The sequence below is a fragment of the Papaver somniferum genome, chromosome 4 (assembly GCF_003573695.1).
Source record: "Papaver somniferum cultivar HN1 chromosome 4, ASM357369v1, whole genome shotgun sequence".
Taxonomy (NCBI): Eukaryota; Viridiplantae; Streptophyta; class Magnoliopsida; order Ranunculales; family Papaveraceae; genus Papaver; species Papaver somniferum.
The window spans coordinates 11,670,730-11,742,818 of NC_039361.1; the positions used below are offsets into that span (position 1 = coordinate 11,670,730).

Sequence of the window (72,089 nt, forward strand, 5' to 3'; positions counted from 1 at the left end):
ATTCTTATACAACAATAAAGATGTCTTTCCTTTTTAATAACCTTATCCATTTAAAATTATATTACTTTAATACCCTCACTCATATAGTATTTTTGTTTATTTCAAAATGGAACAAATTTCTTCCACTACCACTTCACCACCACCACTAGCACCACCACCAACAACGTTCAACTACCATTCCACCACCACCGTTCAACAACCACCACCTACCAACCGCCACCACCACTAATATTCCACCACCACCATTACACCACCACTAGTCCGTCGCCGCCATCACCACTAGTCCGTCGCCGCCACCACCAACGCCGCCGCCACCACTAGTTCAGATATTTTTGTATCAACAACAGTAGTTGATCCAAATAAAAATAGAACCAACAGTAGGAATTGATCCAATTTGGGGGATCAACAACGATAGTTGATCCAAAAAAAAAGGATCAATAGTAGAAGTTGATCTAATTTAGTGGATCAACAATGATAGTTGATCCATGTAAATGGAGTGAACTTGGCGTGATTCGAACATGCATCATCTGACATGGAGTCAGTCATGCTACCATTGCACCACAAGTTCAACATTGGAAGAAAAATTACATGATTTAAAGTACAATCATGATTATACTTATCCAAGGAAATATTGTCAACAATACGAGTTAAAAGGATCAACAACAGTAGTTGATCCAATAAAAAATTGGGTCAACAACAAGAGTTGATCCAATAAATGGATCAACAACCGTAGTTAATCCCATAAAAAATTGGGTCAACAGCAAGAGTTGATCCCGTAATGGGATCAATAATAGTAGTTGATCCCAAAAAAAAATAATAGATCAACAGCAACAATTGATACCATAAAACAAATAAACAACAACAATTGATAATCACCTGTAGCTTCATAAACAACAACAACTTCACCTCCTTCATTGCAATAGCCACAAACATCATCCTCTGCTTGCTCATATTTCAGCCTCAACAAACACCACTGCCCTAACATTCATCTAATTGTGAATCTGCTCAATTGCACCCTAACATACATCTATTTATCTCTAATCCATTATGACATCCATTAGCATCAATTTAGCTATACAAAAACACAGATCCATTCTTCCACCAGCTGCAGTTTCAGATCTCAAAACAAAAACGTATAGATTCAAATACATACCTCCTCTGCCGTCGCCGCCACACTACCACAGTCATCGTTATTAATTAATTCTCTGATTTTAAATCAGATCCCAATTTATTTGAATCTGATTTTAAATTTAGTTTTTAGAAGAAGAAGAAGTCATTTGTTGATGATAGTTCAATTAAATCTTGAATCCAAACTCGAAATTACCTAAAATCGAAAACTAAAAACTCAGATCAATTTCTGAATCAGTATGAAATCAGTTGAAATCAGAAGCAAATCGTGATAGATCTGTTGATACTAGTGGTGGACGTAATGGATATGGTGGTGCTAGTTGTGGTGGCGCCGATAGGGATTTTGGTGGTGGTGGGGGATGATGGAGAAGATGGTGGTGGAGCGATGCGAAGAAGAACGAGATTTTGTTCTCTGAAGAAGAACGAAGAGATGGGAAACGCTAAATAAGGAATTATAATAATTAGGTTTTTAGAAAAAAAAAATCAATTATGCCATCAGGGACATTTGTAAAGTCTATTAGGGATATTTGTGAAGGCACATCAGAAGGAGGGACAATAATTCAATTTCCACTAGAGATTAAGAACATGTTTGTTTTTTACTCTCTCCGGAGGCAAAGCACTACCTTCTCTGTATAAAGATGGTCCCCACTTAAGGTGCATAGGAATCGAGCTGAAAAACCATACCGTGCCGGAGCCGGTGGAACCGTACCTGGTTTTACCGAATCGAGGAAGGGGTACAAGTACCGTTCCAAAAATTGAGAACCTGCCTCTAGGGGTACAGGTACACGGCTCTATTCATGTCCCGTACCGTCCCGTCCTGTTTGTACCGAATAATACTGATGATCTATAAATTTCCCTCTCAATGACTGGAGGTTTAAACCCAGGGAAGGACATACATGGTTCATGAGCCCAATCGAAGATACAATATGGGTTAGCATGGCCAGAGAGTCTCCCATCCAATGCTACTTTTTGACTGATCTTGGTTAGTTTATCAACTAAATAGTAGCAGCTTTCTAATGTCTGATTCTTTCAGGTTAGTAGCATTGAGCGAGATGATATAAAGGATCCTTTCACTGAGGTAAATGGTTTTGAATGCTGATTTGAAGAACATATTGAGGTTCAAAAGCATAACAATGGTTTTATTTTGCAATTCTACTAATTACAAAACATGTTTGCAGTAGTGACATTGATTGCTAATTGTCATACGCTTCAGTTCTGCACTAATGATAATAATTCGCAAAGTATCGACTGGTACCGGAACCGTCCCTGATACCGTACTTGTCCCGAATGGTACCGGAACCGAGAAACAAGGTACAGGTACCAGTCCAAAAACTATGAATCGAGATTAGGGAGGTACAGGTACTCGGCCTCGGCAAGAACTGATTCGAACCGTGCCGTGTGCAGCCTTATCCTCACTAATTCTATCAACATAGTAGAAGCACTCGTTCATATGAAGAAATAAACATGCTCTAACTCTTTCGCATGAATAAGAACTTTTTCAAAGGAACAAGGGAATCTACCATGGACAAAAATAAAAGAAGCACCAATCTCCCGTGTAGTAATAAAAATTGAAACCAGACAGGGAACCGAGCTCCGTCCAGAAAACAAAAACAAAACAAAAAGGTCATTGACACATGTATATCTAGAAAACTGCCAACAGGAAACTGTCCCCCGTCCAGTGCAAATGTAAGCCAAATTTCTTTTTTCTTATTTTTCCAAACGGGGGCCAGTCCCCCATCTAGTGTTGCACTACCAAGTTAAACGGGTGTGTGAACGAGTTGGGGCGGATGAAAGTGACCCATAATGGCCTCTAATTAGAACAATTCACTCTTTCATTTGAAATAGCGACGATACCCATAAACCTTGCTCCAAAGATACATATTGTAGTTGGTGTTGACTCGACTAAAACGTATGCCACCTCATCAAACTTGATTGGTTAGATGAACTGCAATTGACGGTCAATAATTTCTATGTGCTAAGACCATAAGTCCCATAACCTAGGCCATTTTGTCTAATCTATCCGTCAAAACCATGAGTCCCATGACCCAGATAGAAAAGTAAAATTGTGTGTTTGACGTGTTAGAGCAGTTCTGGTTGGATGCGCAAATGAGCAGATTTTTTCATTTCCACTCTACAATATTGTCGGAAACTTCGTAAGAACGATGAATCTAACCAGAATTCATAAGTAAGATTCCATGGAATATTCTCTGAAACCTTAAACAAACCCTTTTCTGGCGACTTCGAGAGAAAAAATGGCTCCGAAATCGAAACTTGGCCGGGAGTTGACTACTACAAGTCGACAACTTCGTAAGAACGATGAATCCATCCATTTACAAGTATGATTCATTTGGAGTATTCCCCGAAAACTTAAAAAAATCCTATTCTAGCATATTGTATGCATACCCTAGCCCGAGATCGTAACCTGGTCGTGAGTGGACTATTATAAGTCGGGAACTTCGTAAGAACGATGAATCCATCCATTTACAGGTAAGATTCATTTGGAGTATTCCCCGAAACCTTAAACAAACCCTATTCTGGCATATTGTATGCATACTCTAGCTCTGAGATCGTAACCTGGCCGTGAGTGGACTATTATAAGTCGGAAACTTCGTAAAACGATGAATCCATCCATTTACAGGTAAGATTCCTCCGGAATATTTCCCGAAACCTTAAAGAAACCCTATTCTGGCATATTTTATGCATACCCTGGCTCCGAGATCGAAACCTGGGTTGAGTGGACTACTATAAGTCGGAAAATTCGTAAGAACGATGAATCCATCAAAATCGATAAATATGAAGCTTAATGTCTATTCGAACTTCAAACTTGGTATAATGGCATATAATCTATGAACCACGAAGCTTTGAGAGGGTTCTGACTTCAAACTTAGCATGATACATCATCAAAAATGATGAATATGAAGCTCAGTGTCGATTCAAACTTCAAGTTCGGTATAACGACTTACAAACTATGAACCAAGAAGTCTGAAAGTTCACAAAAACGATGAATCCAACCATTCACGGGTAAGATTCCATAGGAATATTCTCAGAAACCTTAAACACACACAAATTCGTCAACTTCGAGAAAGAAACTGGCTCCGAGATGGAAACCTGACCAGGAGCGGACTACTATATAAGTCTGACAGTTCGCAAAAACGATGAATCCAACCATTCACGGGTAAGATTCCATAGGAATATTCTCAGAAACCTTAACACATACAAATTCGTCAACTTCGAGAAATAAAATGCCTCCGAGATCGAAACCTGGTCAAGAGAGGACTACTATATAAGTTTAAAAGTTCGCAAAAACGATGAATCAAACAATTTACCGGTAAGATTCCATGAGAATATTCTCAATAACTTCGAACTTCCGGGTTCACGAATTTGGTCCTGAAAAAGTTTTCGGATATTTCTACCCAATCTCAATAACCCTAAGTTAGTGATTTAACCCTTTTTTTTTGCAGAAATGAGAATTTTTTTGCAGAAGTAAGAAAAATTCTGTAGAAGTGAGAAAAAAATTTGTCGTATCCTTACGACGACTTTTCTTAAGAGTTGTGGAAGGTGATGTATTAAAAAAAAAAAAGCCAAAACTTGTGAACGGTAAGGATGGTTGATGAGCTAGACTTCCATGTAGTAGATTCATGTTCGAATCTCCCCTCTAACCTCATTTTTTCCAACATTCTATATTTTTACTTCAACAACACTTATAAGTGTTGTTATACGTTTTTATTAAAAAAAAGAAAAAAAAACCAAAACTTGTGAATGTAAGGATGGTTGATGAGCTAGACTTCCATGTAGTAGGTTCATGTTCGAATCTCCCCTCTAACACTATTTTTCATCATCATATTTCGGTGTTCTTCAACAACTCTTGTGAAAATTGTGATAGGCTTAGTCATTACCTTTACGGAACAAAGTTGTTATAGCTAAATGTCGTCACAACTCTTTTGCTTAAGGAGTTGTCGTTTGTTTTCTTAGCGAAACCCCTTGTTTCCTAAGAGTTGGCAGTGATGATATACGACAACTCTTCCTTTGAAACCAGTTGTAAAACGTAGGACTTTCTACGATGTTTAGCGAAGAGTTGTAAATCTCCAGTTGTAGATGTATATTTTTCCCGTAGTGAATGAGACTGTCAAACCAAGAAAATGGATGAGAAAATGCTCAAATATAAGAGCTTGCCCATCCCGTCATTTTATGCCGATAGTCTGAACATGAGAGAACAGCTCATACGACCGTATCTAATAAGGTTGAGCCTCAGTTCCATTGCAGACGACATTTGTCTCAGACTGAGTCGGTTGGTCCTCTTCCGGTTGTTAACAATTATGGTAATCCAACAGTCATCATCTCATTCCTTATAAATTCAACCAATTTCAAATTCAAATGCACACTTTCTACACCCCATAATTTCTTATATTTTCAACTCTTTAACCCTTCGTCATCTCTAAAATTGTAAATCAGTATAAAAAAATAGAAAAAAAGTTTCTTAAAAAACAAAGGCCAGTTCATCACAAAACCAAAATACTTTGACAGGAAACTGAGGGTGCTTAGTATGGTCTAGATGAAGATAAACCTATTTGCAGAGGTTATGTAACATTTACTCTTGATTTCTATCAATGGTGCTCAACACATCATAATACTCTTTAGCGGGGAATTCATAAAAATGTGATGCTTCGGGGATGTCGTGTCGTTTTAATACAATCAGCAAAGACGTCAACAGTTGGGTTGCTTTGATGATGCAAATGTCTCGTCAAAGAGGGATCGGTAAGAAGTCGCGTTTCATATGGTGAAATTAATTTAAAAATGTGTTATCTTTTTTACAATAACTAATTTAAAAATTATTCTAACTACAACATAGAAGAACTCGAGAGGAATGGCAAAGAAAAAACTCTTCAAGTTTCAAGCACGAAGCATGTTTCCACATCCTCAAAAAGTTAAATAGAATAACAACGAGATTCAAGACGTTTAATGGAAATCACCTTACAAGACTATAAATGTTTCTCAACAACATGGGTCTCCTTATTCTTCATTAGAAATAAACACAAAACCGGATCCCCACACTGGAGGTCTCCCACATAATTCTAATCTTAGTGATAATGGTAATGCAAATAGACCTGATGAAGTGGGTGCCACAAAAAAAAATCAAAAAGGCGTATCAAGATGTCGAACAACCATGAAATTCAGAATACAACATTCAAGAAGTTTTTGATAAAAAGGATAAAAATGATATTGTTAAAATTGTAGAATGAAAGAAAATGGCTTCAGAAATTAGGGGAGGTCATAACGCGGTTGAACACAATTTATTTAATGCTCACATAAGATGAATCATGGAGATGTACACCTCGAAAATGAATTATTCACAATTACGAATGTGGCAAGATGAATTTGAAGAAGTTCAAGTACAAAAGGCACGACAACGCCCAACAACGACTGGTATTGATTTTGATTCAGAGGACCTAGATGATAATGAAAATAAAAGTAATGCCATTACACTTGTTTAATTTGAGTTTTAAATTTTGCATATAATATTTAGTTTTAAATTCAATCTAATCACTTAGATTCAATTTTAATTCAACATGATCTTTTAGATTTAGATTTAAATTAATCTTTAGTTTGAATCTCAACGTTTATTTAATTCAAATTACACAAACATAAAGTAAAAAAAAACTAAATCCTGTGACGATTTCTTATTCCGAATTCAACCCAAAGGTGCGTAGTGAGATTCTCTCTTAGTCATAAATGTAAACCTCTGTTTTGAATTCTCTCTTCTACCATTATATACTCTCTTGTGGGAATACCATGAAGGGTTGAAATTCTAACCTCAAATACTTATCTAGATAGCTTGACCAACTGGTATCCCGTCGGGACTCCTCGATTACCATATTATGCAAAATGATGCAGGTGCACATAACCTATTCATTTCTATTGGATTAAATGAATGATATGGTCCACAAATTATAATGAACTTCTTCTTCAAAATTCCAAATACTCGTTTAACATCCTTTTAATAGCTCATCTGTTTCCTGTTAAAATGTCTTCTAATATACCACTGTAAGCTTAAACTAAAGTTGACCACGCTGGATGAATTTTGTCAGGAAGAAAATACCTTATCTTATAGTTATTGTCGTTGATGGGAAATTTGCATCTGGAGCATTTCCATGCTTCAGTTCTTCAAACAAAGGCGATTTCGGCAAAATATTGATGTCGTTATTTGAATCTGGGAACCAAAAAAAAGCATGTCATATCCAACAATCATAAGAAGTTGCCTCCACCCAATGCATGCAATTAAGGCTAACATTCTGGGAAAGCCTCACTTCGCATTTGAATTAGTAATCGGTCTACATCATCTTGCATTGCTTTTTGACAAAAACGTGGACCAAAATGATTGACTACAGTTTTGCAAAAATGGCGACAGTTTCGTATGTTGTTATTTTTGCCTTATGAATATACTCATCACAGCTGGCATACCATAACCTAGAATTTTTAGGGATGATTTTTGTTCAGGACTATGTCACCGTACATTTCGTTTATCAAATTTGATAGTTGAATTTGGTTTTACCATACAAATCTCTCTTATAATCCTAATAACCAAGTGTTGTGTCATACAAAAGCTTCGTTGAAAATCTTCATCGGAGTAAACACATCCGTAGAAAAAAAAATTCCCATCATTTGTTGATGTTTGGAGATCGCAGTATTTGCCCCATGTATAATTATATATTGGCGTACATCGTCCTTTCGTCTTCATGTGAATCTTCACCCATTTGATCCAGCTAAAGCATCCACTGTTGTTGATGTTGTTGTTGTTGTTGGAGATATAACTAGCAAAGAAATTGTTTGCACTTTCTCATCTTCCAAATTAGGATCCATAAAGAGAGAAAAATATGATTGAAACGACTTAAAACAAATAATATGTTGATGGAACAAATTTGATTAAGAAATTTGATAATTTCTATCAAAATAGTTAGAAGTTGTGCAAGTTTATTGGTGGATAGAAGATTGGTTTTTATAGATATGATAGGCATATAGACGTTGGATCAGGGTGGATGTATGCACAGGCTTCCCCGGGCTAAATCCAAGGTTCAATCAAAAAAAAATTGATTTCTGAAGGTAATAATTGATTCCTAAATTAGTCAAATACAGTTAAACCTATTGCCAACCAGGGTAGGAATTTACGGTTAAGCAAGGTTAGGAATTTAGGGTCAAGCCTGGGTAGAAGGAAGATGTGAGTCATGTGACTACGCATATAAGTTGTTCTCTGCTTCCAATTAGTTCTAGCCTAGCGGGAGATTGGAAGAGTGAAAACAGAAAAATCTAGGTAAGCTAAAGGTTATTCGACAAAAAAAAAATTGGTTACTAAATGACTTTTTCTATCGAACTACTCGCTTAATTTCATGAAATGGGGCATGTATTTTCTCAATTTAAGTTACTTTATGTAGAGTTTGTGAAAAAGCGGGAGTCTAACAACACCACCCAATATTTCGCTTAGCAATTTGTATGGACTAACTCTGAAATACTTTGCTAGAGAATCAACTAGACAGTCGACTCAATCTAGATAAAAGTATCTCAAGGAGTTAATATCTCTCTCTTGATTTGATTTTTACTCAAGCTAAAAACAATAGCGAGTCTTTATCAAATACAAGGAATAACTTGGACGGTACCAAAGACCAATATCCAAGGATCAATCAATATCAATCAACAACCAAAGCTCGGAATTCCAATTGATGATCACGAACGCACAACCTGTAGTATTTCAATTATATAACAAATATAATGCAGAAAAGAAATAACACAGACATCAGAAGTTTTGTTAACGAGGAAACCGCAAATGCAGAAAACCCCCGGGACCTAGTCCAGATTGAATACACACTGTATTAAGCCGCTACAGACACTATCCTACTCCAAGCTAACTTCGTACTGAACTATAGTTGAACCCCAGTAAGTCTCTCACCGATCCAAGGTACAGTTGTACTCCTACGCTTCTGATCCCAGCAGGATACTGCGCACTTGATTCCCTTAGCTGATCTCACCCACAACCAAGAGTTGCTGCAACCCAAAATCGCAGACTTGATAATAAACAAATCTGTCTCACACAAAAAAGTCTATCAAAGGATAAATCTGTCTCCCACAGAAAAACCCTAGGTTTTGTTCCGTCTTAAGATATAAAATCAAGGTGAACAGGAACCAATTGATAATCCGGTATTATATTCCCGTAGAACAGCCTAGATTAATCAATCACCTCTCAACAATCCTTCCTGATTACACAGGCGGTTTGTCGAGGAATCACAAACAGTGAGACGAAGATGTTTGTGACTTCTTTATCTTGCCTATCGGAGAACTCTCACGATCTCAAGCCAATCAATAGCGTACGATAGAATATGCAAGATCAGATCACACAACTACGATAAAGTAGTATCGGTCTGGTTTCACAATCCCAATTAAGTCTTTAAGTCGTTAACCTGGTTTTAGAGAAGAAAACCAAAGGTTAAAGGAGAATCGATGATTAAAGATTTTTGATGGAGGTTGTAGTAATGAGGTTCAAACTCTCGGATTTGTGAAGGATAATTTTCTAGACTTAATAAAAAGGATAAATATATACAATAAAATATTAACAATGGTGAGAGGTACTGGGACTAATGATTCGGCCAATCTTCATAAATAGGGCTCAATGAATTATTCTCGACAATAATCGCTCAAAACATAAGTTATATGGACTCTTATTTTGCCAAATTAGATTCTCAAAAAAATTGATTGTAAATGCTAAGCATGGAACATCAAATCACCTAAGCTAAGCATGACCCATCTAATCAAATAACACCCAATTTAATCAAATCATATTTCAATTAATTTTTAATGCAAAAGTCTTAAAAAGAATTAATAAAATTACCCATGTATGAAGCTCGGCCTCCTCCGTCGTCCCAGTGTTGGGTTTAGCTCATCATGATAAAAACACGCTCAAAATATTTATTTATTGCTCAAAGGGTGTTTACAAGGATGAAAATGGAGATGAAATAATAAAACAGTGAATGTGCGACCCACATAAAGCGTCCAAAATGAACAACACAGAAGAAGTGCTATTGTTACTGTAGCTCTAAGACCCACACCTACGACCCACGCCTATGAGTTTGTTTCACTGTTGATAAACGACTGCTGGTGCAGGTCCGTTCTTCATGTTCTTCATCTTCATCACGAACAGCAGCAGCAGCAGAGAGAATTCGTGATTTCTCCTCTGCAGCTTCCTCTATTCTCCTCCCAACTCTCGACACCCTGTCTCACTTCAATTGTACGTGTATTTATAGTGAATTGAGGCCAAAAATCCGACCATTGATTGCGTATATACTCTCTTTAATTCGATTATTCCTCGCTGCCAAAAATAGAGAATAATTGTCATTTGAAGAATTTTCTCATGTCAACTTGCTTCCTGCACGCTCCCATTCGACTTATTCACGCCTCAACACTCTTCCAACGCCAGCATAACTCCCCCATGCACACAAGAACTTCAATTTTGCTCGTGTTACAGTACACGTGCTCTGTTTTGGGTGTGTGAATCATACCGAAAATTCCAGCCAAATTTGATCGATCATGTCACCCATACTATGTTCCTTAACCTATATCACATCTTTATACCAAATTTCAGCCATTGAATCGACCCATAACCCCTTCATTTTAACGATCGAAATTCTGCCAGAACTGTTTAGAAATTTCCCGCCAAAATCATTTCAAATGGGGAAGAAACTGGTAGTCCCCTATCCAGAGTAGGGGTGCGAATAGCAGCTGCCTTGGGGTGACCTGGGGGTGCCCCTTAGTAATTAGGTTACCCCTTATCCAAAAGCGAGAGTCCGAATAACACTTGTCCTCTGGGTGCCAAAATCAACTTTTCGAGCCGAATTTTCCAAAAATGTTTATTTCCTAAAAATTCATAAAAACACAATATTAGTACAAAAATAGAGTCCCAACAATACGGACATTGAGGACAAATTAGACACAAAAATGTGTCTATCAAATACCCCCAAACTTATTATTTGCTAGTCCTCGAGCAAAACTAATAAAAAATAAATAAAACCGAGTTAATCTCGGGAGGGTTTACCAGAGGTGTACCCAGAAAACCATTACTTCTAATTGGTCACAAGTATCCAAAGAGCTATGAGGACATACATATTCTCAACCTATCTCCAAGTAACTAGAATGCCAGAGAAATTAAGGGTGTCAGCTCTAAAGATAACTGAAGAAAAGGGGAGACACATCCACACGACTGCTAGATAAAGAGATATCCGCTACACAGTTAGATAAACATTGTAAGATGCGTCTGCTGCTTTACAGCTGGATAAGATTAGGAGAGAGATAAAAATGAGAGGGACATCTGCTACACAGCTGGACTAATTACGTCTGATGAGTTAAACCAGTGCTAGAAAGATCTTGTGCCAGATTGAAAGCAGACTAACAAAGCAACCAAAATGCATCTTTCTTCGACTCTCTCACAGTGCTCAGTAGAAACAACGCCTTCTTTGGTCTTCAACTGTTGATGATAAACTCTCGAACCTCATAAAACCTTGACAATTAACTCTTCTCTTCGATTTCTTGCTTGACTTATAAATTTCTTCTTCCCTATGGCCTTATTGAACAAAAAGAACGTAATGATGTTTCTTTTTTCATTTTTCATTTTTTTTTCATTTTTCATTTTTTTTCATTTTTTTTTCATTTTTTTTTCATTTTTTTTTTTTGATAACAAAAAATTACAGGACAAAAATTTACATGGCCATGAGAGAAGGACTTTCAAAACTTGGATCTTCGCAACTTGTGATGTCTTGGTATCATGGATTCTAACAACTTATATCATTTGCTCCTATAACTTCAACTTTGATTTTTGAATTATTCTTTTCTATTGTTGCTTCTAAACCTAAAACGTCTTCAACTTTCTTCATAGATTTTGATGTCGCTCCGCTTGTTGATGATGATAAGTTTCTACTGAGAGAGAGTCGCAATCCAGTAACTAAGACTACATTGTGAGGTTGCTTTGTCTTTCTGGCATTTCCCTGACCTACTTGCCTTTCCATCATGTATGGTTAGGTCCATCACGGTTACCCTCTAAAAGGATTAAGTTCTCTCCTGAATTTCAAGGATCTCAATGTCTTTTTCTCTAATGTCTCAATAAGTTGTTATCTCTAGCATTCCAATTTCTATCTTTTCGGTGAGAAACAGTATGTAAACTTAGCTAACCGGATACCATGTGACGCTAGAAGTTTCAAAAGTGCAACTAAAAAGTTTCTCCCATACCTCCAAACTTAAATCTAACATTGTCCTCAATGTTCTAAAGATGAAATTAAAAAGCATGAACAAGGAGAAACTGTTACCAATAGAAGCAAAAGAGATAAGTAAAGATATTACCGTGTTGTATGAGATTGGGTTACCTCCCAAGAAGTGCTAAGTTTAAAGTCTTCGGCCAGACTTAGGAAAGGATTAGTCAACTCGAACCATAAAGTAACAGTCGAAATAACTGTGGGTCTTCAAAACGAAATAGAACTGACCAAAGGAAACTACAATAACCCAAGAAAGTGAACAAGGATAGCATGCCCTTATCTAGTTTCCTGATTAAGATATTTATATCTAATTGTGGTTCAGGTTCAGGTTCTATGAAAGGGTCTAAATAAAATATTTTCCTCGGATGCATTTCCTCATAGGTTGGATCCAAATTATTAGGTCCTAGAGTCTGGAAAAACTCAAATAAGAACTTAGAATCACAAAATAATAATAACCTAAATAACTAAGGATCCTCTAAGTCAATCAGGTTTGACTTACATAATTTACCACAGTGAGAGTAGTGGTCATTCTTAAGCAAATGCGTCGATTCTAATTTCCTAAAGCATTTAGGTCTAGTCTCACAACTTAATATTCGACACATTTGGAATATAAACTTTCCCACAGTTGGAAGAAAACTATTTGGTGGGAAAACAAAGTCAATCTGGGGATCATAGCCTGGGCAAACCACATCAACCAGAGGATGGGTTTCTAACGACTGAACTCATTCATGGACATCATTAGGCTCGGGAAAACGAGTATGAAGGTAATCTTGTAAAATGGTCGAGGCACAGATATCAAGTCCTAAGTGTAGGGACTTTCTGAGAGTTAAAGGTAAGGCACTAGGGAAGTGATAATCACCCCCAAATTTAGAGTTTTCAGTGTCTCTAGATAGACCTCTAATTATTTCTTGAATTTCCGTATCTTCAGAGTCCTTAAAATATTCAAGAGATTCTTCTAAGTTATTATCAGGTAGTGCATCTTTACTCATCTCTACGGGTCTATCTTCTTCTTCCAAGACTATTGTTTCTAAGTCGCTAGACTCTAAAACAGTATTTTCGAAAAAAAACCTGTTCCTCTAAACCACTATCGGCTTCGTAATCAAAAGGAAAAACTACATCGTCTAAAACGGTGGTATCCCTAATCAAATCCTCGTCCTTTTGAATAGGTGAATAATCATAAAAATTATTTGGATTTGAACTAGAAATAATATAATCACTATACAGCTCAATTGGAAAACTAGACTCCTGATCACTATGCCTACATATTTCGGATTCTTCATTACTGCTATCCTCATCATCATAGTACGAAAATGATTGAACCTTATCTAAATAAGTGGTGTCTTTTATTCTAACCTCGTCCTCTAAATTAGGCAAATATTCACTATTTACATCAAGGGTAAAATTGGAAACACTATTTTGGAAATTTAGATCTTTTAGAGAAGTTCTATTCTGGGTCTCTAACAAAAGCTTTTGGGCCGACTCACATGAATTCCTGACGTAATCTAGGAAATCAGGTAAAGAAAGTTCACTCATTGCATTATTTTCGTCCATAACTTAGTTATTCATTTCAGCGAACTTACGTGTTGTCTTAGCTAACTTACGTGTCGACTCAAGTAAAGAGGAATTAGCAGAATTTTTCTCGTATGACTGATGGTTGTGAGGATAGTGATTGGGCTCACCATGGTATGAACCATAACCTTGACGAGTTTGGCGTTCCCAACCACTATTCCCACCATGGTAATAAAACTGATGATGTCCATATTCAAATTCAGGTCGATATTCATTGTATTGGCTTCTATCATACCAGCTCAACATTCTTAATTGCAAGGGAATTCTACACAATCACAAACAAGGCTGACTCGACCAAATCAAACCTATAAAATCTAGCAAACAAAAAGCATGATGACTCCACTTAAATTGTTTCTAGACCAGCTTCTATCTTTCGAAAGGGAATTCGTTACAATTTAAGAAAACCCTTATGGAATCAATCCGAGTCAAAGTAAGTTAAATTGAGGCGAGGGAAGCTCAGTGGAGCTTTGATACCCAAGGCCTCACCGCTATCACAAGGCGGCGCAGTCACGCATTCAACTCACAGAAACCATCATGAACTTTGGAGTGTGCTTAAAGAGAAACCAAAATTTTTCGAACGAGTTTCCTATTAAGCTTGTTACCCTATCGGTCTCGTTCTATTACAAATTTTAAGCTTGGGTTCGCGTTAGGTTTCGTTTTCCTAAGGCAGGGAAGAAGGGAGCGGTGATGAAATCCGAACCCTTATCTTGTATTTGCCAGGCCTTGCCCTTTACTAGGAATTTAAAAACAGTCCAAATTCGTCCTCAATCAATGAATCACCTTAAGGAATACAGTAACTCGCTTACAGGAGATTCGCGAGTGTTTCAATGGACTTACCTCCCGTACCAGACGGGGGATGAACCGTTGAAGTCGACTCGGGCCACGACTCCTATGTCATGTACGAACCCGAGGGGCCGAGACGATACAGTAATAGTCGTCCTTCCCTGCACACAGTTTATATATAATTTTTTTATATATATATAACCCTTCTGTAGGGTTTAAAAAAATAAAATAAAAATAATGTCCAAAGTCCAGAATAAAGTCCAAATAAAAAAAAGTCAAAAATTACAAAAATTATGACAAATAAAGCCTATTTACAAATTCTAAAAAAAAAAAAAATCTATATACAAAAAAAATAATAATAATAAAAATTAAATCCTAAAAAAAATATTATGTCTTTTTTTTTCTTCTCTTTTAGCTTTTAGCTTTAAGCTTTTTTTCCCAAGTCCTTAGTATTCCACTTCGAACCTGTAAATCAAAGACACAAAAAGAAACGTAAAAAGGAACAAATAATAGTAAAAAATAAATAAATAAATAAACCTAAAAACAAATCTATAAACAAGTCCGCGTCGGCGGCGCCATTTTGATGTAAGATTTTTGATGGGGGTTGTAGTAATGAGGTTCAAACTCTCGGATTTGTGAAAGATAATTTTTTAGACTTAATAAAAAGGATAAATATATACAATAAAATATTAACAATGGTGAGAGGTACTGGGACTAATGATTCGGCCAATCTTCATAAATAGGGCTTAATGAATTATTCTCGACAATAATCGCTCAAAACATAAGTTATATGGACTCTTATTTTGCCAAAGTAGATTCTCAAAAAAATTGATTGTAAATGTTAAGCATGGAACATCAAATCACCTAAGCTAAGCATGACCCATCTAATCAAATAACACCCAATTTAATCAAATCATATTTCAATTAATTTTTAATGCAAAAGTCTTAAAAAGAATTAATAAAATTACCCATGTATGAAGCTCGGCCTCCTCCGTCGTCCCAGTGTTGGGTTTAGCTCATCATGATAAAAACACGCTCAAAATATTTATTTATTGCTCAAAGGGTGTTTACAAGGATGAAAATGGAGATGAAATAATAAAACAGTGAATGTGCGACCCACATAAAGCGTCCAAAATGAACAACACAGAAGAAGTGATATTGTTACTGTAGCTCTAAGACCCACACCTACGACCCACGCCTATGAGTTTGTTTCACTGTTGATAAACGACTGCTGGTGCAGGTCCGTTCTTCATGTTCTTCATCTTCATCACGAACAGCAGCAGCAACAGAGAGAATTCGTGATTTCTCCTCTGCAGCTTCCTCTCTTCTCCTCCCAACTCTCGACACCCTGTCTCACTTCAATTGTACGTGTATTTATAGTGAATTGAGGCCAAAAATCCGACCATTGATTGCGTATATACTCTCTTTAATTCGATTATTCCTCGCTGCCAAAAATAGAGAATAATTGCCATTTAAAGAATTTTCTCATGTAAACTTGCTTCCTGCACGCTCCCATTCGACTTATTCACGCCTCAACACTCTTCCAACGCCAGCAGAACTCCCCCATGCACACAAGACCTTCAATTTTGCTCGTGTTACAGTACACGTGCTCTGTTTTGGGTGTGTGAATCATACCGAAAATTCCAGCCAAATTTGATCGATCATGTCACCCATATTATGTTCCTTAACCTATATCACATCTCTATACCAAATTTCATTCATTGAATCGACCCATAACCCCTTCATTTTAACGATCGAAATTCTGCCAGAACTGTTTAGAAATTTCCCGCCAAAATCGTTTCAAATGGGGAAGAAACTTGTAGTCCCCTATCCAGAGCAAGGGTGCGAATAACAGCTGCCTTGGGGTGACCTGGGGGTGCTCCTTAGTAATTAGGTTACCCCTTATCCAAAAGCGAGAGTCCGAATAACACTTGTTCACCGGGTGCCAAAATCAACTTTTCGAGCCGAATTTTCCAAAAATGTTTATTTCCTAAAAATTCATAAAAACACAATATTAGTACAAAAATAGAGTTCCAACAATACGGACATTGAGGACAAATTAGACACAAAAATGTGTCTATCAATCGACTCTAGCGAGCGCACTAGTATCACACAGACGTGTGGGGATTAGTATTGCACAATGCTAGATGTCTCCTTTATATAACCTTCAAATCAGGGTTTTTCCTTAGTTACAAAGCAATCCATATTCACCGTTAGATGAAAACCTGATTTAGATTCAAGCTAATATTTCTCAACCGTTAGATAGAAAACTTAGCTTGTCACACACACTTGGGTAGACGTTTACTGGGTTTGCGAAAACCATGCCCAAACGTGTACGTGTATGTTGGTTCAACATAGTAACCCAAAAGGTTAACCATATGAGCATTTCATATTAACCTAGTTCTTCTTCACCATACCTAGTTCAATTGACTCGGTGAACTAGTTAGAGAGTTGTTCAATTGTTATGAGATCTTATGTAAGTACACAAGACACAATTGAAACAAAGATGATTCGTTCGATGAATCGGCTCATGAACTTTATAGCCACTGTTTGCATAAAGCATTCCTTAGTAATTTAAGTTTCATGTTCAGAGCACATCTTTAGATCATAACCACTTAAGCTCACAAACAAGTTCGCGGACTTAAGGCAACCGGCAGAGTTTTCCAAACTCAGCAGAAAATCTCGGCAAAGAGACTTCCGCCAGTCCGCGGACTAGGTTGGCAGACTGAGTTCGCGGACTAAACACGCAAACGAGTTTTTGGAAAATCCCAGCAGAAATTCTCGGTAAGAGAACTTCCGTCAGTTTGCGGACTGAGTTTTCTTTACCAATACACGATTTCGAGAAAAAGATAAGTAGTGAATACTCAGCTCGAAATGTCAAATGTGTATGATCCAGTCTATATAGCATACAAATTTTTGTCTCATAAGAAGTAGGAGATAAAAGAGATAGACTTTTGAGTGACAGATAAGTTCAAGTCTCCACATACCTTTTTGTTGATGAAGTTCCACGGTTCCTTGAGTAGATCTTCGTCGTTGTATGATGAATCGCCATGAAGTCCTTGAGCCCAACTACACTTTTCTATCCTAGTCGGAGACTTAGCTATGTAGACTAGAAATCAAGACTCATAGTTTTGATAACTAACATTGACAAACATGCTTGAGATAGAAACGCATGCGAGGTCGACCGAGTTATGCTCTAACAATCTCCCCCTTTGTCAAAACTAATAATACATATGGAATACAAAAAAGATAAACTTTAGTGGCTCCTATTCCATAGTCTAATCTTCAACGTTCCTTGAAATCTTAGTCCTTCCAAGTATTCCAATGATCCCAAAGGTTGTAAGTTTAGCATCACCGTTGTTGAAGATCCGCAGCTATAACAATGAGAGAACTCGAGATTCTCGATCATCATTATACAGTGACATAGTATTATTATATAACATCAAAGTCCAATTGTATCATGACTTTAACAATAATACTACGGTGATATGTATCACTCTCCCTTAGTCAATACTCCATCTCACATGGAAACCACCCCCCTTACACAATGATCCGAAAACCATATGTATATGTAGTAGAACTACACATTAATTCTCCCCCTTTTTGTCAATAAAATTGGCAAAGGTACAAGAACGGGATCCTAATGAAATTTCCGAGAAGAGACGTTTCATAGACTAAAAGAGAAAATACATACCAACTTAATTTAGATGCAATCATAAAGCCGAAGCTAAATACATTCATCAAGGAGTTTTAAGATACAAGATAACCCCTATAAAATTCCACAGCCGCACACCCCGCAAGATATTACCATTAAGCACAAGTTCAAAAGAACTCTCCCCCATTTGATATCATTCCCGAAAGAACAACAAGAGCGACCTTAATTTCGAAAGAAAAGAAGGATTTTTAACTGGACACCAAAAACCATAGGAATGATTTTCTATATCCAAAACTCAATCAAATTAATCACAAGTAAACCCATGATTAATTCAATCGGAATACGCAACTAAATCCAACCACAAAAGTGATCAATTTAATTGATTGTGCTCAACATAAGTAAACTTACGGAGCTACGACTAAGATAACCACACAGAGATGACTACCTTAATCATTCAAATACTCAACATAAGGAAAACCTTACAGAATATACGACTACATCAACCAATAGAACATGATTAGTATAGCCGTTCATATACTCAACACAAGGATTTGTGGAATATATGAAAACTCAACTAGACTAATTACAAGAGAACCCATAATTAATCTAATTGGAATACAAACAACCAAAATAATCACAAAAGTAATCAATTTAATTGTCAAAAGATTTTGCTCGACAAAAGAAGACTTTCGGAGCAAATAACCAAATAACCAACCAGGATGATTAATTTAGTTCATAATGCTCAACATATAGCATATTATGGAACAACCAACAAGCCAATAAGAAAAATCGACTTAGTTGTATCGTGCTCAACATAAGACACACAATGGAGCCTTCACAGTAATACAAAAAGAATGGATCAACGAAGATCAATACCGTGGATTACATACAAGGATCCATTCTATTTTCCATCATAACGACATAATAGACTTTATCCTTGTCACACAAAAGATTTTATCCTATTTTCCTTCAAATACATGACTGCATAGGCATAACTTTTGTATTTGTCAAAAGTCCATTCGTCCTTTCATCACTACCAATACCAATTCATGAACGACTTTACTTTTGACAGCATATGGGACCTTCAAGTTCACGGACGCAAACAATAGATATCCCATAAAAATATTGCAATATCACAAAATCATAAAGATCAATACTGCAATAACATCATCCTCCAAATATTTTTAGAATTTAAAAACCAATAGACCTAAAAAATAACATAAGAAGATGAAAACAAAAATAGTTATGTGTAGTCACAATCATCGCTATTGAAAGCACTAGTTATTCTTCCAACTAAACCAAAAAGAAGACATACTAGGCGACAAACTAGACCCAAGATCATATGAAAAACTAAATCCTGTCTGCAACCAGGGATTGAACAAGAATGATTTCCTCAGTTTCCTTCCTTAGTTCGCTTTTTAGGTAGTCTATATTCCGTGTTGCAATACTAAATTGTTCCCATACGACCTTAAAGTCTCCAAGAAGATTTCCTACCAGTTGTGAAGAAATCTGAGCTGATAGTTTGTCTTCGTTTTCATGATCAAGAGCATGAAAGCAAGAGATATCAATAGGACATAGCTCAACATCATCAACCTTGTTGCTTCCATCCATTGTGCACCAAAAAGACTTATAGAAAATCTTTTTGCACCTCTGGAACACATTATATATATAATTAATTCCGTCAAAACCCTTGGAAACATGACGTTCGTGAGGGTTGGTGTGTGTACTAGAGAATCGGGCCTATGAAAGACCATAGAAGCCCAAAAAGTAAAAAGAAATAGATGTTGAGGAGCAAACGGAAAAAAAAAAGTAACATCGAATGCATTACAATTCTGACAGCTTTCTCAAGATGAAAATCCTGAGAATCATGAGCATCCCTTTTTAACAAGACAAAAATTAAAAAGAGATGCACTATGAACATGTCAGGATATAATAAGATGAGCATCTTGCTCATCATTATTCACTTCTTCTTTTTCCTTTTTATGGGTGTTTACCAAACTACCTTGTTTAGTTTAAGAAGTATTTCAAGAGAAGATTTAGAAGTACCTGAGTTAACATCATTCCATGTTTTCTTGATGTTCCGTCTTAGTTTGTTTATACAGATCTTCAGATCAGACACCCTATTGTTGACGTGTATAAAATCTGAGTTGGAAGACTTGAATTCACAATCCTTTTTGAGAAGATTAGAGGAACATAACTCGTTTTTCTTTCTCCTGTTCCTTTTTCTCCTTCCAGATTGTTTACATCACCTGTCACACTTTTGCTTTTTTTCCTTCTAGTATAACCCTTGAGGCCGAGCAAGGTTGATTCCAATTTGTGATATAGGTTTAACAACTTCTTTAGACATCCAAGTAAGAATGTTGTGAAGTTTTTCATTCCTTATCTGAAGACCACACCTTCGCTCAGAGTGTCCTTTGTTTTCGCAGTAATAGCAGTTGAAGGACTTACGTTCAGTAGTTCTCTTTTGAGCAGGTTTAGAAGAAGTAGAATCCTTGTTTTTTCAAGCTGACACAGGTTCTTCACATGGAGAAATATTAAAAGCTTTAACAAACTTAATCTTACCACCGTTAGGAGCGACTATTCCTTTATATCCCATACCACGTTTATCATGGTGTTCTTTACTGGCTCCCAGCATAGAAGATAGTTTTGTAGAGCTAGAACTGAACCTCTTTAGATTCTCTTCCAGTGATTTTACCTTATTAAGAGCAGCTGTGAGTTTGGTTTCCAAGTATTTCTCTTTGGTAAGAAGACTGCGTTCTTTCTCATTGAAACATTTCTGTTGAGATTCACATCTTACTTCAGTTTCGGCAAGCCTCTCTTTTAACATGCATAGGTTACGAATAAGATTATCACATTCGGATTTTTTTTGAGCAAACCTCTTCTTCATGATCTTTAATGGTAGATTGTAACAGTTTGTATCCACCGTCATAACCTTTGAAGAGTTTTCTCAACTTTCTGTTTTCTTGACAGAGAGGACCCATGTACTTTCTCAAGCAAGCAGTTGTCCTTGTTTCTTTGAATTCATGATTAAACAACTTGATGTATTGAGAAACTTCCTCATCAAGACTCCTTCCTTCTTCAGAATCACTATCATCCGAGAGATCATCCAACGGTTCATCAAGAGATTTTCTATAGTTGAATACAGATTCGGCTGAAGGAGACAAGAAGGAGTTTTCCTCGGTGGTTTCAAATCTTTGAAACTTATCTGAGAAACCCTGAACTGATGTTGCGTTGTCAGAGATAATACTCTTGTCCATAGAGTCAGATCCCTACAAACACGGACTTGTTAGGTCTTAAACGTGTTTGCCTACTCTGATACCAATTGAAAAAGCGGGGGTCTAACAACACCACCCAATATTTCGATTAGCAATATGTATGGACTAACTCCGAAATACTTTGCTAGAGAATCAACCAGACAATCAGACTCAATCTATATAAAAGTATCTCAAGGAGTTAATATCTCTCTCTTGATTTGATTTTTACTCAAGCTAAAAACAATAGCGAGTTTTTATCAAATACAAGGAATAACTTGGACGGTACCAAAGACCAATGTCCAAGGATCAATCAATATCAATCAACAACCAAAGGTCGGATTTCCAATTGATGATCACGAACGCATAACCTGTATTATTTCAATTATATAACAAATATAATGCGGAAAAGAAATAACACAGACACCAGAAGTTTTGTTAACGAGGAAACCGCAAATGCAGAAAAACCACGGGACCTAGTCCAGATTGAATAGACACTGTATTAAGCCGCTACAGACACTATCCTACTCCAAGCTAACTTCGTACTGAACTATAGTTGAACCCCAGTAAGTCTCTCACCGATCCAAGGTACAGTTGTACTCCTACGCTTCTGATCCCAGCAGGATACTGCGCACTTGATTCCCTTAGCTGATCTCACCCACAACCAAGAGTTGCTGCAACCCAAAATCACAGACTTGATAATAAACAAATCTGTCTCACACAAAAAAGTCTATCAAAGGATAAATTTGTCTCCCACAGAAAACCCTAGGTTTTGTTCCGTCTTAAGATATAAAATCAAGGTGAACAGGAACCAATTGATAATCCGGTCTTATATTCCCGAAGAACAGTCTAGATTAATCAATCACCTCTCAACAATCCTTCCTGACTACACAGGCGGTTTGTCGAGGAATCACAAACAGTGAGACGAAGATGTTTATGACTTCTTTATCTTGCCTATCGGAGAACTCTCACGATCTCAAGCCAATCAATAGATTGTACTCGTACGATAGAAGATGCAAGATCAGATAACACAACTATGATAAAGTAGTATCGGTATGGCTTCACAATCCCAATGAAGTCTTTAAGTCGTTAACCTGGTTTTAGAGAAGAAAACCAAAGGTTAAAGGAGGATCGACTCTAGCGAGCGCACTAGTATCACACAGACGTGTGGGGATTAGTTTTGCACAATACTAGATGTCTCCTTTATATAGCCTTCAAATCAAGGTTTTGCCTTAATTACAAAGCAATCCATATTCACCGTTAGATGAAAACCTGATTTAGATTCAATCTAATATTTCTCAACCGTTAGATCGAAAACTTAGATTGTCACACACACTTGGGTAGACGTTTACTGGGTTTGCGAAAACCATGCCCAAACATGTACGTGTATGTTGGTTCAACATGGTAACCCAAAATGTTAACCATATGAGCATTTCATATTAACCTAGTTCTTCTTCACCATAACTAGTTCAATTGACTCAAAAGAACTAGTTAGAAAGTTGTTCAATTGCTATGAGATCTTATGTAACTACACAAGACACAATTGAAACAAAGATGATTCGATTCGATGAATTGGCTCATGAACTTTATAGCCATGGTTTGCATAAAGCATTCCTTAGTAATTTAAGTTTCATGTTAAGAGCACATATTTAGATCATAACCACTTAAGCTCACAAACAAGTTCGCGGACTTAAGGCAACCGGCAGAGTTTTCCAAACTCAACAGAAAATCTCGGCAAAGATACTTCCGCCAGTTCGCGGACTAAACACACAAACGAGTTTTTGGAAAATCCCAGCAGAAATTCTCGGTAAGAGAACTTCCGTCAGTTCGCGGACTGGGTTCGCGGACTTGGAAAAGCCAATTCCTCCGGTTTCTCTCAATCAACAAAGTTCGAAAACTTCATATTAAGGAATACATGGTTATGTAATCTAAACTCTCATTCCAATCATTGAGACATTCTCAAAGGACATTATATAGCCATTAGTCACAGACCGTTTCACGTCAGAGCAATTCTCAAAGTAATTGAAACTTTTCATGACTTTCGTTGAAGATAAACTTGATCAAAGCGAAACTCTTTACCAACAAACGATTTCGAGAAAAAGATAAGTAGTGAATACTCAGCCCGAAATGTCAAATGTGTATCATCCAGTCTATATAGCGTACGACTTTTTGTCTCATAAGAAGTAGGAGATAGAAGAGATATATTTTTGAGTGATAGGTAAGTTCAAGTCTCCACATACCTTTTTGTTGATGAAGTTCCACGGTTCCTTGAGTAGATCTTCGTTGTTGTTTGATGAATCTCCATGAAGTCCTTGAGCTCAACTATACTTTTCTATTCTAGTCCGAGACTTATCTATGTAGACTAGAAATCAAGACTCATAGTCTTGATCACTAATATTGACAAACATGCTTGAGATAGCAACGCATGCGAGGTTGACCGAGCTATGCTCTACCAGTTTGTATAATGGAAAACGTGAATGGTTTATTTAGGTTTACTTTTTGATATATAAACTATGAATCTGTAATTATCTAGCTAGTTAGGAAAATTAGTTAGCGAGATTTTGATGCTATGTTGTTAGTGTTGATTGATTGGGAAGTTTTGAAATGAATCAAAATATATACAGTTGTTATTAGTGACCTTTTAAGGGTTTATGAATACTTATGACTTACCACCAAGATGTTGGAAATAGAAGTTATGTAGGTGCATGTTCTTCAATCTCCATCTGTATATGTCTTGCCTGCTTCATTTTGTTGGTTGCTTAGAGTAACAATATGAAGTCCTATATCATTTTAATGATTGTTTGGATAACACCATTTCATATGTCTGTTGTTGTTTTAGTATACTTTGTATCTGCGTTGTTGATATTCCAAGCATCTGAATAATTTGCACTACCCATTTTTTATTTATTTTTTTGTTCTTTTCGTGACTTTCTCATACTCTCCGATCTCCGTACTTTATAGTAAACTAATCTCTCATCTGTTTGGCTTGGTATTAAATGGGCTCGGAATGCTTTAATGAGAGAAGAAATAAGATTGTTGGTGAGAAGTGGTCTTATTTCTATTTGGTTTGATCGTTGGATAGGTAACAGTCCTTTGATATAACATCTTTGAATAAGAAGGTGCTAGTGTCAAAGCACTGCTCGGTCAAACTCGCAAGCGTTGCTATCTCAAGCTTGTTTGTCAAGTTTAGTTGATCAAAACTATATACTTGATTTCTAGTCTACTTATATCTATATCTCAGATTAGGATAGAAGTGTGTAGACATCAAGACGTTTACCAATTGAAGAAGAAGATCAACTGAAGAGATCGGAGGAACTTCATCAACAAAAGGTATGTGGTGACTAAAACTTATCTATCACTCAAAAGTATATTGTATTCTATCTTCTAAAGAGACTAAGTCGTATAGCTATATAGACTTTTACATTATACACATGTGAAATTTGAGTTTATCCTGTTTATATATTTCTCGAAATATGTGTTGGAAGCTTTTTAGCTTTAACTAAACTTCATCATCTACTTGACGAGTTTAGTTGTAGACAATTTATTTTTTGGAAACTAAATATTAAGTCAAGATTATCATGTGAAAATTACCTTGAACATCCATGATTTGTGTGAGACAATCATTTGATGCTAACTTGGGAAATTTCGTATTGATCGATTAATCACTTGAAAATTACTTGAAGCTAGTGGTATATGTAATATTACCATGGTTGTCTTATAAGGATGTTTGAATGATTAAATGAGAGTTTTAGAACTGCTACCAATGTCTGGTATATCACAGTATGCGTACCTTGTATGAGAACTGTGAATACTAGTTCAGGTTCGGAACACTTGTTTGCGAACTGTGTTTGCGAACGGGTTTAACTGTCAAAGGCCCGGAACTGTGGTTTGCGAACAGCATTTGCGAACGGCTAAGACTAGGTAGATCTTGCATGTGGTTTGCGTACTCGTTTTGCGAACACAGTGGTTAGGTTCTAAAATTGGTAAGTATGACAATTCATACTCATGAACTCAGGTTCGTATGCGAAGTCAGTTTGCAAACTAAAGTCCCTAGAACTTTAATGAAATAAGGTATGTGAACTTTTTTTTTGCAAACCGTGGTATTATGTTCATGAATTGGTTCTTGTATAAGTACTTTGTACAACTACAAACAAACTGAATATGTTTCAAATTGTTCATGGATATTTTTATGAGACAGTGAACATTTGAACAACTCTCTTAAGGCACATCTAGAGTCATTTTATTATCTATCATGATTGGTTGGTCATCATATTTGATCTTGAAGTGTTAGATGAATATGGCTAAACTATAAGTGTTCATGTGGATAACTTCGGTTAACTGTTATTGAACCAACTGTTATACACGTTTAGGTACTACGGTTCACCCATATCTAAATACAGTAAAACCTCTGTGTATTTAATTCCAACCAAGGTGGAACACTGGTTAGAGGCCACTCTTATGACACAATAGGTCATGAGTTCGAACCTCTCCGTTATAATTTTCCTCCCCTCCTGAGGTTCCCACGGACAACATCACTGAGGATCCCATCTTTGTGGATTCTAAAGCAGTTTTGGGAGCTATTAAAAGCTTTTCTAAAGGTACGTCGTGTGGTCATGATGGTCTACGGGCGCAGCACTTAATGGATGTTCTTAGTGGAGCGGCGGCAGCTGTGGAGGATGATTTGCTTTTGTCTATTTATGGGGTTGTCAATCTTTGGTTGGATGGAAAATGCCCTAGTGAATTGGGCGACTACATTGCTAGTGCCCCGTTGACACCTTTTCTTAAGACGGGAGGAGGTCTTCGGCCTATTGCAGTTGGTACAGTTTGGCGTAGATTGGTTTCTAAGGTAGCTTCTTTTTCTTTCGAAAGGACATGACTTCTTATTTAGGAGATTACCAATTCGGGGTTGGTGTCCTCGTAGGAGGGGAAGGCATTTTACATGATGTAAATCGCCTTTTAGAAATGCAAGGTCATTCGGACAAAATGTCAATGCTGCTAATTGACTTTTCTAATGCTTTCAACATGGTGAGCAGATCTCAGCTCATCAAGGAAGTCCGCCTTCATTTTCCAGGTATTTCTCGTTGGGTACAATTTTGCTACTTACGTCTGTCTAAGCTTTATTATGCCCAATATGTTTTGTCTTCTGCACTTGGTGTGCAACAAGGTGATCCCCTCGGTCCTTTGTTGTTTGCATTGACACTTCACCCATTAGTTAAGACCATTGCTTCTCAATGCAAACTTGATCTGCACGCCTGGCACCTTGATGATGGTACTATTATTGGTGATACATTAGAGGTAGCTAAGGCTTTGCGTATAATTGAAATTGAAGGACCAGGCAGGGGGTTACACCTCAATATAAAGAAAACGGAAGTCTTTTGGCCTTCCCTTGATCCCAGGAGTACAATGGATGGTGTTTTCCCTTCGGATATTGGTAGACCTTCTAAGGGTGTTAAACTTTTGGGAAGTCCTGTGAGTTTAGATATGGACTTCATTAGCGACATGGTGTTGAATAGGGTGCACAAAACTGTTCAACTAATGGACACGATCAAAAAACTCAAGGACCCTCAAAGTGAGATGATTTTACTTCGCAATTGTACTGGTGTGTCTAAACTATACTTTGTTATGCGAATTACCAATCCTGCTGCTCTACAACCTGCCATTGATCTCTTTGATGACCAACTATATCAGTATTTGAGGCTTCTGATTACTGGGGATGGTGCGGGTTTTGGTCCTCCGTAAAAGATATTAGATACCTTACCTATTAAGGATGGTGGGTTTTGGCATTTATACCATGGCTGACACCCGTGCTTATTGTTATCTTGCCTTTCAGAGCCAGACTACTTCAGTGCAGAAAATGATCCTTGGAAATTTATTCTCAACAGACAAAGGTTCATCTTATCAGTTGGCTCTTCAGACCTTCACTCAGGTATGTGGATTACCGTCTACTTACTTTGTCGATGATACTGCCCCCCCCCCCCTTCCATGCATTCCCTGGCAGTAGTTTATTTTGATGCGGTTAAGAAGCAGATCCCAGACCAATTTCATATGTCTGTAAGAGATTCCATCCTGTGGAAATGCAATCGTGTCAAGCATACACAAGACTATCTTTTGGCGGTACCCATTAGTGGGCTTAATCAGTGCCTCGGTCCTAGACAATTTATAGTTGTGCTTTGTTATCGCCTTGGTATTTCTATGTTTGTTGAGAATAATTTATGCCCAAGTTGTAACAAATCTATGGACATTTTTGGAGATCATGTGCTTCATTGTGCTAAAGATATTTGGTATAAGTTTCGTCATGATGTTCTTCGTGATGTTGTGTTTGACATTTGTTACAAAGCCAATGTACCTGCACGCAAGAAGGTTTCTCTCGGTCTTCAGACAGATGACTGCAGAGATTTAAAACCTGCTGATATCCTGGTTCTCAACTGGGAAATGGGAAAGATGTTTGTATGGATGTTACAGGTGTCTCTCCATTCACTGGCGATGGTGTCCGTTCCTTCGCTCCTGGTAAGGCTATTTCTGGTGCGGTTTCTCGTAAACGTACCAAATACTCGAACAAGTGTGCTGCACATGGGTATGGTTTGGGTGTTCTAGCCTTCTCTACCCTAGGGGAACTTGGTGAGGATACTCTTATTTTTTTCAAGCGTCTTAGGAATTGTTTGGTTAGCAATAACGCTAGTAGCGGTTTAGGTAGTTTCATTTTTCATCTTTTAGGCGTTGCAATTCACAGTGGAGTTGGGGCCCAGCTCGTCGCTAGGTTACCAACCAAAAGTTTTGTAAAATAACTCTTTATTTATTTATTTATTTATTTAATAACCTCTACATATTAATAGAAAATCATAATCCCAACTTGGGCCAGTTATAAATAATAATAACCTCCACATTTTAATATTACGGTATTTTGTATGTCCCTCCTTAAATAATTTACCTCCATATATTAATAATCGACACTATATTATAGAAATATAAATCTATGTCATTAAAATTTATGATCAAAATAAAATAATTATCTGCAGTTGTTTGAGAGGAGAGTTAATTTTTTAGATTGATACCGGATTTTTTGTGGTATTATAAATTGATGAATTATATTCTAATATACTTAATACTGTTATAATCATAGAAAACATCAAAAAATACATAATAACCTTACATGTACCTCTAGATACATGCATATACTTTTGTGTTGGAGCTATATAAAGATGTGTGTACACTATCTAATAATATTTACATACATTTAACTAGATTTTATTTTTTTTTACATTTTCTAGGTATACCTCCCTATATTAATAACCTACATATATTAATAAATTTATGGATCCCCAAGTGTATCAATATATGTATGTTTTACTGTATAAGTATATTTCATTTGTGTGTATCAAGCTAATATCATCTAACAACAAAGACTGATTACTTATTTACTAAGCAGACTTAGCTTGAATCTTAAATCAAGAGTTCATCTAACGGTGAATATCAATTGTTTTGTTACTAAGTTATCTTAGCTTTGATTGTAAGCAACCCTCATTTGAAAGACTATATAAGGGAGAATTCTAGCATATGGGAAACATAATCCCGACACTCTTGTGTGTCCTAGTTGCAAACTAGAGTCAATTTTCTATTAACCTAGGTTTTCCAAAACCATTATTAGGTTAACGACTTGAAGACTTCATTTGGGATTCATGAAGCCAGATCCAACTATTTTCTCTATAGTTGCGTATTCTGATCTTACGTTTTCTAACCTGTTGAGTTTAATCTTCTCTAAAATCTTCTCGAGATTTATCTCCGATAGGTAAGATATAAAAAGTAATCACGACAGTTCTTCGTCTCAGACTCTTGTGATTCTGTAATAACTTCTTATGTTAATCAGTTAGGTTATTGTGAGTGACTAATATTTCCAGGATGCTCTTCGGGAGTAAAAGACCGTATTATTAGTTGAGTTTCTTGTACACCTTGATCTTTATCTTAAGAAGGAAACAACAACCATAATAGACTTATCTGTGGGAGATAGATTTATTTATAAGTCTTCGACTTTGGATCGTAGCAACTCTTAGTTGTGGGTGAGATCAGGTAAGGGAATCAAGTGCATCCGCAGATTCCTACTGGGATTCAAGAGGTGTAAGGAAGACTGTACCTTAATCAGTGTGAGACTTGGTTAGGACTCAACTACATTCCAGTTCGAAGTTAACTTGTAGTAGGCTAGAGTCTGTAGCGGCTTAATACAGTGTGGTGTTCAAATCTGGACTATGTCCTAGGGTTTTTCTACATTTGATGTTTCCTCGTTAACAAAATTTCTTGGTGTCTGTGTTATTTGTTTTCCTCTTTATATTTGTTTATATAATTGAAATATCACAGGTTGTGTGTAGTTTAATTATAGTTGATAAATCTAACCTTATTCGTTGGATATGATTTGATTGATGCTCAGACATTGATTTTTGGTACATCCGAGTTATTCTCATAACAATCAGTCTCACGGATTTCTATCTCGTTGATTTACTGAATGTATTGGAAAGAGATAAATCTCTTTGATATCTTTCTTGATTGAGTCTCACTTTTAAGTTGGTGCTCTCGTAATTATATTGGAGTTCAGTCCATACATATTGTCGAACGAAATATTGGGTGTGGTTGTTATACCCCCGCGTTTTCATCTAGCGAGCGATCTTATGATGAATGTCACTTGTCTAACTCATTAAAAGATTGTATTTTTCTAATAGATAACCTTTGTCTTCAATCCTGGTTTCGCCAATGCGTTGGATATAAATGTATCCGTTATATATCATGTGTGATACAGACGACCGTTTAGGATTTGTACGAGTCTGGCTCAATATTTGATGACCCTTGGCTCAACATGGAACGACTATCCTTATCGAGGACGATATGTTCATTCTCTAGCGATATGTATTTTCCACGCTCCCCAAAGCTGGATTTGCCAATCCACAAGGACCCTCAAATAACCAAATTTACCTACCCACTGGATATTCCTTTATAGATTTAAAATGAAATTTGAGTAGACCGGTAAAATTATGTTTATTCAGATGTCAGATCATTTTATTATTTTTTATTTTATTTTTGATAGAAAGCTCAATTTCATTATATTAATAATTAAAAATTACGAAGTAAGAACATAGAGAACAAATACCACTACCCACAAGAGGTACAAATAAAAAGATAATTAGGAAGCGTCCGCTAGAAGCAAAATGTGAAAGGGAGTTGGAGAAAATGTCCGTAAATAATGAACTTGTAGCTGAATATAGTCAGGTAACAATAGCTCCATTACTAAAGTTAAATGAAGGATCTCCTTTTCCCAAGTAAAACCAGGTCCGGATCCTCTGTTTCGAGCAGATGGTGTGCCCAATGTGCCAAACCAATGGCTTGATGACACATGTATCTCCTTTTCGTACCAATTAAATCATTCATATTTTCCTTTTTCAGTTTCTTTTAATTAGGAAAGATAAAATCAAATATCTTTATCCAAATATTATTAAAGGTCAAAACCGTAGTAATTTAGAAAAATAAAAAAATTAGGAATTAGGAAAATCGTAGTAATTTAGGAAAATCGTACCAATTAAATCATCCATATTTAGGTTAAAAAACATAAATTAGCATTCCTCAAATTAGAATTTTTTTTAATTAATATACAACAAAATTAGTATTCTTTTACATAATACCTGATCAAGCTCCATCTAATCGAAAAAGAACTTTAAAACATAATAATTACCAGTAAGAAAACAGTAGTTAGTAACCAAAACAAAAAAAAACTTTTAAAACATAACAATTACCAATAAGAAAACAATATTCAGTAATCGTATATAATAAAGAGAAATATATTAAGAAGATTGTTAAAAAATATTGATTTTCCTACGTAAATATAAATCACCAGGCCATTGGTTTGGCACATTGGGCACACCCTCTGCTCGTCACAGAGGATCCGAACCCAATAAAACCATCAAGTCATCAGTTAATTGCATTCAATGCATATTACCTGTCCATGAGATTCATTCTTTTTTTTTTTAAAACACTTGTAGAAAGAAAATCTTCAACATAAAAAAAAGACATTTAAAGAAAGAAAAGAAATTAATGAGAAAATCTTTATTTATATAAGAGTAATGAATGGCCTATTAATATTAGATTATTTAGAGTATTAAGTTTTTAATGAGTCTTATTTGGAAAAGTTATACCCAAAATATCGCATTAACGCACTAAATGAGAACGTAATATCCCTATCTGAGAATACGATGACAGTAACATAGAAGGCTTATAAGTATAACCAATGGTTAAAATCTCATCCTCATTGCTCCAATTCAAACAATTTTACCCATTCGTAAAATAATTTGTATCGATCTAAACTCTAAAAAATAAATTGTTTTATCAGCCTTAAGGGTTCCACTTTAGGTCAAATTATGACTATCAACTTTGTAGCACTGGTACTCTTAGTGATTTGTTTGATCGATGCATATAGCCGTGCAGTGTTATTAGTGAAAGGAAGGATGGATGTGCTTTCAGAGGCAGAGGAATTGGATTTACAGAGGCAACTCGCAACTCTAAATAAACCTCCTATCCAAACTATCCATGTATGTATATGTTCTTTGTTTTGTTGATATCTGATTAATTTTTAGTTAGTAAGTTATTACAAAAATTAAGTTCTAAACGACGAGATTCATTCCAAATTACGTTTAAAGTAACACCCCAAACCTATCCTAGGCAAGAAGTCCAGGGAGCAAAGCTTTCTCTTTGGGCTTATGAAGGGTCTATGAACATATTTGAATACCAGAAATAGAAGTATATTCTCCGAAAGTAAAATTCAATCCCTAAGGTGGGGATTAGGAAGTCATAAAATCTTGTTTAGAAAAAATTAATTTTTTTTCCACAAATTTTTCTGAAATTATGTCGTCAAATTAATTTTTAACTTTTAAAGTAACTTCTGTATATCTGGATATTAGCGCTTATCTCTGGCAAGAGAATTCTTAGGTATGCATATTTATTTTGTCTATTTCTGGTTTATTAAGCAAAACAACATCAAGGCGAAATAAATATTTTATTTTATTTTTTATTTATGTGCGCGTGAAGGCTCCATGGGGCGATATATACGACTGCATCGAATTCCACAAACAACCTGCATTTGATCATCCTTTATTGAAGAATCATACCTTTAAGGTAATATATTTTTTATTTTTCATGTGTATATCTCTTTAATTTGTGTTATAGTTCCATCTGGACGATCAAGTAGTCAGGGCCAGACCTACGGAATGACTAACCAAGGCTCCTACCTGCCGTTGAATTTGGCCACACAAAAATTCGATATACATTTTACATCGTATTCATTTATGTTTTCAGCCAAGTAACCGTACAGATATTAGCTCACTATTAATTTCATCCCATATAAAATTGTGCTAGTTTATTGAAGTTGACTAATCCTATTAGCGAAGTGTTGAGGCGAAGCTACACTGAATGAAAATTCGAATTACTTACACTCCACATAGTTTAAATTATAAACATTAACAAATTTAGAAAGGTTTTTAGTGCAAAGAATATTTTCCACATAATACTTACTATTTGTAATTTTAAGCCCATGTTATAAGAGAATTATCCCTTGTTTAACTATTTTCTCTAATCACCTTTCGTTGATAATTCTTTCGTTTTAGTTTATATTTATTTATTTAGCTAGTTTGTGGCTTCCTAATAATTATGTGATTCTTTCCAAAAGGTTTGATGCGATCTTCGTCCATCTTCTTAATCAGTTCCTTTCTAGTATTTACAAAGAAAAATTCTGAGGTTCGACTACGTAAGCGGCTTCTTTTTTTTCCTTATAGATGGGAGAAGAGATTGTTTCCACAAAGTCACCAAAACTTGAAATGTTGACGAATCAAGATGCTGAATGCCCTAAAGGGACAATTCCTATTCGTCGGACAACTAGGGAAGATTTAATCAGAACCAGATCTTTATCGTCAAATGCAGCTCCTGATAAGCAATATGTAAGTATCTTAATCTCTTATTTTTCATTAGTTTGCACCAAATTTAATAATATTTTTTGGGTTTTGCAAACCGATATTTTTCAGAGAGCCGGTATTACGTACAAAGCGAAAGGAATTGGTGAATCAATTTATGGAGCAGGTGGATTGTTTAACGTTTGGACTCCTAGTGTAACCCAAGACCAATCTAGCTCAACTGAAATCGCTGTGCAGTCAGGCTCACCGGAGGAGCTCAATGTCATCAAATATGGATGGACTGTATGTATATAGAAAAAATTATTTCATTCTTCAGTTTATATGAGACTCTAAAATGTATATACGGTCAAATAGATAGTTTATATATATGCAAGTACAATACCATGAGTGTTTTTTAGAATACTTATTTTTTAATGATTGGAATGAGTTTTTTATCTAAATGTATCAGGTAGATCAAGAACTATATGGTAATATTATCACTCGGAGTTTTGCATATTGGACAGTAAGTTATTTCTAAAAATTAATAAGTTATATATGACTAGGCATCTATCTTATACCTTCGTTTAATCCAAGTCCTTATTAATTAAACATGGTTTTAATATTTGATTAGGGAGATGGTGGTAAAAATACAGGTTGCTACAATACTCTTTGCTCTGGTTTTGTCCAAGTTCATGATAAATATACTCCGGATATGCCTATTTACAACACTTCGACAATTTGTGGAACACAAATTGCATTGAGGGTATCTATATATCTGGTAAGTAATCGTTAATTTTTATTTATTATTTTTTCTTTTGCTCTTTGAAAAGTTATTAATTGACGAGTTTGGGTCACTTGTATCATTACCCAATGACTTATCCATTGTACTATAATGGCATCGATAAATAAAAACATTATCATCAACTCTATTTAAATGAGAACTTGAAATAACTTTTAAGAATTTTTTTTTATACAACCTGAAAAATATTTAACAACAACATTAGCTGGTAAGCTTGTACAGATAGGGCAAATATGGTGTTTTTACAATACCAAACACAATTTGGAATTGTATGGAAAAACAAGCAATATATTCAGGGATTCAGGGAAAGCTTGGTTGACAACTTGACATATTGTTAAGGGATGGCGAGGTGGCCTTGCTTGTCTTGTTTCACTCATGTTTTTTTTAGGTTTTTTCAATTAAATTAGTATGTAAGTAGGCTAAAGGACACAAACATGAAATAAAATAAAATAAAAATTAGAATCCTCTTTGCATATGCTACAAGATTATTATGTTTACGATTTTCCCATTATTTTTTATATCTCCACACAAAAAAAAAAAACTATGAGATATATGGTTATAATGTATTTACGTTGTATGCAAGTTTACTTTTGAATATAATTTATACCTGACAAGTTATTATCTTTGCCCATGCATCGTGAATGCCTAATACTTAAGTATCACATTAGCATCTTCATAAAACTCGCATTCAAATTATATTTTTTCTAGAATATATGATACAGTGAAAGTTTTGTTTTACTTCCAAATTCCAAAAATTAAAAAATTAACTTTTACTAAAACATGTGTGTTAATTATTATTTTTATAAAGGGTTAATTTGTTATTTTATCCCTTTTGAACATAAATTTGTGGTAACTGACAAACAAATCATTGTATATTATATTGCAGGATCGACAAACTGGAAGATGTTATTTAACACTCCTTGATAGCATTCAAATTGGATATTGGCCTATTGAGCTATTCCCAGCATTTGCACCAGGAGCTACTTATATTTACTGGGGTGGTCGTGTGAAAGCAGGTAAAAACGGAATTACTCCTCCAATGGGTAGTGGTCGCATACCTAATGAATATCCTGCTTGTAGCGGGTTTTTTCAACACCTTAAATACATAGACACGAATAATCAACAACTACAACCAGAACAAATTGAACACATTGTCGAGTGTCATGAGCACTATGCGGCTGAATATTACCCCGACGATAATATCCTTCACTTCGGAGGAGATGGTGGTGATAATTGTTCATCCAATTGACTTAGTTAATTATTTCGTTGATGGAAGTTGTTGAATGAGGAAAAAATAATGTTCAGAGCTTCTTTGGTTATAATCATTTTTCATAATTTAACTGAGACGTTATTTTCAATATGAAATTATATTTTTCGTGGTTTGGAAAAAAAGAAATAAAAATGTTTTTTTCATTTGATTGTGTGCTTTTGTGAATTTTCGTTGATTCTAATAGTGTTTATACCGGTTATTGTATCCTTAACGTCATATCCACATTTGGAGGAAAGAAAGTATAAAAGCGATTTGGTATAAGAAATAGTCAATGGGAACAGATCAATTACATATCAATTCAGATGTTTTAATATCATATAAAAAATAATAGCTATTTTGAAGAATAATCGGTGGAATATACGGTAGTTTTAGTCTACCCACCATCAAAATTCATAAACATGATCCTTTTTTTTTATTTAAAGGCTCTAATAGTCGGTTACATAGTTTAGGAATGTAGCATTCCCGGTCTTTATAATGGGGTAAAAAAAACATTAGCATAACTAATTCCCTATTACAAGCATTAACTTCTGACCATCTTGTTCGATTAGACCTTATCCCCTTGATAGCGTGGATGTTCATGCAATTTTTGATTTCTGTTTTGATCCCTGTTACCTGCATAGTTTCGTCAAAATCTTGGTTATTTATTGATCCCGGTGTGGTGGTTAACACAACATTTACACCTAGTCCAACAGTTGTTGATGGTGTAATGGTGGTAGATCTGGAGCGTGAAGGTTATGAAACGTTCTTCAATGACTATCACAAGAATAACCTAAAATTTGAAGGATACTTCAAAGTATGATCAAAGAAGTATTCCATTGGTGTTGGTGGTGTTCTGTAGCCGAGGGGTTGACGGAGTGGTACCTATTGTTGCTGTGATGTGGTGTACGGCTCTCGCTCCCACTTTCTGTGAGCACATTTTTCGTTGTTGATATGAAGCTTGTATATGAAACTTTTGTCATTGATGATTCGCAAAACCTAAACCATCCTTAGTACTTATAACATACTTGATTAAAAACATAGGAGAAAAAAAAATAAAAAGGGAAATACAGGACCTAAAGATAAACTAAATACGTACATAACACATCGGCCTAAATTATTCCTAAGAATAAAGGAAAATAGACCTGAAACAGACACATAATAATTAAAGCATTTGAACCTCCCTAAATTAGACCTAAACTAAAAAGTTTAGTATTTATTTATCAAACATAAGTGACAAAAAAATTTCGACTTCTGGATACAGTTATGCAGAATATAATCATTTTCCTTTTTCACTTTATCCTCCTAACAAAAAACAGCTGTTGTCTCACCCATCATTACTCCACTTGCTTTTACCTTTGTGCCCTTCGACTATATCGATTTAATTACCATTGAGCCCTTGATTGTTATCTTCCAGGGGCCATGACTCGAAGTAGTTTGGAACCGAGTTGATGCAGAAAGGCTCAGACAATGATCTGTTTTGGTGATTTTGCCGTTAATAGTTTCTCTGAAATGTCGGAAAGTTCAACGATGCAGTTATGCGTTGATAAGGTTGTTGTCCCGTCATTCAGGATCATTGCATCAAAGCGATATTGAACCGATTTCATCCAGCTCACTGAGTCGTCATTTGCAGCTTCAATGGGATCTTTTTTTTTCGCATTTCCTTCTGGGTAATTGATTGTGGATAGGATTGATGAGCTTGGTCTCTGATGTGGGTCTTGATTTTTGATTTTTGATTGAGGATATCCAATTTTGAAACAAACAGGATGATGTATACATTATTTTGCTTTCACCGGTTGTTTCTATGGTTGTTTTGTCTTGACTCTCATAGGTCAGATTCCCCGGGAAATTGATTGATTGATTGAATTTAATTGAAATATTTATTTGTAAAGGAGTGTATCATAAGGTGGAGGGGGACATACCAAAGGTGGACTCCCTTGAGAAAGCTGAGGATGATTGGATCTTCAGAGAATAACAGTTCCATAGCTTTCACTTGTAATTCTTCATACCGGGTGGAGAGAGGCTTGATCATATGTTGTCGCTGACACTGGGAATAACCCATGTTAGAACAACTCTGCATCAGAGCTTCAATTTGAGAAGCAATTTTCCATGGTGATGTATGGACTCATAATCCGTTACTTTTAGTATTTCAAAATCAAGCGGCCAGTAAAGGAAAGTTTGCTTTTGGTTTCGAGTATCCTCCTTGCTGCAAATCCTTCAATCAAAAATACAGCTACACTGTGATTAGTTTGGAGTCTTCAAAGTTGAAACGACATCTTAACGAAAACCCAAATTAATCGGATTCTCAATCCTCATATCTTGATTTCTAGATTTTAAGGTTCAAAAAAAACTGATGGAGGGAGATTTATGGTATTTTATTAATGATATTTTTAGTGGAAAAATAATTAAAATTCAGATTTATTAATAAAGTTTTGCAGTGGAAATATAGGGAAGATAAAGAGGCAGAGGAAAGTTTCTATTGATTTATTAGCCACATTACATATCTATAATACTCTTATATATACATGTAAAGGAAACCCTAAATATAGCTAGTTGGGCCGCACATGCATGGGTCGTAGGCCCTACAACACTCCCCTTGTGCGGTCCTATAGAACTTCATATACAGTGCTTCACATATAGTGCTTCGAATGTAGTTCTTCAAATGTCGTCCTCTCTTTTATGGCTTTTTTCCTAAATCAATTGCTTCATTAAAACTTTGACAAGGAAAAACCCAGAGGGACAAAACCTTGGTACAACTCTTCTCATGTAGTACTTCACATGTTGTCTCGTACTAAACATATAGTTCATTACATGCAATACGATCTTCAAAGATCACGAGTCTAAGTTAATTGCCTCATTAAAACTTCGTCAGGCTAACCCAGGGGACAAAACCTGAACTAAAGAAAAAGAGTACAACATTAAATGAACTTAGAACATAGTTGGATGCGTATACGTTGCTTCATTAAAACTTTGACAAGGAAAACCCAGTGGGATAAAACCTTGACGAAGGGAAAAGAGTACAACGTGACAGATGCAAGTAAGGGTGATCTGTTGCAGATGATCACTTTGCTCCGTTGAAGTTGACTAGTCGCTTCACAACTCCTGAGGAAGAAAATACTTGTAGGAAAGACAATAGTCTTAGCTGGGAAATTACATTCCCGGTGTTTGTTGTTGTCTCATTGAAAACCTTGCCGATAACAAAACCCCGTGGGAAAAAGTAACCTCGGTGAAGGAAAAAAGTTCAACACACCATTAGATGCTCCCCCTGATGTCATACAAATTTCATTAGTCTAATGCAGTCAGAAGAAGTTTATCACACTTTACTTTGGCGACTTGAATGTTTATAAGACCTTGTTGTTGATTCTGGAAGTTACATTGCTTAACAGACTATCGCATTCCATTTCTTTGATTCAGATATTTTCAGTAATATGAACGCGATCTTTATGTATTCAACGTTCAACATACTTGATGTTTTTAGTGTTGTCTCGCTAAAAACCTTGTCGAGTAACATAACCCTTTGGGAAAAATTATTCTCGATCGAAGGGAAAAAGAGTACAATACATCTTCAATTTCGAAGTAAAATATGTCGACATCATATCCTTGGATCCCCCTCCTGATGTCGGTATCTCCCCTGATTAGTTTCAGAGTTATTCCAGACAGTTCCTTTATTCAAGTATTTTTCAAAACTGAATATCGGTAATGACTTAGAGAATAGTCTACCATATCTCCCCTGATTACTTTCGTTGGAAAAAAGATTATTGTTCCTTCATAATCAACAACTTTTGGATTGCACTTTCATTAGCATTCCTTTTTATATCTTTACAGGGATAAAACAAACTCATGTCAATGGTTACTTTTAAGTACATGATTACACTCATTTTACCATTCCAATGACGTTGCATTGGCGCTGAGCTACATCTAGCTAACAAGTTCACTGAGGATGTAATATTTGGTCGAGCACATTATGCTAAGTACAATAATGCGTATATTATACTTAGATAAGGGAAGTTCATCTCCCGACACAAATTCGCCATCTTCCTTTAGACGAATTGGTCATTTATGTACATTTGAAACTCGACTAATCATGGGAGTGCTAGCAGGATGCATGTCCTTGTTAAATTGTCTGACAATGAACATATGCAAACTGGTGGAATAATATACCACAAGATCGGTCTTCTAGTTCGGAACATAGATAAGATCGAGATTTCCCAAGATTTTCATCTCAAATTCAGATTTGAAATAGCTTGTAAGATCTCTTATTCCATTAAGAGTACTTATCATGTCTATGCCGTCGACATAGATAGCTACAATTTTGAACCACGAACTCATTTAATACGCATGGTACAAAACCTTACTTGTTTATCCCTTCTCAATCAAATAGTCACTTAGACGTGTATACCACATCCGCCTGATTGTTAATCAATAAGTGAGTGTTCTAGTGTAATTGTAAACACACTCCTTGGTTTAGATTCATTCGACTTGGGAAGCAAAAGGACATCATGCACTTTTGCAAATACCTTTGAGTCTAAATCTCCAGAGATATAACCACATCTACTATGTTTCGAATTCTTTGGAAACAACCGAGCAAACTAACTAACTGAACATTATGATATTCAAAAGAGTAAGTGGTCCAGGGTTTTGTGAGAAACCTCGCGCCACAAGGTGATTCTTTATACTTTAAGACCTCATTCTTCTCACTACAATTTGTGACAAATAACCACATATGTCCCACAGGCTTTACACTAGGTTGGTTAGCACTACCACACAAAATACTTGTATATTTGTCAAAAAACTAAGTTCTACCTGGATTACGTAGGCCGAACATGCTATTTATTTGAAATTAATCAAAATAAATCATGGTTCGATCTCATTGTTCTCTACTTCTGGAGCAACTATTTATGGATTATATCATCACTGTGCACGCATGATCCTTCCATTGACTCATGTGCATTCTCATAATCCGTCAGGATTTCATTGTTCTCTAGAATCATTTAAAACTTCGGAGCGTCCTCCAGTATTGATTCATGGACATAGTCAGAGACAATCAAATGAGATGATTTCATTAATGGTATAAATTAGGTTGTGCCTTACTCATCTACTTCCTTTCTAGGTGAGCATTGATCGAACCTGGTGGTCTCTCCATCTTCCTTTATGGAGCCACGACCTCAACTACACTTCCACCAAGTGTAGTTGCAACACCTTAGTCTATGGTATATATCCCGTATTGAGGATTTGTAACTTTGCAGGTAGGTTTGTAGCTGGTATGTTGATCTCATCACTTTAGCAACATCAGTGTACATTCTGAAAATCGAATATTCTTTATCACTTCACATTTACATTTGTGGAGTACAAGAATCAATATGAGACACAGTGAGAGCACACCACGACAACTCATGTCGTTCCCTTAGAAAATACGTTTTCTTATCTCCCCCTAACGACGGGAAGACTGTCTCATTAAAGTGATAATCCGAAAATCTATCGGTAAGATATCTCCTGTCAAAAGTTTTAAAATGCGGATAATTGTTGGGAATTCATTTCCAACAGAACTACTTAACAGTTTTGAAGACCCATCATAGTACGATGTGGAGTCGTAATGGCACATATATAGTGCAACCAAAATGCGTAAGAACACGAATGTCAGGCTTCAATCCAGTTACCAATTGGTACGCGGAAAAGGTTGACTAATATTGGGTTCTAAAAACGAATTAAGTAAAGATGCGTGTTATATTGCATATCCCCAAAGCAATAAAAGGTAGGTTGGTACGCATAACCTATTCCTTAGGCACCATCTGTAACCTTTGATGGTAGCCTCTGCGAGACCATTGGGTATAAGATGCCCTATATTAATCCTATTAAATATGAAATATTTATCAAGTCCTTTTGATATAAATTCTCTAGCATTAACAAGGGTGGTGAACCTTTTCACTTTGCATTGTGTAATATATGCTAGGAGCTTTACAAAAATTAAGCGCATCGTTTGTTATGAGTATTAACTGATTCAATTAGTGGAATCATCCACCAGAGCCATAAATCACTTGAATGGTCCGCATTTTGCATGGATATAGGTTCACTAACAACACTTTATTTCTTTGAAGAATGAATTATTTACCATTTGCATCTCAGTAAAACAGGGGTGGTCTCAATCATGTTTTACTAAAGAAAGACTTTGTAAAATAAGTGACGTGCTTTTTTCTATAAAGCATAATGGGGTGAGGCAGTGCAAATCTAGTAACTTTAGAAATCACTGATAATGATAGATGCCGTAACTTCGCATTCTATTAGTTCATTTTCGTGTACACTCAAATGAAGTGATGACCGTGTTAGTACTTTCAAAACGGAATATTATGTCACAACCAATTTGCCTTATGGTCGTGTCAAAGTCTTTATGAATCAATCCCAATCAGTTCATTGTTAGGGTTAATATGGATTCAGTAATTCAAGTTCTAGTGATTTACAATTCACTAGATTGACACATTAATTTTCTAAGAATATGCTTCCTTCCACATTCATTAGAAATAATTTATAGATGCAATCAACTACATTCTCAATGTAAGTTTACAAAAAAAAAAATAGGTAATAGTTCACGCATGAACACCCTTTGTACTTAACAAGATGTGATTATCCCTTTGTACATATAGAGCTTAGACATTGAGTCTTGAGAGATTTAATAAGTGGTGTGGCCTTATTACGTAACAAAAGTCAGATTCAACTCAATTACTTTAAAATGAATATATGTTACGTTCATCCAGATATATCTCAAGTGCTTTAGAGAATTGATTTCTCGTGGGAATGATGTACTTTTCATTCCATAAGGGCAGACATCTGATCTAGATCAATTAAATAGTCAATTGGCCAGGCAAACTTCTTTTTGTCATTAAAGTTCCATGGAAATTGGTTGCTACTATGGTACTTGCATTTCATTGCTTGTACCAATACCCGATAAGAAGATTCATTCCCGACTCTTTGGTGAGATCTAGAATCATTCTATATTCAGTTGATACCTGTACTTTGGTGTCATTACTACTAGGGGAAAAAATATGTTCCTTTTCACATGCTTTATATGAGTTGGTACGTCTAACCCTCATTACTTAGGGGTTCTTTCCATTTTCAATTTTTGCTAAATTTAGCTTAATTTGAAAAAATTTCTTTATCTCAACAAGCCAAGAGAATCTCACTACACATGCCCAATTACTTTAGGTTGAATAGATTACTAAAGAAATTTCTCTTGTTGTCATACTTCAACATATACTAGTTCATTAGTATCATGGATGAAGTAGAGAAATGGAAATTTTCTGACTCATATCTTCTTTTGTGAGTTCTTCCACAAAAATTGGAATACATGTGATTTTATTTGAACGTATAGTCTGAAACTACTGAAAAATTAATAGTCAAGTAAGTGGATTACATTCCACATTCAAATTTTTGGGGAAAAAAAAATCAAGTACGGAATAATGGTGCTCAAGTACTTCTAAACCCCAAATACATACATTTGAATCGGGTTGGTACAACCAATTGTACAAAAGACATCATTCAACTATAACCAATATCATATTCAAGAGAACAAATAGCACTAAGACCAAAATTCTTAATGATTGAGATCAATAAAAATAATATAAATTGACTATTTATATGCTGTTGACTTATTTTAAGACAAAAATTAACAAAACTAGGCATATTCTAAAATAAATAAATAAGCCTAGCAAGTAAATAAACCTAGCATATAAAAACTCGCGTTATAGTTACATACCTCAAAATTTGGTTCCCACCGTATATACACAAATCCAGAACACCCTTGGTCGCGCACAGCTCAAAAACATAATAGAACAGGACGGGCTCAAGGCTTAACAGGTCTGATCGGAGGGGTCGGGATTGACCGGGACAGGGCTGACTGGGTCGGATCGGAGTTGACCAGATAGGGTCGCGGGTCGGCTCAGCCAGGGTTGGGTTGCACAACTAGCGCACAGTTACACGGCTTTTCTTCTCCTCGGAATTTCCTTTCCCTAATTTTCCGCCGATCTCAATCTAGAAGAAGGTCGCAAACCATCAATCAAAATAGTTCATGATGATTAGTTGCATACTCAGTACGAGACAAAAATTAAAATAACCTCTGACAGTACGAAAATAATACTCCGTAATCAAAATTAGTTCTTGATTGCAAACAATTATAATCAAATAAGCCCTAATTAGTACGAAATAATCCCTAATGGAATTTGCATACATACAAGTTGCGCAAGACAAATTACTGCATACATCAAATCAAATCCCTACCGCAGATTCAATATCCCAGATACGCATGGTTATATAATCACAAAAATCAATTTTTTACTACAGATTTTAATATACCCAAAATGAAATCAAAAATAGGGAAAAAGAGGAGAAAAATATATATATATATATATATGGGACAAAACCGATCCAACTTATCTGATTTGATTCCAGCGATTTCAACGTTCCCATTGATTCCAACATATTGTATTTGATTGATAGAAAAAAAAAATACAGATCCAAAACAATCCTTCACGGGTTTGATAGCAACCCAAAAAAAAAAAAATCATTGTCGCGGGGTTAGAGCTCGTGCGTGTTAACGTTTTGCAGTGGAAATATAGAGAACATAAAGAGGCAGAGGAAAGTTTCTATTGATTCATTAGCCACATTACATATCTATAATACTCTTATATATACATGTAAAGGAAACCCTAAGTATAGCTAGTTGGGCCGCACATCCATGGGCCGTAGGCCCTACAAAATAATGGTAATTTAGAATAGTCTAGAAGTTTATTTTAAAAGTCTTAATAAGTTAGGAAAGTTTCCTAAAGGTAGTAGATACCTTTAGATACAAGTTTTTTATATATTTGTTAAGTTTAGGGTTCGTTTAGGGGGTTATCTATATAAGGAGCTTCAAACACGAAAAATGTGAGACTTTTTTTTTTATTAATTAAAATTATTATAGTTTCATTAAACTTGTGGAGTTTATTGATTTTTATTTTTTTATCCATAGTTGGATTTATCCCTCAGTCTAAATATTAATCTCATATCTACAGTCGTTATTCCTAATAAATTAATGAGGTCTAGATAAACCCGTAGATTATAGGATATCTCCTCGAAGAAAACTTAATTTTAACAATTTTATCGGTTACTTAACAATTTTATCGGTTACTTAACAATTTTTATTCCGCTGCGAGAAGTATCATCTTTTTTTGACGTTTCCGATCTGCATCAAAAACTTTGATTTCTGTTTGTTTAACCTTGTTAAGTGGATTTGAAATTTTTCGAGAACGATGTTGATGGTGGAACTGGTTTTCACTCGATAGGCACTGGGTCACGGAGCTTCTCTCCTTGTGTATGTGTGCTAAGTTGGCGATTTTTAAGAATACTTTTTGATAAACATTATCCTATACTGCTTATTTATATGGGATACAAAAGACTTAAAATGTTAGTCAACAAATCCATACCTACAAAGTAAACATGATCCTAGACTGGTTACTATCACCTCAACGTAAGGGCTATAAGTGTTATGATTTTATTTTGTTACTAAAAAATTGCAGGTGTCTAGACATGTTATATTTGATGAAACACAATTTTTCTTTCTATTTTTAATATTTTCTAATTCTAATTCTTTGTTATAAAATCTCCTTCTAATGTGTCTTATAACCAAACTCTTTTATCTAATCAAATTGTAACAAGATTTCATAGAGTTACTTCTAAGTCTAAGGATTCCAGTGATTTTGTCTTCAATTATTCTATTCCTCGTCATATTCCTTATGTTTCAGCGACTTCTTTGATTAATTAACCAATGTAACCGAGTCAAAGAGTTTTAACACCAAAGTAATCATTTTTCCAATAAAATCAAAACGAGACGAATTGGAGAGATTTGAATCTCTAGTAAACTTATTGGGGTTTGGAAGACAACATTTTTTTTCATTTTTTATGAATTTAAATGTAGCTTAATATCACCTACTTATGAGAGATATTTTTTTTAGCCATTTATGGTATGTTTTGTAATAAAAGTATTTACAAGTCTCTCAAAACCATAAATCATTGATTTCAAATTCCAAATCGAATAACAGAGAATTACGAAGACTTTTAGAAAGTCACGATCCAATAACAGAGATTGTTTGAAATTTTGAAGAATCCTCTATTGACTAACAAGAGATTTTAGAAGCCTCTAAAATTCTTTCAACATCTCCGCTAATCTCGAAATACAACGCATAAAAAAGTTATGATTGAAGGAAGTGTTGCGAGATTCAAAATGTTCACAAGAATGACAAAAATTAATGGCAGAACTTAGCGGGCCTCGTAGGATTTGGACTAGGAAGTTCAGTATATAATTGGGGCTGAAAAGGGTATTATTACGAGCATTTGGTGTAAAGAGTGCCATTTAGACCAAGATTTTCGCACTCCATAATCCCGCATCATCCATATATCAAAGCAAAAACACTGACTTAAAGGAAACTTAAGCAATACCAATTGGTGTCTCAACAGTTTGCAACTTAAGACCACATTTGGTCAGGGAGAGTGATGTACATCTGCATGTTTGTCCAATTTTAATAAATCACTTTGTTTTGCTCAGAACTTATCATAATTGAGGATTGAATCGTTTCATCGGTAATTGGATAATCTTACCTGTGTAAGAACCATCCATTTACAGGGTCCAAGTTAACGTTTTTCTGTAACTGTTCACGGAGTGAAGTATCATATTCATATAGCGGCAGAAAATTTGCACAACGAACATGCTTATAAGTAAAAGGTCTTAAATGACCCTTTTTTTTTATTAAATGAAATGATGATATTAATCCAAAACAGCATATGCTTGTGGCAAGAATCACAAATGAAGAAAACAGACATTACGGGGGGAATTAAAATAGGACAGTACCCTATGCTCACAATACATATAGCAGGTTGCAACAAAAACCAATAGAAATATAAAACCTTATGATGATTCTGATACATTGATAATAACTTCATTGTTAATAGGCTCAGCCGCTGCAGCACGATCCGCATCCGTGAACCTTCCCTTGGTGATGGTCACTGCACACTTATATCCGTTATAACCTGGTGTGTATCTATACGGAACATTGGAAGGATTTGGCAACCAGTCTTGGAATGCTAGTGCACGTTCAGTTGGATCCAGAGTATCCAAGGCAAATCCATCCAAGACTCCGTCCCGGTCAATTTTGAAAGTGGCGGCAATCTTCGGCCATGCTCTTGGCGCTGGTGGTATATTGCCAATTGCGAACATACCGAGAAAATTATACTTGTAATCCCATCCTTGTACTCCCTCATAAACACGGACTTCAACAGTCTTTTGATTCTCCAAAGAAGTTGTGAAAAAATCATCTGCCTGAGCCGGTACCGTCGTGTTCCGTTGGATCACAGTTTTCTTCCCTGAAGAACTTTCGATTAGGATATCGAAAGCAGTCACGTCTGACAGTACATATTTTATAGCTTTTTTACGCGTTGCATTTGCACTTAACAGTGCTGCATGGATTGCAGCACCACGAGCAACAGCATTCTCCGGAATTTTGCCTTTTCCTTCAAACTCGATAACCCCACCAAATAAGAAAGACTCCATTAGTCTTTCAATCCCGGGAAGTTTGGCAGACCCGCCAACGAGAATAACCTTTTTAACAGCAGATTGATCAAGTGTCGCATCTCGAAGACATTGCCTGATCACCCCCTTGCACTTGTCCACAAAATCCTTGCTTATTTCCTCGAATTTATCTTTGGATAATGTGTAAACCAAATTCTTGCCGTTGTAGAAAGATTCGACTTCGATTCTCGCCACTGCATCAACTCCTGAAGAAAGAATGATTTTCGCCTTTTCGCATTCACTTACTAATCTACTCAGTGATCTAGCGACATCCTCTGCATCGTCCTGCTCTTTGTCAAAATTTGTAAAAACATCACGAACATCTTTGTACATATCAGTAAATTCATCGATACAAAGACGAATAATGCGATCGTCCAAGTCCTTTCCACCAAGATGAGTGTCCCCTGCTACAGATTTCACTCTGAATTTCCTCCCAGTATTATCTTCTTTAATGTGCACAACTGCAACACTTAGAGCACCACCACCAAGATCAAGAACTAAAATGTTTTCTTCAATCTCTTTAACTATTTCTTCAGTAACTCTTCTTCTCTTATTAACGTGATACTCTTCGTTCAAATCTATACGTGCTCTCTTCCTTTTTTCTTCAAGATCTTTTAATCCTTCTCTATGAACACCGTACTCGATTGCAACCGCGGACGTTTCATTCAGAATCCTCATTAAATTCATCCCGGCCTTAACCGCAGCAGCTTTCATCGCTCTTCTTTGGAAATCAGTGAAGAATGACGGAACACTGATCACAACATCTTTCACATCATTCTCTCCTAAATGCTCTTCCGCAATGCTCTTCAACTTCTTTAAAAACATCGACGATATCTCTACAGCAGACAATTTCTTTGACGCGCCATCAAATTGCACCTGAACCTTAGGTTCTTCATTATCGTCGAAATCAGGAAAAACAACTTTAAATGGCCAGAGTTTCTTGTCTTCCTTCAATGCATGATCAGCCATTTTCGTACCCATTAAACGGGTAACATGAAATATCGTGTTCAATGGATTCGAATGCATCTGATCTTGTGCTTCATCTCCGAACAATGGTTCTGTTAGATTGTCACCGAATGCGATACAAGATGTAATTGTTGCGATAACATCTACCTTCCCTTCTTTACAAACTGCAACTCTACAGAATGTAGTACCAAAATCCATGCCGATTGCTGCTTTCTTTTGAGCCATTGGTGCCGATAAAAGCAAACTAGACAATTGCAGAAGTTTTTGAGAGAAATCCCGAGTTGAATGTGTTGAGCAAAAATGTCTGACTGTTGGGATTCTTATAGAAAACATGAGTCGCATCTTTTCGGTTGGAAAAGGTTGCATCTTTTCGACCAAGGGTTGCATCTTTCCGGTAAAGTGGTGTCGTCTAAGAAATAGAATATTTAACGGTGAAGATTTGGGAATCTTTTTGATAGATGGACGGTTAGTATTAGAACATCTAACCGAAAAAAGAAAGTAGTTATATTGGCGGGCAAGTTTGAAGAGACATGTTTTTTCTTACACCCTATAGGATTGCCATTTAAGAAATTGATGTATTATGCTAGAAGATTCAATGAGAAACCCATTCAAGATCTTATGTTATTCATAATAATAATGACGGAAACTGATCGTTTAAACATACATGCAACATTATTCTAAATCAGTTCAAAGATGTAGCATGAAACGTTCCATCGAAGTTTAATCAACTGAAACAGGTTCCATCTTTAGAGCCTCGTCTCGCAACTCTTGAAACAACACAGATGAGAGGTATCGCTCGCCAAAACTTGCATGAATAGTCTGAAATTGACAAACACAAATGTGTTTAGGACTAACATTTAAGTAGGAGACAATGTCGATAGGCCTAGTAAAATGGTACAAGTTTCTAAAGATGAAAAGATGCACATTTAGGTAGTAGTGCGATGTAATGGACACAAGAGATTGACAGGGCATTTTTGTACATACCACAATGAGTTTGCCCTTGTTCTCAGGCCTTTGTGCAAGTTTCAGTGCAGCAACTGTATTAGCTCCAGACGAGATCCCAACCTATAGGAAAGTGAATACACAAGATTGAATAAGTCATGTCAGCGTCGAGCAGAGCCGTAATATAAGATTTTTGAGTAATGTTAGAGTATCAGTATGTATGTAAAAAACGGGAGCGAAAATTGTTACCATAAGTCCCTCTTTTAAAGCTAATTCTCTGGCCATCTTCACTGCGTCATCACTTGTAACCTACTCACAAAATATTAGTAATGAACTGAGTAAGGCGAAAATAGATGCATGATATGAAAAGCAGAATTCTCGTGTAAATAACGGAAGGAGGATGGAAAAGCTGTATCAAACTTGCCTCAATGACTTCTTCCAATATGTCCATGTCCAGAATATCTGGCTTGAAACCAACCCCGTTACCAGTTATAGAATGAGGACCTGTTCAAAATTTGAAAACCACACAATTCATCACTTGGAAGTATAATCTCATAGTAACTATTATTATCTCCAAGTTAACGTTTTAACGCTTTGATCACACAAAGGCAAAAGTACAATGTGAGAATGGGTAGAATTTAAGATGTCGGCTCACCTGGTTTGCCACCGTTTAAAACATTGCTCTCCGCAGGTTCAAGACCATAAATCTGAGAGAAAACAGAAACATATTTTAATATAATGATGGCAAAAGCAGCTACCAAGTACCAAGTTATGATCTAACAATGACTTATCAGGATCAAAGTGACTACCTTCACATTTGGATTCATGGATTTGAGATACCTCCCAACACCGGATACGGTACCTCCACTTCCAACTCCCATCACAAAGATATCAACCTTCCCCATTGTGTCTTCCCAGATCTCAGGACCAGTCGTGTCAAAATGCACCTGTTTTGATAACAACCCAAGCTATGAAATCCAGTTTTGTACAAAGATTCTTCCAGAATGTGAAGAATACATCCAATTACAACATTAACAAACTAGTGTTCCTTTCGATTAAGAATTTCTGTAATGTACTAAAACGATAATTCATGGTTCTTCTCAATAAAAACGGCTGTAGTGAATTTGAACTCGTGTTAATGGGTCTGGATCTTTTAACATGAAACTATTAAATATGCTTGCAAATTTAAAGGAGAAAGAAACAGAGAAATGACCTGAGTATTAGCCGGATTTGAGAATTGTTGAAGCATGTAAGCATTTTCTCTGGACTCCAAAAGATCATAAGCTTTCTTCACAGTTCCTCCCATTCCTTTGGCGGGGTCAGTTAGGATTAGTTCAGCTCCAAATGCTCTCATTGTAACCCTTCTTTCCAAACTTGTGTAAGATGGCATTGTTAAAGCAATCTTGTAACCTTTCAATGCTGCCATAAAAGCCATACTTATTCCCATGTTTCCTGATGTTGGCTCAATCAACACTGTCTGGCTTAAACAAAACGTCAAGGATTAGAAGGACATTCAGCATATATTCATATTTCTATCCGTGAATTTTAATCCAAAAGAAAGTACATGGATTTCAATTACTTACTTTCTCAGGAGAGATAAGGTTTCTCCTTTCTGCATCCTCAATCATAGCAAGTGCAGGTCTGGCAACAACAGTTTAAATGTATCAAAATGGATGCATTTAATCATATGAATAACAAGCTCTCCATGTGACGATATACTAGACATTGAATTGTAAAAACTTAGAAAGAGAGCATGTAGTACCTGTCTTTGATGCTTGCAGTAGGCTGCATCATCTCCTGCTTGCAGGCGATGTAAGCACCACATCCTGCGGAAACTTTGTTGAGATAAACCAATGGAGTTCTCCCAATCAACTGCAAAGTCAGTCAAAATACACTATTCAGAATTCTTCTTGATCTTCTTCCCCTTTTTTCATGAAATTTTTTTAGCATGAACTGTGGATATTTTACCACAAAAGAGGTTCGAACCCTCAACCTCTTCTTTTGTGGGGAGGAGGATATGGAAAGTTTCTTAAGACTAGTGGGCCACCCTTAACCAGATCCGGGCCCATCAAAGATACTTTTTTCTGTATAGATCGATGTAAATGATGGGTGTGATGAAGTAGGTGTACAGAAAGCAAGTGTATTTGAAACTCTCTAACGTTTCTATCCAAATTCCCTAGCCGTCCACAGACAGAGATATTACACAATTCCTGACCACTGATTTCCATATCTTTCCTCCTTGAGATTGACATAAAAAATGATAAAGAAAAGAAAAAGTTGTTGAATTTTTTTCTCAATCAATAATAAAAATTCATCTGAAAAGAATAAAGAATTGAATTTAACTGAAAGAAAAAATAAAGAATTTATTTTTTATAATTAATCAATTAATTTAAAATAAAAAAATAAGTGAAAAAGTGAGAATTGTCTATCCAAACAGCGCAAGTGAGTGAGTGCAGGGAAATTGATTAGTTACCTGAGAAACATCCTTCTTAACATTGATTCCTGGAAGATCCATAGGTAGATCTCTAAGCTTCTGAACAAAAGATTTCGATGATGATAAATCTATTTTCGCATCACTTGAAAATCCTGCTTTTTTCCCATAATAAAATCTTGATGATGATGATCTTAACTTACTCAATCTCATCAAAACTCTCTCCATTTCTGCTAAAATTAAGCAATAACGTTCAGCTAATTCTTCTTACTCTCCCTACTCTGTTTCACGAAATTCAATCTTGTGCAGTGATTTTGGGAAGAGGAAGAAGAAGAAGACGAGGAGGAGGAAAATATGGAATCAATTATGAGAAATGACAATGGGCATTTATAGGAGAAAAAAGGAAAATGAAGAAATGTATTTACTCCAAAATTGTCTGTCTGTCTGTCGTTTTTAAACTTTACTCAAGATTCTGTGGCTTTGATACTTTTTGATAGGCTTGGCTTCAGCTTCTAGTCGTATTTTTTAGTCCTCAAGTACAATATCTTATATCTTAATTAGGACAAAAAAAAAAGTATAATTATGAAATCAAACAATTAATGGCGGTAGGACAGTAGTACTCATTTCGAATCTTTGTAATTAATGTTGATCCGGGTACTTAATTAAATTCAAGAAAATAATCACGAGTTTGTTGATACGGCAGACTTTGGAAACTCCCCGACGACAACCCACGACCACAATATTTTACTGGTCGGAATCGTCTCTGGTGATAGTAACAAAGTGAATCGTGCCGGGTTACAAGCTATGTACGTACAAATGCCATGTGTGAAAATTGAGTTTGATCGGGCAATTGTATTGATGGCAGAAAAGTCGGATAGATGGTGACTCTTAACAGTGAAGAAGACCACGGCTCTCTCAATAGTGGAAGATTAACAAATTGAGGACATCGACATACGAGGTTCCTTACTGTACCTATAAGTATCTTTTTATATTGGGACGTTCCCGGCCGGTAGGAATCGAAGAAACGGCACAAGAAACATGCAGAAATATTTAACCAAGGAAGGATCAATCCAAGAGACTAAACGCCAAATGTATATGCAGTTAACACTACTGGAGAACGAAGAAAAAACAAGACGAACTGAATTAAGACAATAGTTTAGTTCCGTCCAGTAGGAGATTTTTTATTTTTGCTGTTGTTCCGGCCAAACAACTAAACAAGATCCTGAGGTTCACTGAATGGTTAAAAGGTCAAGTTTTTTAAGGCGGCTCTTTGAAATAACCTAGAGTCAATAGTGGAGGACAAAAATATACCACAGATCGGTGGTGGTGGTGGACACAAACAGGTGGCCAAGGAAATATTGGTCGAGTACTATTCTTCTTATTTAATCAATGCCTTACCATTACTATCGACGTACGCGTAGTTCTTCTACCAGTGTAAAGCATGTAATTTTCCCTTTTTGATCAATTGGCAATATTGGCGATTACGTTACCATCGAACTAAACCATTGGCTGCTATCAACTAAACTAAACTTCTAACCAGAAAAGGAAATCGACAAATCTCGCTGACTTCCTGTGTTTCATTTCAGGCCTGATACAGAGAGTTACCAAAGCCTGATATGGAGAGTTGCCAAATTTTGTGTAATTGAAGGGTGTGAGTCGTGTGACTTTGGCTTGGTACCCCGATCTTTTTGTGGAATTTCCTAATTTCTTCTAGGAGCCTTGTTTCGTTTGGCCTCTGGCTTAATTTGTACCCCGATCTCTTTGTGGAATTTGGTAAGTCCCTCTAGGGGCCTTGTTTGGTTTGGTCTTTGTCTCGGTACCCCGATTGGCAAGTCCCTCTGGGAGCCTTGTTTGGTTCGGTCTTTGGCTTAGTATCCAGGTCTTTATGTGGAGTTTGGTAAGTAGGAAATACCAATGGGTCTTAGGAATAATATATTAGACAGAGTTTGGTCCATTTTCAAAATATATTTTATGGTTTGGTCCTGCAATTATGGTTTGGTCCTGCAATTATGGTTTGGTCTTCGGGTGACGTCATTGATGATGTAATTGTTAGTTTGTAATCCTTTTGGGAACACATATATAGGAAAACCCCTAGCAAGTATCTTATTTTCATATTCACTTTCTCTCTCTTCGTTGGTTTTCAGATCTAGGTTCTCATTTGCTCTCGAATTTCTTTTCCCTGCTGTTGTTGAAGATGAACCTTGTTTCTTTGATTTGTTGTTGCGGTTGAAGATAATGAACTCAATCCGCTGATGAATACGATGATGAACTCGTGTTGTTTGTTGTTGAAGATGAACTCATGATGATTTTTTTTAGTTTCTTTTTTTTTCTTTCTGTTGTTGTTATTTGCAGAAGATGAAGTTGATGATGATGAAGACTTTCAAGATCTGCTGAGATGATTTGATTTTTGAAAATTGATTTACAGTTTTTATAAAGATTGTTGTTGTTGAAGACGATGAAAGAAGATAATGAATGACGAAGTTTTTAGGGTTTTCTTCTCTGCTGGTGTTGATGTTGTTGATTGATGATGTTGAAGTCGATGAAGATGATGAAGACGATGTAGTTTTTGTGTTTGTTTTTCATCTCTATTGTTTGATGTTGTTGTTAAAGATGATGAAAACGATGAACATGATGAATACGATGTTGATGTTGCTGTTTGAAGTCGTTGATGTTTGTTGTTGCTACTGTTGAAGACGGCGAAGATGATGAAGATGATGTTGTTGCAGTTCATTTTTACGAATGAACTCTGATTGTTATGGATTTTTTTTTGTGTGTTCATGTAAAGAATGAAGTCTGGTTTTAGATCTTAAATTGTTAGGTGTTCATCTTAAAGAATGAACCCAATTTTAGGTTTGAATTAGTTAGTTTTTTTATAGGTGTTCATTTTGTCGAATGAACTCTTTTTTCTTATAGGTTTTGTCAGGTTTTCATTTGAAGAATGAACTCCGGAGTTCATCAGACAGAATGAACTGCTACAAAAAATAAGTAAACATAATTTTTTAGGTTTTATAGGTGTTCATTTGAAATAATGAACTCCGGAGTTCATCAGACAGAATGAACTGCTACAAAAAATAAGTAAACAGAATTGTTTAGGTTTTATTAGGTGTTCACTTGAAAGAATGAACTCCGGAGTTCATCAGACAGAATGAACTTCTATATAAAATAAGTAAACAAAATCTTTTAGGTTTTATTTGGTGTTCATTTGAAAGAATGAACTCCTGAGTTCATCAGACAGAATGAACTGCTACAAAAAATAAGTAGGAATTAACACGAAAGGGTACTTTGGTCCATTTAATATTTTTAAATAATTATGGACCAAATGGAAAATGTGATTTCTGAAATGACCAAACAGACTTGGGACCACCTAAAAAAAGACCAAACGATATTTTCCCTGTTTGGTAATTTCCTTTTAGAAGCTTTGTTTGATTCGGCGTTTTGGCAATAAGTTCTCACCTTTTATTTCTTTTACTGACACTCTTATCATACCAAGCATAAAAACATACACCAAAACCTACATACACAGAAGGTGGACTTCGTTTCGGCCTCGTGGGTGCGGGCGAGATTTATCAGGACCAATCAGCGAAAACCATGAAGGCTGATCTTTTTTGGTATCTTTTTATGCTCCGTCTGTTTAGAAAGTTTCGATCAAACTTCGAAATACACCCTTGATTTTTTTTACTTCACTCACCGGATCAGTTTGAAGCATAATGTTACTTTTGGTTGGAATTTTTTAGCTTATCCAAATAATTTTCTCTACAAAGTCCAATGTTATGTGATTTTTCCCTACTAATTCCCAGCGGTTTCCGAAATACAGCTCTTATAAGAATAGTCACAACATCATATTAAAGTAAATGAAAAGAAATTTGGACGAAATTGAGTAAACTTGAAGAAGTTTGAAAATTTCTAATCGGGAAGATAAATCAAACTGAAGAATTACTAATTTTAATACTTCAATTTACAGTAGTTCTATATCTCCCTAATAATCAATATGAAACATTCCCGAATAACAATATTAATGACACATATTATTTTCCAGGCTATTTTCAAATGATTAAATCTTCAATCACAATTTAGGTCATGAGCAATAAATTGTTAACCAAATTCATCAAGTATGAACAAATTTTCTTAATCTTAGCATATTTCGAGAACTGTATTCTAGATGAACTTGACTCAAAATTTCTATTAAGCATGTACTGTCTAATTTAGTCATGCGACAATGTCTCATAGATAGAAAGGTGAAAACTTGAGAAATAGGTGGTTTAGTCTTCACTTTTAATACCTTTGTTGAAGAAGTTCTCCAGAGCTCCTTTTAATCTTCGCCTTCAAACAGTAAAACACAGTGATATTCGATTCTCAACTACACACTTTTATCATAATCCGAGACATGACTAAATGTAGACTAGAAATCCAGATATAGTTTTTACAACAAACTTGAGATAACAACACTTGTGAGTTCGACTGAGCAATGCTCTAACAATCTCCCCCTTTGTCAATTTTAGTGACAAAACTATCAACACATGGATTAAAAATTAAAGCTTCAAAACTCCAAAATCCACCATGCTTGATTTCCTTGGTTCTTCAACTCCTTGAATTCTTTGTTACTTAATGTTGCAATGATTCTGAATGCGTTCAACTCAACATCGTTGTTATTGAAGATCCGTAGCAATAACAAATTTGAAAAGAGATTCTCAATCATCGTCATACAGAAACATGGTATTATAATCCTAGTTAATATCATGCATCGGTATCGTATAGGCTTGGTTCGATACACCTGTATAAAAGATTATATCGGTTTTTATAGGTGATACATCATTAATACCAAGAATTTTAAATATTTATAAATTTTTCAATCTAAAATTTTTGGTGTTATATGATACATTAATTCTCAAGATTAAAAGCTTCATTGTACAAATTCAATCATATTCCAACATCATTACTGAATCAGATTGAGTTTTCAAGGGTATAGATGAAGGATATAATTATGAGGAAAGGTTCTGTTTGTAAATTTTAATATATAAATAATTTATTCTACCAAATTACTTTTGCCGATATTATCAGTGTACAGGTGAACCCGATATGTCGGTTTGTATCGGCCAAAACGTGCGTTTTTATCGTTCCATCCTTGTATCGCCAATATTTTAGATATCGTACAGTTTTTTTCCGATACACGATAAAAACCTATCAGCCGATACAACCGATATTGACTATCTTGCTTTGAGCATATATGGGATATCAGTTCAGTTCACAAAAAGTAAAGGACACATATATCTCATAAGAATTTGCAATACATTAAACCAATAGTGGTTAAATACTGCAAGTTCGTCTTCCAAAAACTCTAGAATTTAAATAAATAAATCTAAAAAAACATTAAAGATGAAAATCGTTGGAAATAGCTTGTGTAATCACAATATTTTTTTATACCAAACCCTAGTTATCCTTCTTGAATGAAAGAATCAATTCTCACAAGAAGTTTCCTAGTATTTAAAATCCTTGAAAAATTCTTTATTTATCATTTCCGAACTCCTTGTCAAAAATAGGTATAACAACATACGGTTCATAAATAAAAGAGTTAACTCCTTCAAACATGTTAGGCTGTTGTTTGACGACAAGTGCTTATTGTAGTTCAAGAGATTTTTGTAAAATCACTTTTAGTCCCAGCACCTCCCTCTTGTTGCAAACCTTTGCTGATTGGAGCGGTCTGCGCTCTCGATTTTTTCATATTCTTCCTTTTCCTTTTCAAAGATGAATCAATGGGATATGACATCTCTTGTTCCTTTCTAGTTGGATGAACATCAACAACCATTGGAGCATAGATTTCACGAGAAGATGTTGTGTTTGGAGTCTCCATAATTCGTAGGAATAAAATGTCTCAACAAACAAACTTCTTATGAAATAAATATCAATCTTATTGAAGAAGATATGTACCATGCAGGGTTACAGAACAAAATAGTTCACGTACTAGGAAAGTATATAAAACCCTAAGAAGAATGAAATGTCACTTTTATCCTTCTTTAAGTTTCTACATAGACCAAATTTTTCAATACCATTACTTGAGACATAGATAGGATGAACATGTTTGTTAATTGATCAAAACCTTAGTTGATTTACGCTATTCTTGACTATATCAAAATGTCTATATCCACTGTGCGTGGTTTAGGCGAAGATTGTTCATGCTCAACCTCCCGTAAGTCACTTTCAGAAACCCTGAAATCCCACTTTACCTCTCATCGATTTTAGGTAACTACAATAAAACATGGTGGTTTTACGCTTAAATATCTTTACAACAAGCCCCATTAGTGTAGTCTGGGAAACATACAAGTTTCTTATGACATTCATGGTGCTAGTGTGAAATGAAAGGATTTCTAGGAATAAAATAATTGACCGAGGGTTAGATATTTTTTTATGGAAATGTCTTGTTAGAGCATTGCTTGGTCGAGCTCAAAAGTGTTGTTATATCAAGCTTGTTGTAAAATTTAGTTGATCAAAACTATATCTTGATTTATAATCTACAATTAATCAAATCTCATATTAGCATAGAAGTATGTAGTTGAGAATCGGACATCACTGCATTCTATCATTTGAAGGAAAAGATCAATCGAAGCTTTTGGAGAACTTCTTCAACAAAAGGTAAGTGAAGACTGAACCATATATTTCTCAAGTTATATTCATCCTTTTATCTAAGAGATGATGTTGCGCGACTAATTAGACTATCACATGCATATCAAGAATTTAGATTCAAGTTATCTTGGTAATTAGTTTTCGAAATATATATGACTAAGCCTAATGAACATCTAGTCATAATTGATGAATTTCAGTTAAGAATAATTTATTGTTCATAATCTAAATCGGGATTTAATATTATTACTCGAGAATATCCTAGAACAATGATAAGTGTCATTGATGTTATTTGGAAATGTTTCAAATTGATCTAGAGAGAAACATAAAACTTTGTAAATCTGGATACAAAAAAGTATGCATACCAGTTCACATACTGGACGAACTTTCGTAGGTCCGGAGCAGCATTACATGTACCTAGTATACAAAACTACGTAGTTATAGGTCGATAACAACTTTTTGGTATGTATACCCGGTATCCATACCACAAAAAGTCTGTTGCTCGTGAACCAGGAATGGTACGCATACCCAGTATGTATACCGTAAATGAACTGTTGGTATTGAAACCGGTTTGGTATCTATACCAGGTACGTAAACCGAAAAAGTTTTGCGAGTTCCTGAACTCGTTTTCGTCTTAAGGGTACATATACCCAGTGCATGTACCGTGACAAAAATAGTCACAGACAAGGAAGAGTACACGTACTTGCCCTATCGAATATTTTCAGATGCGCAAAAAATTTATTTCCGTGGGATAATTAGCATTTGATAAATCTATAACAACATTATATAGACATGATTGATCATATTATAACCCATGGTTGTGACTCAAGCTTAAAGTCTTAAGTGTTAATGAAAATGATTAAGCTTATGGTTCAATCAGCTAGTTTCAGCTAACCATCCATGAACAATGTCTTTGTACACGATTAGGTTATGGTTCATCCTAATCAGAGTATATATCTTGGTATGTTAATCACATTTCAAAGATTCATATAACGATGGATATTGTTTACTTGGTTCTAAAGTTATCCTAAAGCAACCTATACTTTGAAAGGTTATATAAGGGAGAACCTCAAGCAACTGAGATATTTGAATCCCTGACACTAGTTTTTGTGTTTCTCTACTTATATTTTCAGAAATCACCTAAAAAAACAGAGTTCATTCCAGAAATGAACTCCATATAAAAACCTAAAAAAATCAGAGTTCATTCCAGAAATGAACTCCGTATAAAAACCTAAAAAAACAGAGCTCATTCCAGAAATGAACTCCATATAAAAACCTAAAAAAAAAATCAGAGTTCATTCCAGAAATGAACTCCATATAAAAACCTAAAAAAACAGAGTTCATTCCAGAAATGAACTCCATATAAGAACCTAAAAAACAGAGTTCATTCCATAAATGAACTCCATATAAAAACCTAAAAAAACAGACTTCATTCCAGAAATGAACTCCATATAAAAACCTAAAAAAAACAGAGTTCATTTATGGAATGAACTGCAGCATCGTCATCTTCGTCGTCTTCAACAACAAAACACGAGTTCATCTTCAACAACAACATCTTCATCACAAATATTCGTCATCTTCATCGTCTCCACCATCTTCAACAACACTAGCAGCAAGAAAAAAAAAAGAAAAACGCACAAATCTTCATCGTTCATCATCATGTTCATCATCATGTTCATCATCTTTATCGTCTCCACCATCTTCAAGGACACTAGAAGCAAGAAAAAAAAGAAGAAAAACGCACAAATATTCATCGTTCATCATCATGTTCTCCGTCTTCATCGTCTCCATCATATTCAACAACACCAGCAGCAACAAAAAAGAAGAAAAACACACAAATCTTCATCATTAATCATCATGTTCATCGTCTGCAAAAAAGAAAAAAAAAAGAAAAAAAATTGAGAGGAGAAAACTATATCTGAAAATAAAGAGGAGAGAGAAAGTAAATCTGAGAATGAGATATTTTCTATTGATTTTTTGTATATATGTGGTTCCAAAAGGATATTTCTCTCACCCCACAATGACAATTACATTATCCATGACATCACCCTAGGACCAAACCATAATTTCTAGGACCAAACTATAATATATTTTCCCAAAAAGGACTAAACAGACACATGACTGAGTCAACTGGACTAGACTCTCTCTAATATATTATTCCCAGGACTATATGGTATTTCCTACTTCTTTTATCTCCTCCGTTTGAATACCGGCCACCTTTCTCCGCCGAACTAGCTCAACTTGAACCCCACAGACAACCAGTTCCGTTCGTCTAACTTGTTGGCTGACAATTATTTCTACACCGAGTATTGAGAGATGTTTCATTTCCCGTTTGAGACCAATACCGCTGCACCCATCATAGGCACCATTTCGGACCAAACCCATCATTTCTTATTATTTCACGAAGCTACCATACTCCTTCCCTGAGTCCCATTGATAAACCATCTCCATGTATTGAGGTACCAGAAAACAATCACCACCAGTTGCAACCAGTTCCGACCAAACAAACCCCTGAACTTCAATTGATGTTGCTGTTCGACATCTAATTTTTCATTTTATTTGTTAAGAAGAGGAGATCTTGTTCTTTTCTTTTCTTTGTTTTAATAAATAAGAATGGGAATTAAAGTCCGATGCCTTAGAGAAGTTCCTATAGAATGAACAAACTCCAAGTTTGTTCATTTTGCTCCCACTATGGAATGAAAAAACATGAAAAATGGATGTTCAAATCAATATATTTATTGATTTGAACATTGAGATGGACCACCCAGCGCGCGCTTGATGATAGGTCAGGCGATCGTGCCACAGACACGGAGTTGGAAGGAAGTTTGCTGGAGTTGAAAGGAAGATCGCTGGAGTTGGAAGGAAGAACGCCCCTCACATATTCTCTCTCCAAAATCTGGTTATTATATTAGGGTTTATTTTTTATTATTTATTTTATTAGTTAAATAATTTGTGGGACCAAACTCTTATTAGTTTATATGAATAAAATCATTAGTGGGACCCAACTCTTATTAGTTTATGTTAATAAAATCACTAGTGGGACCCTAAAATATCAGATTTGTCCATTTTGCCTTGTTTCCCATAGTGGAGAATGCAGTTTGTTCATCCACGTGGCTCAGCAAATTTTTATTTTTGTTCATTGCCATAGGAACTGCCCTTAAAATGTGATCCCAAGAAACTGTAGTGGAGAGTCTGCCACGTCCACATTTTTCAACTGCTAATGGACTTTAACTTGGAATCCCAAATTAATTAGATTCCATCCCCGAGTCACTTTGTTAATTTTTCCACAAAGACCATTAAACTCCAATATTAGCCGTTTATTCTTCAGATGATGGAATTTGCTTGTACTTTCTACAAAAGGACTAAAATAATGTTGTTAGTCAAAATATCGAGTCCTAGATGATATAGATATGGGTATAAAATATAGCATTTACGTGCTTATCAAAATACAGAACTAATGTAAATCCGGATACAAGAAAGTATGCGTACCAGTTCACATACTGGAGAACTGTCATAGATCCGGAGCCGCAGTACATGTACCTAGTACACGTACTGGCGTAGCTATAGGTCGACAACAACTTTTTGGTACGCATACCCGATATCCATACCATAAAAAGTTTGTTGCTCGTGAACCAGGAATGGTATGCATATCGTAAAAGAACTGTTGGTTTTGAAACCGGTATGGTATCCATACCCTGTACGTAAACTAGAAAAGTTCTGCGAGTTCCTAAACTCGTTTTTGTCTTAGGGTACTCATACCTAGTACATGTACCATAACAAAAATAGTCACGAACAAGGAAAAATACAATACATAGTACACGTACTTGCCCTGTCGAATATTTTCAGATGCAAAAAAAATAAATTACTTCTGTAAGATAATTAGTATCTAAATAAATCTCTAATAACACTATAGAGACATGATTGATCACACTATAACCTATGGTTATGACTCAAGCTTAAAGTCTTAAGTGTTCATGAAAATGATTAAGCTTATGGTTCAATCGACTATTTTCGGCTAATCGTCCATGAACAATGTCTTTATACACGGTTCGGTTACAGTTCATCCGAACTAGAGTGTATATCTTGGTATGTTAATAACATTTCATAGATTTATCTAACAACGGATATTGTTTGCTTGGTTTCAAATCTATCTTAGCTTAAACCTAAAGAAACCTATACTTTGAAAGTTTATATAAGGGAGATCCTCAAGCAACTGGGATTTTTGAATCCCTGACACTATTCTTTGTGTGTCCTAGTTGTAAACTAGATTCGTCCTCTGCCTGAGACCCTTTTAGGGTTTAACGACTAAAAAAGACTTCACCTAGGGATTCGTGAAGCCAGGGCCAACTATCTTTATCTTGATAGTTTGAGTATCCTGACCTTGTTTGATTGTTGAGCTGCTCACTCAAACAAGATAGATAGAAATGGCAAAGTTCTATTCGTCCCAGACTTTGTGATTCCACAGGTTTAATACTTGTGATGAGGCTTCTCTTCGGAAAGCATAAGTCCGGATTTTGAGGTTAGATAGACTTTGTTTATTGCTATCGATTTCCAGTCTCACCTTGATCTACAATCAAAAAGGAAATCACATATATGCTTATCTGTGGGAGGCATATTGGTTTAAAGTCTTCAATTGACTTGAAGCAACTCTTAGGCTGTAAAGGACGCCATCTAAGGAAATCAATTGCGCGGAGTCCTTATGGGATTCAAGAGGAGTAAAGAGCGCGACTAAAACCTAATTGTTGTGAGGGTTTAATTCGGTCTCAACAACATTCCAGTCTAAAGTTAATTGGTAGTAGGCTAGTGTCTGTTTCGACTTAATACAGTTTGGTGTTCAATCTGGACTAGGTCCCAATTTTTTTTTGCCTTTGCGGTCTCCTCGTTAACAAATTTTTTGGTGTATGTGTTATTTCTTTTCTGCATTATATTGTTTATCTTTATAATTGAAATATCATAGGTTGTACGTAAATCAATCAAAGTGGATACATCCATCCTTGCAATTGTTTATTGGATACGACTTGATTGATTTTTGGATATTGATATTTGAAATTGTCCAAGAACTCTCACACATAAATCAGGTTCACAGACTAGTCTCTGTAAACTTTCTGATTGTGAGAGAAAAAGATATAACTCTCAATATTATTACTTGATTGAGATTATATGGAATGGTGGTTTCCTAGATTATATAGAAAGAAAGATGTGAATGCCTCTTTTAAAATACAAAACCAGTCCTTGGAAGGCTATACTCTTGGATGACCATACATTTTGCATTATATTTAGAATCTATTGCAAAAGACACATGTCCTTGTAGGAACAACGTACCATACAGTTTTAGTAATACACCTAGATGGAAACCACCTATACATCCTTACCTTACTTTAAACTGTGATGTATCGTATGTATTCAGTAACGGCTGAACCGGTACAGGCCTAATTTTGCATGATCCTTGAGGAAAATGGTGGGTTGGAAGTGGAAAAAAGCTAGACGGCATGGAATTCTGAGAAAGTAGAATGTTTAGGTTTGTTGGTGGCATTTAAGTGGTGGAAGGAGATACAAACTATACACAACGGAATAAAATAGTATATCAACAACTCAGTTACAACCATTGCATATAAAAATAAAGATATTTTGATGAATATGCTCTGGGAATTTTAAGATTTGTTTCAGATTAGCAGTGCAATCTATACTATATAATGAAGCAGATGATAAACTCGCGGAATTTAATAAAAGATATAACATATCAATTGTTTAGTATGATAATCCCCTTAATTTTTTAGAAAGTAAGTTATAGTTAGACAATGCTTCTATCTCAACTTAATAAATTCATGTATTGCATCAAAATACATAAAAGTAGAAGAAAATCTCGATTGTTCCTCAAAATCTCCTATATGACCCCAAAATCTATTACTTTATCAAAAAATTTCCTGTGATCCAAAAAATTGATTCTTAGCTCAAAATTTTTTGAGTGAATAGATGTTAACCATATTTTTATGTAGAATAACCTATTGAAGTTTCCTAGACATACGACTAAGCTCGTGAACTTCTGCCATATAAATTACGTAATAGAAATTGCTTTTTAATTTTTGGAAGCAATAAAGTCAGAGGTTAATTTGTATACACAATTTCAGGATGATTTTTAAAAACAAACAAAGTTAACTTTCTGTGAAGTTTCGAACTTTTGTTTTTGACTTATGCTTTTGGTATCCAAACACGATAATAAATCAAGCTTTCCTTTAATGGTTAATCCATTTCACAGTCAGAAAGATATAACAACAAGGAAACTCTCGTTAATAGCTACAAAAACAAGAGGCAATTCCGCAAGTACTAACTAAAATGGTTAAGTTTGTCAAAACAAGACAAAAATAGGAAAAACTCTTTAATGGATTCTTTTCCTCCCAACATTAAAAGAAAAAATAAATCATACTACTGTTTTATACCAAAAACAACAATGTCTTAATTATCAAAATACACTTCATAATTAATAAAGGCCAAAAGAAAATTGGTTTATTGAGCAGCAAATAAATAGACAAAATCATTTCGTTCCTGCCTTTTGGTTATATGAGAATTTCCTCCACTTAATAAAATGTTCAAAAATTACATAAATACCCGAGAACACTAGCAGGGTTAATATCGTAAATTACAAAATTTGGAATATAATATTTTAACCATAGTTAAAAGAGAAAAAGGTTAACCCATTGAGTCCTTTAACTCAACCAAAGGCCTGTGTTTATATCTCCCAGCCCCGGTTTATCAGCGATCTCCCCAAATTGAAAAAAAAGAAATATACAAAAAAAAAAATAATCTAGGGTTTGACTAAAACCCACCCACCACCATCCCATCCACACCATTGGGGGGTTAATTATTCCTTCAAATTTCCAGATCAAACCTAAAAAAAACCAATCTTTTTGATCTGTTTTCTGGATTTACAGAGACCCAGAAAAATAATTTCAGATTTCACACACACAGGAAAAATAAATTTATTTATTTATTTGGATTTTGAGATCTAAACAGCGAAAATGTGGGAAAGAGAAAGTGGAATTTAGAGAGAGAGTGAAGTAGAAAAAGGAGCAGAAGAGCGCGTCTTTTTCGAAGCGGGGAATTTGAAAAATTTATTTTGGTTGGGTGTAATATTTATTCAGTTTTTTTTGTTTTGATTTTAATTTATTTTTAGGGGTTTTTATAATTTTGGATGCATGCAATCTGGTGGGTCACAACAAGGAGGGGTAGGTGGTGGTGGTGTTAGTAGTGGTGGGCATGGAGGTGGAGGAGGAAGGAATTCATCACTGCCACCACCTGGTGGTGGTGCTAATAATAGGTCATCTTCATCTACTTCAGCTGCATCTCCATCTTCTTCTTCTTCAGCTGTTTCAGCTCCACATCAACAGCAACAAGGTGCTGGGGGGTTTGATTCTTCACAGCAGCATCAGCAGCAACATCACCAGCAGCAACAGCAGTTGTTTAGACAGGTTAGTCTGAATTTTGTGCTTTTTTTTCTGGGTTTATTGTCAATTTTAGGTTACAAGATGAAATTTGTGATTTTTTAGGGTTGTTATGAAAATCATGTTTTTTTGCCCAATTTGATGGAACTGAGCTGATTAGCTCTGTTTAGTATGATTAAGTAAGTTAGTTACTATGGGATGTCAGTTTTGTTCTTTGTCTGTGGCTTGTCTTTATGCGAAAGTGGATGTTTTTTGTCTTTCTAGTGATGGAAGTTTGAAGGTAGTTAAAGATCTCATTAATTGATGTAATTTGTTAGAGAATGTGTATAGCGAGTTGGCGACAGGTCGCGCTATTTGTAGAATTTAATTTTTCACATTTATATTTCAATTAATATGTGAATGGGTGGAAAAGCATTGTAAATCCAATGTGCTTGCCTGGCGACTTGCAGGTGTTTTGTTTTAGTATTAGTAGTTTGTCGATCCAGGTTTCTTTGGAGTACTTGTATGTGCTTGTAGTGTAGTATTTGCTTTTTATGAATGAGTTCTGTGGTTTGAGTTAGCATTTCGTGGTTTATGTTATGCAGTCGTTACAGCAGCAACAACTTAGGAAGTCTGAAGGTGATGAATCCTTTTTAGCGTATCAGGGACGTAATCTTCACGGGGTTATGGGAGGAAGCAATACTCCATCATCTTCTGGCTCTATGCATTCGCCTCAACAGTTGTCTCAGCAGCAGGTCTCTGCTCACATGCGGGAGGATAGTCAGAATAAGGTTCAGGGTGTAGAGCAACAACAACATCAACAAATGCCAAATGCAGTTCAACAGGCTTATATGCAGTATGCTTTCCAAGCTGGGCAGCAAAAGCCGAGTCTTGGTAATTTGCTGCAAGCGCAACAAGCACAGGCTCAAGCGCAGGCACACGCACAGGCTCAAGCGCAGGCACAAGCACAAGCTCAAGCTCAACAGCAACAACAGAAACAACTACAACAACAACAGCAGCAGAAACAACAAGGTAAAATGGGGATGTTGGGTCCTTCAATGGGTAAGGAGCAGGATGTACGTGCATACAATCAAAGAATGCAGGAGCTTGCGTCTCTTCAGGCAGCTAACCAATCACAAGGTTCTGTGTTAAGGAAGCCAAGTGAACCTTTTATGCACGGTGAAAAGCAGATGGAACACAGTCAGCAGACAGGGTCTGAACAAAGAAATGTCTCAAAGCCTCCATCGCAGGCGGCAGGGATTGGGCAGTTGATACCATCAAACATGATGAGGCCTATTCAGGCTCCACAAGCTCAGACAAGCATCCAAAACATTGCGGGTAATGAGTATGCCATGGCCCAATTGAAAGCAATGCACGCTTGGGCTTTGGAAAGCAACATTGATTTATCACGACCTGAAAACGCGAGTTTGATCCCTCAACTCCTTCCAATTTGGCAAGCTAGTATGGCTACATCTCAGAAGTCTAACGAAGGTATCAAAGCAGCACAAACATCGAGGCCGGGATTAAATCAGCACAATATGCCTTCTCCAACAGTTGGCAGTGACGGTTCAGCACAAACATCAAGGCTGCCATTAAAGCAGCATAATTTGCCTTCTCCAACTGTTGGTAGTGACAGTTCTGCGCATGGAAATGCATCAAGTGACGTGTCTGGCCAGTCTGGCTCTGCGAAAGCGCAATCATTAGTTCCTGGTTCGTTTGCGACTACCTCATCTCCTGCAGTGGGTAATCCTAATAACATTCAGATGCAGCATGCTGTTCAAAGTCGGGAGAATCAGGCCTCTAAACAGCCTATCTTGAATGGAATGCCTCCCATGTATCCACCACAGTCTTCTGCGAATACAAGCCAGGGTGTCGATTACTCTGCACAAGCGAAGAGTTCACCTGCTGGCTTGGAAAGTTCTCAAGCTCAGCACTTTAGGCAGTTGCAGCAGCTGAACCGATCCTCACCACAACCGGCTGTCTCATCTAATGCAGGAGGTTCTACCTCCAGTGGACCCCTTACTCAAGCATCGCAACAGCGACTAGGATTTACCAAACAGCAACTCCATGTCCTTAAAGCACAAATATTGGCTTTCAGGCGGCTAAAGGTATGAAACTCCGTATTCCTCTCCGTAAGATGCCTTATTTTGAAGACAACTTATTCTGTATGAAAACATACACAGGGTACTCATAGTTTAGATGTTTTCTCTGCAGCGTGGTGAAGGCAGTCTTCCTCAAGAAGTTCTTCAGTCTATTGCCCCACCACCCCTCGAATCACAACTACAGGTTCATGTTCCTCCAGGAACAATTAACCAGGACAGGTCTGCCATGAGAAATGTTGAAGAATCTCCAGGACGGTCGGAATCTAAGGAAACGGCACCACCAATTCCACTTTCCAACAGAGGAAGTCAGAGCCTACTGAAAGATGAGTCCTTTACAGGACAAGAGAAAGCAGCAACATCCAGTGTTCAAATTCAAGGAGTGACAGGTGGGATGAAGGAGCCTATGCAGATTGGGACCGTTGCCAAAGAAGGGCAGGGCACCATGTTCCCAGTTAAGTCTGAGCAGGAAGTTGAACGAGGTAGTCAGATTATTGCTCCTGTCAAGGGTGATTTAGCTGCTGACAGAGGTAAAGCGATTTCACCACCCGTTGCTGTTTCAGATGATATGCAAGTTGAGAAACCAAATCAAGCAGGCCCCATCGCACAGTCAAAAGATGCTAGTGTCACGAGAAAGTATCCTGGACCTCTATTTGACTTCCCCTTTTTCACAAGGAAACATGACTCTGGTAGTTCACCAATGATGGGAAACAATGGGAATAACTTAACTCTGGCATATGATGTGAAGGATCTGTTGATGGAAGAGGGCATGGAAGTGCTTAGCAAAAAAAGGGCAGAGAATCTTAGAAAAATTAGTGGGTTACTGGCCGTGAATTTGGATAGGAAAAGGATCAGTCCTGATCTTGTCGTGAGGTTACAAATTGAGGAAAAGAAGCTGCGGCTACTAGATATTCAGGCACGTGTGAGAGATGAAGTTGATCAGCAGCAGCAGGAGATAATGGCTATGCCTGACAGGCCTTACCGTAAGTTTGTTCGGTTGTGTGAACGCCAGCGAATGGAGCTTGCCAGACAAGTCCAGGTCTCTCAAAAGATGATGAGAGAGAGACAATTGAAATCCATTTTCCAGTGGCGTAAAAAGCTCCTTGAGGCTCATTGGGCCATTCGGGATGCACGCTCTGCACGCAACAGGGGAGTTGCCAAATATCACGAGAGGATGATGAGAGAGTTCTCGAAAAATAAGGATGACGATCGGACCAAAAGAATGGAGGCATTGAAGAATAATGATGTTGACAGGTATCGTGAAATGTTGCTGGAGCAACAGACCAGCATTACAGGTGATGCTGCTGAGAGATATTCTGTTCTGTCATCATTTCTTTCCCAGACTGAAGAATATCTTCATAAGTTGGGAGGGAAGATAACAGCTGCCAAAAATCATCAGGAGGTGGAGGATGCTGCAATTGCTGCTGCAACAGCTGCACGATCTCAGGCAAGAGCACTTCGATTCTTAACTTATGATGTGGTTCTTTTTACTTAAGTTCTTTCTATTCATAATTTATCACAGATATTAGTTCTCCTCTGTGTATCATTATCATATAACTTTTGATTTTCGATTTATGGGGGCAACAGGGTCTCTCAGAAGAAGAAGTTAAATCTGCAGCAGCTTGTGCTGGGGAAGAAGTGCTGATAAGGAAGCGCTTCTCTGAGATGAATGCGCGGAAGGAAAGTTCATCTGTTAATAAGTAAGTTTATTATGATGCTCTAAAAATTTAGTTCAGGAATTTGCTATCTTCTTGCTAAAACATGCATTAGTTTTCGTGATACCACCAGTTTTTTAACAAGCCACAGGCTTGCTAGAGCAATCATGTCTCAATCGAAAACTTATACTTACACGTCATTTATTGATGCTATATGCATTTGATAAATTCGCTTGTGTTAGCAATGGATTTATCACGAGTTTGTATTTTTGGATTTCTATGACAAATGCGTTTGGTGAACCTAGTTGTCTCATTATCTAGATCTGAATGACTACTTGAACAAATATAAGTTATCTGATTTGTTTGATTTATTCCATGCTTGGTAAGCTTGTCGTGCGTCTTCTGACTGGACACTGCGTGTTTGCTGCTAGCTGTTGAGCTATAGTCACAGTTTCAGTTGATTGTACAAATATGTGTGCTTTGCGATTCTGCTTTTTTTACCATCCAAAGCAAAGGTCAAGCCTAAGTTACGTATTAGAATTAATTTTTTTTTTTTTTTTTAACTATTCTCATTTATGGTCCAGATATTACAATCTTGCGCATGCTGTAAATGAGAAAGTTATGAGGCAACCATCAATGCTACGTGCTGGGACATTAAGAGATTATCAGCTTGTAAGTCGGTGCATTATCTCATAGTTATTATCTCTGTAGCATCAATTATTCTTTAATGTAATACAACTTTGCTATGTGATATGTTGCAGGTTGGGTTGCAGTGGATGCTTTCTTTGTACAACAATAAATTGAATGGAATATTGGCCGATGAAATGGGTCTAGGGAAAACTGTGCAGGTGCTTCATTTCACTTTAATGCCTCTCTTCTGATTTTTATGCTTACAGCTTTTTAGTCGCGTTCTCATTTTCATTCAGCTCATGTACTGCATGCAGTACATATCGTGGCTTTTATTCCATCTTTTTGTGAGTTTTTATCTTCTAGGAAACCTTTGATTAAACGGTTAAAATAATTGTTAGAGATATGAAATTTTGATGGCTTATCTGCACAAACAGGTAATGGCACTGATTGCTTATCTGATGGAGTTCAAAGGAAATTATGGACCACATCTCATTATTGTTCCAAATGCTGTTTTGGTTAATTGGAAGGTCAGATTTTGTTTCTCATGATTCTGGCGTATGCTATCTAGTTCTCACAAGTTTTATAATTTCGTCTTCCTTATTTTTTTCTAACGCTTACATTTTTCAGAGTGAGTTGCATACTTGGTTGCCATCTGTTTCATGCATTTACTATGTTGGTGGAAAGGATCAAAGAGCAAAGTTATTTTCACAAGTGAGATGTTTGATTTGATTGAATCATTTATCTGTTGAATTTGATAGTATTTTTCTGTTTCACCTTTTTCTTATGTTTGTACTTATTTTTGTAGGAGGTGTGCGCGCTGAAATTTAATGTGCTTGTTACAACGTACGAATTCATCATGTATGATAGAACAAAGCTTTCGAAAGTTGATTGGAAATATATCATAATCGATGAAGCACAACGAATGAAGGACAGGGAATCAGTTCTAGCACGTGATCTTGATAGATACCGTTGCCAGAGACGTCTACTTCTCACAGGGACCCCACTACAGGTTCGTCTTTTAAACTTTCACCATGGTATCTCGTTATGCTTCTTTTCCTAAATCTAATTTTCTTGGTACTAAGATTTATGCTTACCAAACTGCCTTTTTGTACTCACAAAACCACGAGGTAGTCCTAAATGAAGTCATCTAAGTTTATTTGCGACATTATCTTGCTGTTCGTATATGCTTGTTGTTGTTAGTTCATCTTTGGCAGGAGTAAGGCATAAGTGTGGTCTGGCCAGGATCAAGCAATCATTATTAAGTTTCTGGGTGTACTGGTTACAAGTAATGGACCAAAATAATTAGTTACTTAATTTGCGACTCTGTGCAGTTTTGTTCTTAGGCGTCCTTTCTTATAAATAGTTAGTTACTTAATTTGCGACTCTGTGCAGTTTTGTTCTTAGGCGTCCTTTCTTATATTTTATATTATCCTTATTAAATTTTTCTACCCAGCTGCCCACTCTCTTAGACATCCCTACCGACAGGTCATAGTGTCCTGAGATTAATTGATGTTGTTCTTTGCAGCATTAAGACGCAAAATATTGTGTAAATTGTTTTTTCGTATGGGCCATACTGCCATGTATTGGAATATCTGCATTTTATAGAATTTACTTGGGTATCAACATCCTCGGTGGATCCTCAACTTTTGTGTACTGTATGGTGATTAGGAAGCAAAAGTTTGTTTGCTGTGATCCTCAGTACTATACTCAATTATGTCCAAAAAAATGTTTATTAGTTTCTTAGATTCCATTCTGTCCAACTCTAAACATGGAGGCATTGGCTTCTGCAGAATGATCTGAAAGAGCTGTGGTCGTTACTAAATTTACTCCTTCCTGAGGTGTTTGATAACCGCAAAGTGTTTCATGATTGGTTCTCAAAACCCTTCCAAAGGGATGCTCCTGCACATGATGCTGAGGATGATTGGCTTGAAACTGAGAAAAAAGTGATCATTATCCATCGACTGCATCAAATTTTAGAGCCTTTTATGCTCAGACGCCGTGTTGAAGATGTGGAAGGGTCACTGCCACAGAAGGTATTTTTCTTTCCTCGTTTTAAGTTTGTTTCATGTCCTTGTATATGCAAACCAATGGAATTAATGAATTTATATC

At 36.0% G+C, this 72,089-nt stretch overlaps 4 protein-coding genes across 4 annotated transcripts in view; 2 read left to right on the forward strand and 2 right to left on the reverse strand.

Moving 5' to 3' along the window:
- The first annotated feature begins 31,935 nt into the window (after window positions 1-31,935).
- Window positions 31,936-35,775, forward strand: LOC113273534. The gene is made up of 7 exons (XM_026523221.1): window positions 31,936-32,236; window positions 32,733-32,819; window positions 33,476-33,637; window positions 33,722-33,892; window positions 34,059-34,112; window positions 34,221-34,367; window positions 35,275-35,775. The coding sequence occupies exons 1-7, from the start codon at window positions 32,066-32,068 to the stop codon at window positions 35,635-35,637; spliced, it is 1,155 nt and encodes a 384-aa protein (XP_026379006.1). The 5' UTR covers window positions 31,936-32,065; the 3' UTR covers window positions 35,638-35,775.
- Window positions 35,776-46,564: 10,789 nt separating this feature from the next.
- Window positions 46,565-48,415, reverse strand: LOC113272004 (heat shock 70 kDa protein II-like). Its single transcript, XM_026521921.1, has one exon. It carries the CDS (start codon window positions 48,413-48,415, stop codon window positions 46,565-46,567), a length of 1,851 nt encoding a protein of 616 aa, XP_026377706.1.
- A 336-nt stretch (window positions 48,416-48,751) lies between these two features.
- LOC113274742 (bifunctional L-3-cyanoalanine synthase/cysteine synthase 1, mitochondrial-like) lies at window positions 48,752-51,989 on the reverse strand. The gene is made up of 10 exons (XM_026524130.1): window positions 51,606-51,989; window positions 50,895-51,004; window positions 50,716-50,773; window positions 50,346-50,609; window positions 49,942-50,079; window positions 49,788-49,839; window positions 49,557-49,636; window positions 49,382-49,441; window positions 49,175-49,255; window positions 48,752-49,009 (listed from the first exon to the last, which is right to left on the reverse strand). The coding sequence occupies exons 1-10, from the start codon at window positions 51,789-51,791 to the stop codon at window positions 48,911-48,913; spliced, it is 1,128 nt and encodes a 375-aa protein (XP_026379915.1). The 5' UTR covers window positions 51,792-51,989; the 3' UTR covers window positions 48,752-48,910.
- A 12,942-nt stretch (window positions 51,990-64,931) lies between these two features.
- The window catches only part of LOC113274743 (ATP-dependent helicase BRM-like), a 10,820-nt gene continuing 3,662 nt past the window's right edge, over window positions 64,932-72,089 (forward strand). The window contains exons 1-10 of the mRNA XM_026524131.1: window positions 64,932-65,644; window positions 66,202-67,704; window positions 67,811-69,142; window positions 69,283-69,395; window positions 69,935-70,022; window positions 70,112-70,198; window positions 70,415-70,507; window positions 70,608-70,691; window positions 70,786-70,989; window positions 71,771-72,013. Coding sequence (XP_026379916.1) covers window positions 65,372-65,644; window positions 66,202-67,704; window positions 67,811-69,142; window positions 69,283-69,395; window positions 69,935-70,022; window positions 70,112-70,198; window positions 70,415-70,507; window positions 70,608-70,691; window positions 70,786-70,989; window positions 71,771-72,013 — 4,020 coding nt within the window. The 5' untranslated portion in view covers window positions 64,932-65,371. The remainder of the gene's footprint in view (window positions 65,645-66,201; window positions 67,705-67,810; window positions 69,143-69,282; window positions 69,396-69,934; window positions 70,023-70,111; window positions 70,199-70,414; window positions 70,508-70,607; window positions 70,692-70,785; window positions 70,990-71,770; window positions 72,014-72,089) is intronic.

Excerpts from the sequence above, each read along its gene's own strand:
- LOC113272004 (XM_026521921.1), bottom strand. The coding sequence starts at position 48,415 with ATGGCTCAAAAGAAAGCAGCAATCGGCATGGATTTTGGTACTACATTC.
- LOC113273534 (XM_026523221.1), top strand. The coding sequence starts at position 32,066 with ATGACTATCAACTTTGTAGCACTGGTACTCTTAGTGATTTGTTTGATC. Across the intron at positions 34,113-34,220 it reads GGAGTTTTGCATATTGGACA|GGAGATGGTGGTAAAAATAC; the intron begins GTAAGTTATTTC and ends ATATTTGATTAG. Across the intron at positions 34,368-35,274 it reads TGAGGGTATCTATATATCTG|GATCGACAAACTGGAAGATG; the intron begins GTAAGTAATCGT and ends ATTATATTGCAG.
- LOC113274742 (XM_026524130.1), bottom strand. The coding sequence starts at position 51,791 with ATGGAGAGAGTTTTGATGAGATTGAGTAAGTTAAGATCATCATCATCA. Across the intron at positions 49,840-49,941 it reads CCATGAATCCAAATGTGAAG|ATTTATGGTCTTGAACCTGC; the intron begins GTAGTCACTTTG and ends GTTTTCTCTCAG. Across the intron at positions 49,637-49,787 it reads TTTAAACGGTGGCAAACCAG|GTCCTCATTCTATAACTGGT; the intron begins GTGAGCCGACAT and ends AATTTTGAACAG.